At 42.1% G+C, this 71,054-nt stretch overlaps 4 protein-coding genes across 6 annotated transcripts in view; 1 reads left to right on the forward strand and 3 right to left on the reverse strand.

The window, feature by feature from the left end:
* Window positions 1-1,172, reverse strand: part of LOC146443891 (gamma-aminobutyric acid receptor-associated protein-like 1) — an 8,969-nt gene extending 7,797 nt beyond the window's left edge. For 2 of the 3 annotated variants that reach the window (XM_085049026.1, XM_085049025.1), the window contains exon 1: window positions 1,004-1,172. In XM_085049026.1, coding sequence (XP_084905152.1) covers window positions 1,004-1,093 — 90 coding nt within the window. In that variant the 5' untranslated portion in view covers window positions 1,094-1,172. The remainder of the gene's footprint in view (window positions 1-1,003) is intronic. The other variant, XM_085049027.1, reaches the window with a different exon arrangement.
* A 3,651-nt stretch (window positions 1,173-4,823) lies between these two features.
* On the reverse strand, window positions 4,824-11,427 carry TMEM52B (transmembrane protein 52B). The gene is made up of 5 exons (XM_085049028.1): window positions 10,814-11,427; window positions 10,169-10,212; window positions 9,694-9,732; window positions 8,624-8,790; window positions 4,824-8,239 (listed from the first exon to the last, which is right to left on the reverse strand). The coding sequence occupies exons 1-5, from the start codon at window positions 10,865-10,867 to the stop codon at window positions 7,989-7,991; spliced, it is 555 nt and encodes a 184-aa protein (XP_084905154.1). The 5' UTR covers window positions 10,868-11,427; the 3' UTR covers window positions 4,824-7,988.
* A 20,436-nt stretch (window positions 11,428-31,863) lies between these two features.
* Window positions 31,864-40,754, forward strand: LOC146443893 (sulfotransferase 6B1-like). The gene is made up of 6 exons (XM_085049030.1): window positions 31,864-32,116; window positions 32,912-33,096; window positions 34,147-34,273; window positions 36,550-36,644; window positions 37,675-37,861; window positions 39,875-40,754. The coding sequence occupies exons 1-6, from the start codon at window positions 31,972-31,974 to the stop codon at window positions 39,991-39,993; spliced, it is 858 nt and encodes a 285-aa protein (XP_084905156.1). The 5' UTR covers window positions 31,864-31,971; the 3' UTR covers window positions 39,994-40,754.
* A 5,086-nt stretch (window positions 40,755-45,840) lies between these two features.
* CMAS (cytidine monophosphate N-acetylneuraminic acid synthetase) lies at window positions 45,841-57,793 on the reverse strand. Its single transcript, XM_085049029.1, has 8 exons — window positions 57,582-57,793; window positions 54,710-54,852; window positions 54,332-54,487; window positions 51,571-51,704; window positions 50,618-50,712; window positions 49,683-49,854; window positions 47,522-47,672; window positions 45,841-46,738 (listed from the first exon to the last, which is right to left on the reverse strand). The coding sequence occupies exons 1-8, from the start codon at window positions 57,740-57,742 to the stop codon at window positions 46,464-46,466; spliced, it is 1,287 nt and encodes a 428-aa protein (XP_084905155.1). The 5' UTR covers window positions 57,743-57,793; the 3' UTR covers window positions 45,841-46,463.
* Window positions 57,794-71,054: the final 13,261 nt, after the last annotated feature.

Here is a 71,054-nt window from a genome sequence, read left to right on the forward strand (position 1 = left end):
TGACCTGCCGCAGGCCCAAACTATGTTAAACCAGGAATCCCAAAAACACAGAGAACAAAGGCACCCGTATCCTGACTTCCAAAAATTACTTCCAAGTCCATTTGAGGGTCACTTCCAAGATAAAAAATGCTCTAGGGTGCAACTGTTCCCCCCTTGTCTTTAGTTTCACAGGGGAGCCCAAGTTTTTTTGAATGCACTACCCTTGTGCAGTAAATCTAGGGCAGACCTCTCTGGCAGGGATGGAAAAAAAGGATACTTGCAAAATGTTTATTAAAAAGGAAAAAAAAAACACTCTACATTTTATTACATTTGTAATTTCTTTTTTCTTCCCCCCAATAATTATTCGGAATCATGAAGCCAGAAGTTTCCCACAGGCACTCCAAAGGGGCCTAAGAATGAGGAAGCAAAATTTAGCTAGATGACCTTGCATTCCAAGTGACATTTTCTCCACAGGATGATTAAACAGGAGGGGAAAAGGATTGAGAAGTATCTTTTTTTGCTCACGCAAAGGAAACGAGCAAGGCTACATGGAGAAGACAAGCCAAGCTGAGGTAAAATAAAAATAAAAGGGACGTATGAGATGCCCCGGATGCAGAGCATGTTTTCTATGAAGAGGACCCTCTTTACCCACTCACCGATCTCCTCCATTTTCACAGACAATGCTGAGCGCCTTCCCCACTCATCCCCACGCATGCCAGGAAAAGATCAGCAGCGTTCCCACTGCCGAATTACTGCGGATCCCGGGAAAAAAGGTGTATTGGTGTATTCCACCCCGCACCCACCCACACTGCAGCCCTTCCCCGCATCGCAAACAGCCCCAGCTTCGCACTCAGGAGAAAAGCAACCTGGGATGTGAATCACACCAGCGAGATCACGATCATCTGTACTAAACGCGTTTCTTTCGCCTTCAAAATAAAGCGAGCAGCAGTGACGGCCGGCAAGGCAAACAAAGGCGGCCGAGCCCGGGCCCGCAGCCATCGCCGCCCTGACAGCGCGCACTCACGGGGACTCTGTCGGGGTACTTCTTGCGGATCTTCTCCCCTTCTTTTTTCCTGTACTCGAACGGGTGATCCTCCTTGTACTGGAACTTCATGGCGCCGGGCTGTCGCTCCGCTCGCGGCTGCTGCTGCTGCTGCTGCGCTGCCTCCGCCCCAGCCGGCGCTGCGCTGCGCTGCGCTGCGCTGCGATGCGCACAGAGCTCCGCCCGGAGCTCCGCCCGGCCCCGCCGCCCAGCGCCGCACGCCGAGCTCCGGCCGCGGCACGTCACGGGGAGCCGCTCTGACGTCACGCGGAGATGCCCCCGCCGCCGAGCCCAGCCGCGAGGGCTGTGACGTCACGGGCACGCACCCCGCCGAGCAGAGCCGAGCCGCGCGGGCTGTGACGTCACGGAAAGGCGACCCCGAGCCGCGCCGTGACGTCACGGGCAGGCAGGGAGCGGGGACAAGGAAGGTTGCATCACCTTCCAGCTCGGCTCGTTCTGTTCGTGCATCGATTTATTGCTCAGCGAGAAGCAAACGTGTAAATAATAAAGATAAATGTTCAAATAATTAATTTTTTTTAGTTTAAAGGCAGCAAAACGCCGCCCTCCCTCCGCAGCGTGACTCAGGAGTTGTAAACCTGGCACGAGTGTATTGAGGCACCCCATCCACCCGTGCCCTCCGCGCCCAGCAGCGTGGGGATGCGGCCCGGGGATCCCCGAGTGAGGCTCGAGTGTCCCTGCTCGTCCAAATCAGCGTCAATCAACGGGACCTGTGCTCTCCATGGTGCCACAAAACAAACAAACAAACAAACAAACAAACAAACAAAAAACCCCAACCAAACCACACACACCAAACCAAACCACACCATCAAAAAAACAAACTGGTTCTCATGACCGTCCCGTGGCTGCCGGATCTGGAGTGTCGCCTTGTTTGCAGCCCCTCGGTTGAGCAAGTGGCAGACAGCGTGCCATGTCGTGTGTCACACCAGCTGCGTGCTGCAAACAGCAGGCAGTTAAAGGTAACTGGCTGCAAACAAGCCAAAACATCGAGCCCATTTTGGCCCACTTACTCATATATATTTTTTTCCTCTAGGTCTACTGACAATTGTTCACTGATCAGCAGAAAAGCAGGTATTAGTGAATGGATCAGCATGCTCAAATCAGCACGAAAATCAATTGGACAATGAATTGGATTGTATTAAATTATTTTTTCTTTGCATGGTTTATCCAGAGGAAGCAGAATTTTTCCAAGGCTGATCTTTTATTTGTGTAGTTGTTTTAGTTGTACCAGAGTATGAGTGGAACAGCCAGATGCATAAGGTGATTCTCCACAGCCATGCCATAGGCAGAGGTGAGAAGACCCAGGTTTCCTAATTCAACCCTGTGTGTTGACTGAGGATGAACAAGGGTAGGAAAGGGTGTGTTGGGATGTGATTTCTCACACGTGAATCACGACACCTACTTCAGGATGGCCGAAGTGTGCTCTCAAAGACTCAGTCAGGTCCTTTATTTTCTAAGCTTTTATTACACAGTATGGGGTAGTGTGACCTCCTGCTAAAGGTCATTTCCAGCAGGTGCATGCCCAAATCTCCTCAGGACAAAGCAGCCCGCAGTGGGAATGTCACCAACCAGTGTGTCCCAGCCTTCACTAGTTCATGTGCACAAGGTTTGTACAGGAAGCATCATCAATATGTTTCTGTCTGTTCCAGGACATGTAAACATTTCCCCATAGTTGCCAGGCAGTGTCAGAGGAGCTCAGAGGGGTGAGTCAGAAAGAAGGCATTATTTTTTGCAGTCCTGTAGCAAACAGCCTGGGTTGAAGGAATCCCAAGGTTTAGACCCGAGGAAAATTCTCCTCAGCAAATCCCCTCACCGAATTCTTCTTGCCCTGATGGTGGAGCCCCACATGTACAGCCCCAAGACTCTCTCCTGCTGCTTTCCCACTTCCTCTTCACCAAGCACTGAATCCCCAGCTCTCTCCTTCAGCTTCAATAATAACAATAACGTCACTGGCAAAACAGGCAGGAAGATGATACATGCAGAAACAGTGACAAACACCTAAACATCTGACTTAGGGTTGTTAAATGTCAGGCCATGGGCATGTGACAAACCGCACGTTCTGGATTTGTTTGCTAGAGGGAGGAACTGGAAATGGTGTTGGCTAATTTTCCTACCTTGGACTGCCAGCACAAAGTGGTCTTCCACAGACTGCCAAAACAATGTATTTTTTTTTAACCTAGAGTGTCAGAACAGCTCTGAGCACGTACTGTACTGCTGTGTCTGCAGGTCATGTGGGTACATTCTAAAAGGGATTTCCCAAGCGTTGCCAATGCTGTAGCCATAGGAGCAGGAGACAAAAATATTTGCACAGAATCTGGGGGCAGGGTTTGCAGCCTGTGCTGTACTACACAGTCTTCCTACTTAGAACTCTGGACTCCCTTGGATATTTCTTTCATTATTACCTCCCCTTGGGTACTTTATTTGTGCCTCTACAGACCGACTTCATTTATTTATTTTTTTTTAATCTTCAGTGTGAATTCTGCGCATCGAAGTCTCTTCTGTCAGAAAACTTGTGCTTTGTGATCTGAACGGTGATTAAACTACAGATGGTATACCTGGAGGTGTTTGTGGTTCTGGTCTGTTTGCTGCCATCCATGGCACAGTCCTTGCCTGGTGTCTCTCCTAAATCCCTCGTGACTGGTCACCAGTTTCTCTTGGCACTGGCTCTGTAGTACCTTCAGAGCCAGTATGGGCACATTGGTCTTGGATGAGGGCACAGGGTTAGTCACTCCCAGTAAACAATGGCTAATTGTGTAAATGTTTTCCTTTCCTCTGGGAAAGGACTTTGTATTGTCTATGCTGAACTGCTGTCTCGCTGCTCAATTCTCTACAGCTTCTTATTTTTTTCACAAAAAAAAGCTGCTCATTCTTCCCAAACTTGTATGGCCCAGCCTCAGCTCAAGTTTTTTAAATGCATACTAATGATTTCATGAGGAGAAATCATGAAGGAACATAGTTTGCTGTGTGACCAAAAGCAGTAACAAAGGACAAAACCCCAGACCTGAAAAGCAGAGTTTGAGATCCCCTTTGTTCCAGCCCAGTGATTGGGAGTGTCCTGTTGGGGAGGGGCATCATTGTTCCTGTGAAAACAAAGGAGCAACAACAACAGTGGGGCCAGTGGGGTGTTTCTGAAAACCGGTTTTTCTCAAGTACGCCGTGTTTAAGGGGAACCTAAGGGTGGCACTGTTACCAAACAAGTTAATATTTCTTTAAAAAGGAGCCTGTGCAGTAGTGTGGGGAGGGAAGTTGCTTTAAGGAGATTTAATCCATGAAATAGATAATGGGTGATGGGCAAGCTCTGGGTGATGCCCATGTGTTAGAGAAACAAATTAAGAGTTTAGGGACTGACATGCTTCAGTGCTCTTAGACCTGAGAGAGAAATTTATTGTTGAGACATGGACACAAAGAATGCAGAATTTATAAACCAGAGAGAAACTTATAGGAATCAGAGATGAAGACGAAACTAACAAAGACAATTAGTGACACTCTGTCTGGGAAACAGATAATAAAAACACTAAAAATGTGGACTAATTAGCATGAGAAGCAATAAATGAATAGCAATGGAAGATAAAATACTAACTAATGATGAGAACTACATAGCTTGTAAGCCAATGAACACTAATTCCTTTATTTGCTGAAATGTATAAATAGTTAAAAGTTTTGATAACTGGTGTACATGTTCTGTGGAGCTATCCCCATGTACCCCAGCACTGAATAAAGTAATGTTGACTTTCTACCCTAACAAACTGGTTAAAGAGTTTATTTCCCAGCTTCTGGTGACAGTTTCTGGTACCCCAGCGGTGACAAAGAGGCGGCAATTTGGCAGACCAGAGGATTTGTCAGCACTTCAGTGCACATTGAAGTATTTTTGGGGAGATTTTCCCATTCCCTGGTCTAGTGAGAAAAGGAAAAGGAATACAAGATTACTTAGAGTACCTTATTTGAAGGTATTTTTCCTGCCTGTAAGTTGCACTAACAGAAAGTTTGCAGTGTGAGACTCAGAGGTTTTTGTAAGTGTTTACTGGCTCAGGTTTTGGGAAAGGTTGTAAGAAGTTGTGAAAGGTTATAAGAGGTTACAGAAGGCTTGTAAAAGGTTTGAAAGGTGTTAAATAGTTATTTTCCTAGGATGCTAAATATGAGAGTGGGGCTGTCTTCATACTCGCAGGAGAAGGGATCCCTAACAGCTCCTCTTTGGGTTGTATCCAAGGGAACTGGAAAAGGTTGGGAGTTTGGGATGGGTGACTCCCTGACATGAAGACAACTTGTTGAATCTTGTAATCATTGATGGCTAATATATAAACTTAGAGATTGTGAAAAGTGGCCTGATAATGGGACTGCAAATTATAGTACCATTTTGCAATTAATGCTGTTTTGCAGAAGGAATGGAACAGAACACCCTATGTTGATTTCTATTTTTGATTTGAGGACGAATCATGATTAGTGGAAGGAATGTATGCATGTGCCCAGAGATCCAATGGTGTTAGCATCAGAAGGGATGAGAAACCATTGAAAAGGTGCTGCTCTGGCTGCAGTCTGGGCTGAATCCCCAGTGCCACACGTGTGGCTGAGGGCTCCTGTGGGACAATGAGCTGGGTGATTTTGTCCTGAGGCCGAGGGACTGCTGCAGCTCAGCACTGGGGCTGCGAGGGGAATGGCATGTGGAGAGGCTTTACCTCAGAACTGGACTTGTGCTTTAAGTGATTGTCCCTTCACAAGGACAAAGGAGTCAGGGCCACGAAGGAAAACTGTCCGTCTGTCCAATCCTGAGCCCCTTTCTAAGAGAGAGCTGAGCCTGACTGCAGGAAAGGCTTTCAGGAATTGAATCATGCTTTAATGACTGCTTCTGCATTGGGACTGCTGGGCTTGCTAGGCAGGATTGCTGCCCTGTGGAGCAGAGTGACCATCACGTGTTAAATGCATGGCAGCTCAGGGCTCACAGGAAGGAGGAGTGGGATGTTCCACCTAGAAACCACTGTGAAGACTTCCAGGGAGTTTCTGGGCTTGATGGTACTTGACACATGTTCATCAGGCTCAAATGTCGCTGCTGGCTTCAGGCTTTTACTGTGGAGTAAACAAGAGCCTTCCAGGAAATGTTGTGCAGCTTGGTGAAGTCAGGCCTGAACAGCACTTCAGAGAGCAGCTGATAAAATAGGTCACTCTAACAGGTGTTCCACAAACTTTTATAATTACTGTTATTTCAAGGCCAGGCTGGATGGGGCTCTGAGCAACCTGTTCTAGTGAAAGGTGTCCCTGCCCATGGTATGGGGGTTTGAACTCGATGATCTTTAGGATCCTTCCAACCCAAACCATTCTAAGATTTTAAGATTGAAGAATGCTGTATAGCACAAGGATCATAAACTTATAGATCACTTCTTTACTTATTCCATTCCAGTTTATCACTCACTAATGATACAGTTAGGTAGGAACTAGACAATTTAGGAAGAAGTTTGTGACCTTGAAATCAAGACCCTCATTAAATTCCTTTAGACACAAAATTCCTGTGACTGGGCAAGGTTTAGGACATCATTTAAGATATTTTTGTTGTTTAATTCAGCTTTATTATATTCCTGAAGCTATCTTATCAACCTTTTCTAAAATTTTCTGAGGTTTTAATCTCAAGAGCAGTTAGGTTCCTAAACATGTTTGGGACTTTGTCCATGTTAGACCTTGTCCAATATAGTCCTGGTCTTCTTATCTACAAAATAACTGTATTTTCTGTATTTCACAGGAAAGAAGACCAGTGTATTAAGTAAAGTGGGAATTTGGGTACTTCAGCAGAAAGGGCCACACAGGCATTTAAAAAAGATGTGACATGTGCATTCATATCAACATGAACATATACATGCAATTTATTAATGGCTGAATGAATCATCATGTGATATTTGATATCATTGATGTCATTGTGCTTTAAGGTTTTCAAGTGCTGAATCCAGGGTAGAGACAACACTGACATAGTTCAACACTCACCTTCTCCTGACCGACTAAGCCAAAATTTTACAGATGGCCCATACCTATGTCCATCCCATTTGATTAATATTTCTGGATGGCTCAACATATTTGTATTGATCAGGAGAGATTCACAAATTATTCTATCTGAGAAATGGCTCGCATGTTTTGAATGGTCTTACTTCAATTGATCTGGATTTGACAGCAACACTAGGCATTAATAAATTATACTATATGAATGCATTGAAAATATGATCAAGCTTTATTTCAGAGGTAATGAAATTACCTTGCTCCTCCCCTTGTTTGATCTGCTTGTACATATATAGTACTTTTAATTCAAATATAAGAGCTTGTGACTAATATTTGAGAATTGCTATATATCCCATTCAGAACCAGACTGTGTTCATTCTATGAATCCTGCAGGGCATTTAGGGCACACTCTGTACATACTATCTGTATGCATGCTGTCTTTTGTTTACATGCAGATTATTTCCTTTTATTTTATTGAAAAAAAATTACTATAAATGGTTGGCACTTTCCAGAAGTTTGGTGGTATTATTGGTTCGTAATAGATCTTTGCAATTGCAAATTTGTTTTTGATTTTGTGGTATTTTTTTCCTGTTTTGAAGACCTCTCTGCCATCCTGAGGGAACTTAGGTTAAAGGCAAGAGGAATGAGACTGCATCTGCAGACACCCTGCAGATCACTAGCCTACAAAATGGCTCAGCACCTTGATCCTGCTGCCTCCTTATTTGTGCAAAGTGTGATACTAGTGTTGGGTATGTGTAATAAATGGGCTTGGAGAATGCAAATTATCTCAGAGAGGTGTCAGAAAGAGCCATTAAGCTGTGCTTGATCTGCAAATATTTGGAATTTTAGTTACTTCTCCCCCCTTTCTCAATTGCCTAAGGAAGTTAATCTGAAATTCTTAAAACCCTGCCGAGCTGAATTAGTCTCTGCACGTAACTATCTGGTATTATTTGCTGTGAAGTAAAACCAGACATTAGTGTCCTGGGAGGGCTGACTGGGCATCCTTGCCCTCAGCAGATGCCTGTGGCTTTTCCTCCGGCACTGGATCCAGGTCTGGCACCTTCTGCCCTGCCTTAGCAACGGTGAACCTGCTCATGTGCAGAGCTTCTTCATACACTGGAGGGGTGTCTGCTGCGGAGAGGGGAGGTGTTCCCTGGGCAGTGTTGTGGGAGTGAGCCACCGCGAATATCCTCCTGGCAGCAGGCCCAAACACCGAGTGGAGAGCTGCAAGAGAGCACACCCAAGCCTTGTGCCTCATCCTGAAAGCACCATGTGACTAGAGGAGGGCAAGGATATCTGCAGGACACGGGCTTTTCTCTCCCCACAGCCAGAATGGTTTCCTTTCCCTGCCCCAAAAGGAGCGTGTGTGAAATCCCGCTAGCCACATCCCACAATTACTCTCGCCTGAAACGCCACTGAAACCTGTAGCTGCTCTTAGTCCACCTAAACGTGTCTCACAGCTGAGCACCTTAATCTGTAGCACGTACTGAGGCTGCTTTCCCTCCATCCTGCCATGAACTTCCCTCTGTCAGCCTCGGCGTGTCCCCATCGGGGCTTTGCGGTGTGTCCCCTCACGTCACAGGGTGTTATCTGGCAAGGCCAACTCACACGTGATGGTGCTCTGGAGGGTGCTGTCGTGGTCAAACGCAATGACAGTGACCTCGTAGGGCTGAGGGCCAGACTCGTCCCCTGTCTGATGGCAGTGGAAGCAGCACCTGAGGCAGACAGAGACCAAGCCACACAGGAGCAGGAGCCCCCCGATCACCAGCACCAGCCTGCGAAGGGAGGGGACACAGAATGAGGGGAGAAGGATTTTGTTTGCAGGACACCTCTTAATGTCTCTGACTGCTTCCAGCATGGCGAACCTCAAAGCTAAACAAAGTCACCTTGGGCCTTGTCCAGCAGAGTTTGGACAGTCTCCAAGGATGCAGATCCCCTCATCCCCTCCATGCACATGTTCAAGTGCTGCACCATCCTCAGGGCAAGAATTTTTTCTCCTGTCTAATCAGAATTTTCTTGTCTGCAAGTTGCTCAGCCACCTCAGGTGCTTCTACTGAGCACCTCTGAGAAGTCTCTGTCTTTATTTTCTCTCAAGATCCCCCTTGTGGACTGGAAATTATGCAATTATGCTGCCCCCATAGCTCCCTCCAGGCTGAAGAAACCTGGAAACCTGGTTCTTTTCATTGGCTGTGCAGGGGACTGGCTTCAATTTGTCAACATCTGTTTTGTGCTAGAGGATGAAAACTAGGTATTCCAGACATCACAAGTGAAGAGCAGAGAGGAAAAATTGGATCTAGCAATCTTCTGGCTATACTTTTATTAATGCAGCCCTCTAGTGTTCAACAACTACCATCCTTTTCAATCTCATGCTGGTGAGGATGAATAAGAAATCAGACAGAAATAATTTCAAAAATGAGCCTTTTAAAAGCCGTATTATGCCATGAATGCTTTATGAATATTGTTCACATGACTAAATATGTGGAATGAAAAAGGAGGCTGCTAGGTCAACTTAAAGATGATGAGACAGCTAAGAGGTTGCCTTACACTTGTAGAGCATTAGAGCCTTCCAAGGAAAAGTGGAGGGTGGTATCACACTTGAATAGGTCACACTTAATCCCACCCTTTGCTACTGGAATTGTCTAGAGATGCAGATATTTAGAGTAAACATGTTATCTTACCAGATATACCACAAACGGTCCCATTCTGTACCTGAACAGCTGAAGAGAAGAGGGCACAAGAAATAGTTATCCGCAAAATACTAAATAAATGGGAAGATCCCTCTAGTACCCTCCTCCATCTCTCCCATTGACAGTAATATTCACCAAGGCAGTATATTTCAAACCATTATTTCAAGGGAAGTTCAATTCTAAATTCATAATCTCAGTCATTTAAAATGACACCAGAAAGCTCTTAACTATTTCAGTAGTGCAAAGAGGCAGCAGGAGCAATACCACATGATCAGTACATTGATCAATAACAATAGAAATTGATACACTTCACATTCAAAGTAATGGTGATTTTTCATGAATTTTTAATGCAATTAAATAAGCTTTTCTGGAAAATGTCAAACATCAGGTCATAACACCCATGTCCAGTATTGCCTTTGTTGTTCATTGTTTTCTCACAAGAAGAGCAAGATGGACAAATACTTACAGTTCGGTGTTGAGGCAGCCTTCCTCACCTCTCACTTGTGGGAGCTAGAAGGAGAAAACCAGAAAAGACACAGCTAAAGTGAATTAAATCTTTGTCATATGCATCTTTTATATCTGCTGCCTGGACTGTTATGAGTCTGGATCCCCTGTGTTAAGGACTTACTGTTACCTATCTTCCATTGTTTCCACCATATATTCTGCTGTAGATTTGGAGTTACAGTGACTACAACTGTATTGTTCTGTATATTAACTTCCTGCAGTCATTAAAATCCTATTTAGTACTGTTCTTACCTTCATCCTCACCACAACTTTCCCTTTCTCCACCACAAGCCATGTAGATCCTTCTCCATGCTCAAATATTAAGAACATTTAAATACCCTGCTTCATATAATACCCACTCTGGCTTGAGAATTACTCTGTCCCTCCAGCATTCCTACCCTTCTCATTCCTTTTCCTTGAGTATCCTGACGTCTGAGTTAGCATCCCTGGAACAGCAGCAAAGTTTATCTTCTCTGTGTGGGCCTTTTATATGTCCAGCTCTTTCTAATATCAGGGAAATTACTATTGCTAATGGCCTTCCTTCTTTCGAAGGTAACTCCATAACCGAGCAGAGACCCCAGAAAGAGGAATGTCAAAGGTGACTTACCCACAAGAAACAGCCTACAACAAAGCAGATCATGGCTGAGTTATGCATCCCCATAAGGTGGTTCTGTGGCCTCCTGGCGTCTCAAGCTGCTTAGAGTCTTCTTGTCCTTTCTACTCTCAGTTCATCCTCACCAGTCCAGTAGCCAGGAGAAGGTGCAGGTTCTGTGCTGTGTGTTAAATCCAATCTTGTCCTCCTACTCTACCTCTTCCTGCCCTTCAGGTTTTTGCTTTCCCTCTTTCCCTTTTTGTCACTGGCAATTCCAGATTGTTTCTGCCTGTCTGTTTTTGTTATTCTACTGGCCTGGTTCTCTTCCTCTTTTGAAGGGGTTTCTAAAGCCTTCCAGTCAGATCAGGAGAAGAGCTGTGGCTACAGGTTCTTACTTTAGATGCTTAACTAGTTCAGTTAAGGGCATCATGAGATCTCTGCAGGCCTGACCCTTCCCTTCTACGAGCAGAAAGGGTCTCTGAGTTTGTTAATTCCCAATTATTTCTCTCCCCGCCCCTACCCTGAGGGGAGTGGGTTGAAGGTCATGTTACTGACCTGCTTAAATGGAGTTCAGATTCCTCTCCGTCCTCCAGTACCTTTTCTGTCCCTGCACTCACATTGTCCTGCTTCTGTGGACCCAATCTGTTGACTTTGAAGTGAAATAATTTGCCATATAATAACTATATCCAGCATTATATATATATATACATATATATGCAGTTATATGTAGATATATGTGGGTGTATAAACATGCAAATATATGTGTGCATATGCATCTATATCTATCTATCTATCTATCTATCTATCTATCTATATCTATACATCTACCCATATGCAGCAACTCTTGTACCTCCCATTTTAAGGCTCAACCATCATCCCTCTTACCTGCTCTGTCCTGTGCCAGCCCTGCAGCTGACAGTCTGTTCACTCACAGGTCCCACTCCCAAACTTCCTGCATGGCCAGCCAAGTCCCCCTAAATTCCTTGCAGCACAGGGAATACACATTGATTCTCCTGTGCTGGATACTATTTGTCCTGCCGCTGGTTATATTCACAGGTTCCATTCAATGACCCATTAATTTTCTCTGTCTTGTAGAATTGCTTAAAATTTCTGTTAGTGCTCATGGCCATTCAGAGTGTTTTTACAGGCGTGTAATTGTGTTCTGCTAATCTTTCTCTTTTGAATAACTGAGACAGAAAAAGAATGCTCTGCAGTAATGTGTAACTATTTGTGTTTGGGAACCACCTGGGACTGGTGCATAAATGTTAGTTAAAGGCAGGATAGCAGCTAGTGAGACTTGTTGCCCCTTGTTGCAATCACAGTCCTTTCACATTAAACTGGTGAATCATTAGCCCTGGTGGTGCCTCTTAGAGTTGCAGAGCAGAACCAATGGATTCATGAACATAATGTATTCTCCCAAGGCAGGTCAAAAGCAATTTGCCATTCTCTAATTATAAAAGTAGTGGTGCAGTATAAACATGCCTTAGCAGTAGTTTGTCTATCCATCTATCCCTCCTAGTCTGCTGGAAGAAGGTTTCTGACTCCTGATGGACAAATAAGAAAAAAAGAAAGGAAGATGACCTATTGAAAATGTATTTATGTGGGAATTGACCAATGTTCTTTTTGTCTTCTTCTCCTAAATTCTTTTGTGTATTATAGGTGTCTTAGAAGAAAAGACCCAGCAGAACTGTAAAATAGCTTTTCCTGTACAAATGGCTTTTGAAACCGGTGAGATTTGATGTGGAAAACAAGCACAAGTTACCAGTGTTTTGGGGACATTTTTATTATCAGTGTGATAACTCAATAGATCATCACTTGATTTTATTAAACTAGTTTAAAATCAGTCATATGATAATCTCAAATTCTGGAAGGATCCACCTGGACAAATATCAGATAAAGTGCCAAAAAATTTCCCTAAAGAAAAAGCAGCAGTGTGACATGAAACAGTGACCCCTCCAAAAGGACATCATAATTAATTCTTACTGAAACTTACTGATTACTCTTCTTCAATTTCTATGGCATTGCTGTTAACACTGTGATTCCAGCTGCTTTGTCTGCTGGTTGGTTTCCCACTATAACATTAGTTTGTCCAGATTGATGTGCTTTGCAATGCATCGCTGCCGCCTCCTTTGGTTTTTGAATTTCTTTCAAAAGTTGTAAAATTTCTTCTTTGGGTTTGGTAGATGATCCTTGAGCTGGTAGCAGTTCTCTTTCCTGCCATATAGCTCCATGGGCATAGATCATCCCAAATGCATATCTAGGATCAGTCCAAATAGTCACTCTTTTGCCTGCTGCCACGTTCAGTGCTTATTTTAGTGCTATGAGCTCTGCTTTTTGGCCTGACATATTAATTGGTAAAGATTGAGCTTCTAATATCTCAGTGGCAGTCACCACTGCATATCTTGCCATCTGTTTTCCACCTTTCATGAAACTGCTGCCAACTGTAAATAATTCTAAATCAGGATACTCTATTGGCTCATCCTGCAAATCATTTCTGCTGGAATATACGAGTTCTGTGGTTTGGAGATAATCTTGTGTCAGGGCTCCCTCATCCACTGCCTCTGGATTGAGAAACACAACTGGATTTATTGTCTTTAATTCCACATCTTCTGGCTGCTGGTGTCTTTAATTCCACATCATCCTGTTCCAAGAGCACAACTTGGTATTTGAGCATCCTGCTGGGGGATAGCCAATGCCCTTCCTTTTGCTCTAATATGGATATCACCATGGGAAGGACAAAACCAGTGATGTTCTTTCCAGTCCTGAGCTTCCTGACTTCTGGGATCAGTAGAACAGTTGCAGCAATCTCTTGCAAGCATCCCAGCCATCCTCTGCTCATGCTGTCCAGCTGTTTGGAGAAACACTCCAGAGGTCTCCTCCAGGTTCCCAACTTCTGCCTCAGGACCCCCAGGTCCCCTCAAGTTATTTGAGCATCCAATTTTCCCAATAAATTTCTCCCCAACAAGGGGATTGGGCATTCAGGTGTATATAGAAACTGATGAGTGATCCAATTCTTTCCTAATTTCAATTTCATGGGTTGTGAAAATGAATGAGTTTTGCTTTTCCCTGCAGCACCAGTTACATGTAGCACATTGTGTACATTTACTGCATTTAGCAATTTACATTTGCCACATCCTTGCTAAGCTTTCCTCTACATGTATTCAATACAGAATAAGTCACCCCTGTGTCTACCACAAATCCCTCTTCTTTCCCCTGACTCACGGGTTCAGCTGGGGTAGAATGCCCCCATTTCCCTTCAGATTTCATCTTCTAATATAACAGCCTACAAGGCAGAGTCCAGCTCCCCAGCCTGCAGGCATTCTTTCTTCCAAGGCCCCTTTTCTTTACTGAGTGCACTCTGGTCTTCCCCTAATCTTCGGGGAGACTCTGGGAACCTTCTGCCTTCCCTTCCCCTTGTTCCTCCTCGACTCCCTCCTTCCCCTCCCCTGTTGGACAGTCCCTTAGCACCCTCTAGAGTAGCAAGTAGGTTCTCGTGTCTCTTGTTTTCCCATCTAGCCTGTCACATTTCTTCTTCCCTTTCCGTGTTGTGATAAACTTTCCATGCTTCATCTAACAACTTTCCCAAGTGACACGACTCCCCTCCTTCCAGTATCTGGGGCTTCCTTCTAATATCTGGGGCTGACTGCCCTATATAGATAGTTGCTAGCTGTACAGCCTCCTCTGGATTCTCAGGATCCAGATTAGTATATTTTCTGGCAGCCACCTTCAATCATTCCATAAAAGCTGTGGGGGATTCAGTCCTGTCCTGCTTTACCTTGTACAGTTTTGACCATTTTGTGGCTTTTGGTATAGCATGCTTTACACTAAACAATATCCATCTCCAGCCCAGGTAAAGTAGGTTCCCACCTTGGGTCTGTGCAAGGAAAATTCTGTTCTACAGTTCCTTCTAAGCCTCCATGAGCATGTGCCTCCTCCACCTGCTTTCTGCCCATGATCAACACCATCATTTTTCTGTACTAACCAATGATGTATCTAACATCATTTGTATATCATTCCAGTCTGGGTCCTGAGTCCTAGTTTGGTTCCTGGTGTAATTCCAGCTGTTTGGGTCAGCCCTGGTTTAGCAGTCACAGAAGGACAGGATCATGTGGGTTGGAAAAGGCCTCTGAGACCATCCAGTCCAGCCTGTGACTGATCACACCTTGTCAACCAGACCCTGGCAGTAAGTGCCATGTCCAGTCTTTCCTTAAACACCTCCTGGGACGCTGACTCCACTGCCTCCCTGGACAGTTCATTCATCTCTGACTTCACCAAATTGTTTTTAGGTTTCTCCACATGTCAAGATAAGGCTTTCTGCCTTCTTTTCCTTTCTCCACAGCTTTAGCTTGAACTTTTTAACAACACTGCCCCCCAGTCAACCTTGCAGACAAATGATTTATGAAATTATCCTGTGGAGTGAGACCAGAAAGGCTTTGGCAAACCCTGTTTTCAAATGTTCCTTCTAAAAGCTGCAGAGAATGCAGGCTGTTGAAGAAACCAAGCTTTTTCCTTCAGTGACTGATTCTGAAGCAGTGCCGCAGGTTGTGCTAATTCCCTTGATTCAGCAACACAACACAAAGGAAAGCAAGTATTAGAGCTGCCTGGCATAGTCCCAAAACAGCAAGACAACAGCTAGTGCAAAATGATGAAAACAAGTGCATTTTTGTACAGCTAGAGACTAACAAATTGAGTTTTAAGCCCACCAGCCAATTTGAAATGACTGCACATGCCAGTGTCCAAGAATCCTGAAAAGTCAGAGCACAGGATCGTAAGAATTCGCTGCTAGCTCACCCATGAAGGCCATCACAAGGGGAAAAATATACTATACATGTCCAGGCTCATGTGACAGGCTTCAGTGCTGTCACTCCTGTGCTTTCTATTGCAATTCACACTGTCTTACACTTGAAGGAGGGCCACACACCTAAGTGAAATGAAAAAATAAAGATACGGAGAAACAACTCTGGGACACAGTCGATTAGCTTTGTCCACGAGTCTGGGAAATGATGCTGATGTTGCTTTTCCTGGAAACACAGAAAGAAACTCCGACCTGAAAATACCAGTTCAAAGGGTTCATCAGCTAATTATTTATGATTGATCCATATGTGTCAGATGGCACAGGTAAAAGCCCAGTGTATTTCCCTGTTGATGCAAGGACAATGCTTTCGTAACTATAGAGCACCCATAGGTCAGCACAGCCCCCCTTGATTTGTGATCACTTGCTCTGTGTCTCAGTAAACTTGATGCCTCTGCAGTCCACCCCTATTTAGGACACAGGGTTTTGCTCCATTCTGTTTGTACAAGGTGTATAACATGAAAAGTAAAGGGCCTCCTGAAGGAAAGGAATTGACTGAAAATGCGCTATCTTTACTGTTGGGGCTGTGATGTGGTTGTTTCATGCAGAGTGGTCAAGGTCCCCTTTGCTGATAGCAGAGAGCTGACCTTGCTTCTTGAGGGAAACTGCTCACAGAGATTTCTAAGCCCAAAGGAAAATTAGCAACTTTCTAGTCTGAGGTGACTACCCTGCCTGGAACTTTCATAACCAGACTCCAAAGTTTCCCATGATTTCATGTGGATGTACATTTGAACTTACTCCTCCTATCTCTGCAGGAAAAGACCAGGAGGCAGAGAGCTGGCATCTTCTGTGACCACATTTGGGGAGGGCTTGGAGTTTTTAAGCAAATAATAGCTGAGACTCATGGATGGCACAAAGTGCAGACTTTCTCTCTCTATTTCCACCTATAGATTAAAGTAATCTCTCTCTTAGGCTACACAAGTAGTCCAATCCCTTCTGGGAGCAAGGATGTGCAACAAATCCCAAAAATCTGCATATACAAATATATTGCCTGGTGGGGAATCAGAGATTATGGAGTACAGGACTCACCTGTCTTTAGGATGAGAGGTATGCCCTGTTTTACTAAACACGTGGAGCAGATGGAGTGGGAAATCCAAAAGTCCACAGAAGACACAGTCAGGCAGACATTTACAGGCTTGGGAAACACTGACAACAGAAGCCAGAACTTCTGTGCCTAAAATGGGACTCCTTCACCTAAATCTAGAGTCTTACCACTCTAGAGTCTTACCCCAAATCCTGTAGCAGTGTCATGGTAAATAGTGCAACAGAATCCAGATTTTCTGGGGTCCTGGCCAGCTAATTTGTCTGCATTTTTCACCTACATATTTTCCTATCAGTTTAAGTTTGGTGTTGTTCATACAGTGACAGGGATTCTTTGTTTCATTTGTTTCGTGCTTTCATTTTAAGATTAAAACCATTCATTTGTGACCATAAGTTAATGTAATGCAGAACTGATGTTCAATCTGCAGGTTTAATGCAGAATTTCCTCATATCCAAATGATTTCTTTGCTTTTGGAAAGGAAGACTGTTTATTTTAAGAATCTGTAATAATTAATACTACCAGACAGTGTTCCTAATTACTTCAAAAGGTGACAAGAACATGGTGCTGTCATTTGTGTCAAGAAGCAGTAGTGCAATTCCTGAAAAAATGGGTTTTTTCATTTCATTTAGGTGCTTGGCTTTATTTTTCCCCAGTGCCTCCACTCATTTGTTTTAGCAAAAGAGCTAATAACAAGCCTGTTAGAAGACTCTTATTCTCAGAAGAAATATGAGAAGATTGGGTGGTGAAACACTGGCACAGGGTGCCCAGAGAAGCTGTGGCTGCCCCTGGATCCCTGGCAGTGTCCAAGGCCAGGCTGGATGTGGCTCTGAGCAACCTGGGATAGTGGAAGGTGTCCCTGCCATGGCAGGGGTGGAATGAGATGATTTTTAAGGTCCTTTTCAACCCAAACCATTCTGTGACTCTCTGATATGGATACATCCAGTATTTGTTTTCACCTAGAAAAAGAGGTATTTTCAAGCATTTTTTTCCCTCAATAAGTGGGCTTTTTCCCCCTAGCTGGGATCCACTCAGCTCAGTTCTAAATGTACCACCTTTCATGAGATTACCCTGGATAGCCAAACACTGCCAAATGTCAAGACTGGGACTCAATCCTGGTTAGCAAGCTTTTCCCAGACCTTTCAAGCCAATATATTTGCAGGAAGCTAATTAGAAATTTCTGTGAACCATTGTGGGAGAGATCTCCTAAAGCTTTAGCCCTGGAGCACAAATAATATAATGTGGCTGTGTGAGTGATCACAATCCTGCAGTCTTGTCTTTAAATTAATTCACAATAGAAACAAAATTTAATTTCATACACATCCAGATAAATAAGAAAAAAGAAATCAGCAGCACTGCCATGGCTACTACTAAATCAGTTTAATTCTCTTTGGCCTTAGAGATAGCACTTATTTTCTTGATAGCCTGCAGATTAAAACAAGTGTGCAAAGGAGCAGCAGACCCAATCAAGCCAGCCAACACCATCTCAGCTATCCCTGCTCCCTTTGAGTCCTCACTGTGCCGTCTGCAGAGATTGTTCAGCAATAACCAAGGGCAGCAATTGCTGCAGACAAAGTCAGACTCTCCTCAACAACTTCACAGACAGGAGGAGGTAGATTATATTTATCAAACAGCTCTGCCAAAGGTCACAATCACAGGACAGAAGGGGCCTTAAAGATCATCTAAGACAAGGATGATGGGGTGAGCATTGTTTGTGCACTTTCTCTGTTAAATTGGCCACTTCAAAGAAACTGGGAAGCATTTGTTAGCTATACTTGTTCATTTGCAGTCAGCTGGAGCTACATGTGGTTGGTGAGTTAGTGACCTGCTGTGGTGAGATGCCTCTCTGGGGCAGGACCTTGCACCAGGGTCTGTTTGCAGAGCAGTCTGTTTGCAGGGTTTGTAGTCAGGAGCATCCTTGTGACATGAGGCATTATTCAGACTGCACCACACAAGAAGTTTCTGCCACAATATTGTCAAAGACGTGGCTGAGGACTTCTTTTTGCCCTTAGTGGGTGGTCACTTCTCTGTCGTCCTACAATAATGTCCCATTTATAAGTAACTGCCTGTACGAGGTAGGTTCTTCTTGGGAGTGAACAAACTACAAAGGGTAAAATGCTTCACTGTGTTGTTCAAATGTTTCCTTGCCCACTGAGAAGGCCTCACTGCAATTATCTGATGCAACATATTTTTTTTGGCAGAGATCACAGAATCATAGAACGACTTGAGTTAGAGGGGACCTTAAAGATCATCCCATTCCTACCCACCCTGCCACATGCAGGGACACCTTCCACTGTCCCAGGCTGCTCCAAGCCCTTCCAGCCTGGCCTTGGGCACTGCCAGGGATCCAGGGGCAGCCACAGCTTCTCTGGGCACCCTGTGCCAGGGCCTCAGCACTCTTTAAACAGAGTAATTTCTTCCCAGTATCTAATCTAAACCTAGTCCCTATCTGGACTGTTCCCCAAGTTTCTGTTCTGGTCAGCAGAGAGAAATCAGCATTTCTAGGGCACAATATATCTCAGTGTGCTGCTGATTTCTAAATAAAGTGAGCTGTGTCCTTAAATGCCTTTGTCTTTCCAGGGGCAAAGTCAGCTGAGAGTGACCACGCTGGATCTCCTCTGTACACACTTTGTAGGCTGCTCCCAGTTATCACAGAGGGAGCTTTGGTGTCCCCTTGGTGGACACTGAAGTTGGGTAAGATGGACCTCGGTGCGTCTGAGTGTTTCCTCCTGTGTTTTCAGAAGCATTTGCAAACTGTAAATGATTTGGCATCTTCTCACCTTGGCCTGGCTTTAGCTAAAGATGATATTTAGGTAACTGATTTATGTCCAACACATGCATCCTTTCCTGGACATTTAAAAGAAATTGCCAGAGAACAAAGGACAAAATTATCCTTTGGATTACTAAAGACTAATCTCTATAAAGCATTAGAAATATGACAAGCACTTATAAGCGATTTCAGGTCACTTCTTTTTTTCCTTTCTCTTCTCTCTACTTGATTATTCTGTTAGGTTTTTTTTCTGAGTCTTACCAGAGCAGTACTACATCTAGTTAAAATACACACAGCCTTCTAAAAGTAGGAGAAGGGAAAAGGGAAGAGAGCTAGGACTGCAAAGCTGTCACCTTGGTGTTATGCAAATAAACTTCCACCTCCCAAATTAAATCCCCAAATTAATCTTTGTCTGTGAAAAGACATAACAAATTGCCATGAACCACTGCTTTGAGGTGAGTAACACCTGATCCTTCTGTAACAGCTTTTGACTTTGGATCAGACTTCTGACAGAGTAGTTCTATGCTGACATCCCCATGTCACCTCTGCTGTGCCAACAGGGGGAAGCCCAGGGATACCCAGCTTCTCCTGAGTCAAGGACTGAACCTGAGAGCCCTGAGCATTAGTCCAGTATAAAATCCACAGCCTGAAAAATGCTTCAGACTCACATAGGAGAGAATCCGAATTAATTCTTTCAGTGCTGAGTGGTTTTCCTGCTAAAACCTTTGTCTCTGCAGGAGACAGATAGATGTGAAATAGAAATTTCCTCAGCTTCTCTGACACTCGCTGGACACCTCAAAGTGCAAACAATCTGCAGTGTGGGCAGCCAGGGAATATTTCTAAGGGGTAAAGCAGATATCAGCTTTAGTGTAGGGAGTAACCATGGCAAGCAAAGTGTTTGCAAAGGCCCAGCCTCCTTGGTTTGTCCCAATGGGCACAAGTGGGAGAAAACTGATTGTCATTCACACCTAATCCCCTCAGCTGAGCTCCTGCTTTCTGAGAAGAACTTCTCAGAGACAGGTACCTCGGGAAACAATAATGCCATGCAGAGTGTTGGGCAATTGACAGCCTATTTTATGCCTGTTTATGTCATTGGATGCCAGAATAATTCAAGTGGCCTGATGCTCATTTGGCTCATTTGCTAATGGCATCAATCAATGGCATCAACCCAATGCAAGTTAGTTCAGAAACTTTGCACAAGACTGGGCTGAAATTAGACGTTCAGGTAGAAATAATTCAACATAATTGATGACCAAAATATGTGTTATGTCACTAACCTGTCACAGTTACTCTGGTGCCTGGTTGGTCATCTCTTGGTGCCTGAACTGATGTCAATGTAAAGGAGATTTATTCTCTTTCTGGAGGGAGAGTCCCAGGCCTGCCCTGTATGGATGAAGGGAGACCACTATCAGATTATGTGGAAAAAGAATGAAACTCATTTGGACTGAGCACTGAAAGGACTGATCAGCCTTTTAATTATAGGTCAGTCTGGTCAGTTATAGGGGATGGTCTCCAAATAAAGGAGGAACAGATCTGTATTTCTGTTGGGCCTTATGAACACATGAGGGCCTTTTTTTCATTTCAATAGGCTTTGGAAGATGCCTCTGCTTTGGAAATCTGCCTAGTACAGTTCATCAGTCAGCTCTTCAAAAAGCTCTTATTGCATTTCAGAGAAGCAAGAAAACAAACTGACCCCCCTGAAAACACACAAAGAAAAATTAATAGCAAAACGACCCTCCAGACCTAGGAATCTGGATTGCTGACTCTGATCTCACTTTGGTGCTTTTACTCTACTATGGCAAAAGTAGTAACTCAGGTATTTGTATTTTTACCTTTCAATATTTAATGTTTACCTTTCAATATTTAATCTTTCTTTTTCAAATAAACCCCCTTACTCAATATGAAACATTTTTCTCTTAGTCCCCTGTAAATGCTGACTTGGGCAATTGTCCTAAGTTTGCAGTGATGTGTGATGATTCATTTTTAAGGATACCAATCTAAGCCCACCAGACTCTGCATCTAAAAGCACTTAGAGCTGTCAAATCAAGTGCAAGTGCAAGAAGTGATCTTCTCAATGGCAACTGCAGCATCCTCCAGAAACTAATCTGAGACCTGTGGCAAATCCATTGAAATAATGTTGCTTAGAGGCTCATTTTATTTCACGTTTTTTCTCCCTGTTTATTTAAATACCACAGGCCAAGAGAAGACAATTAGGTTGTAGAAGCAGACATGAGTGGAGAATTTGTCCCAAGGGGTGTAACACTTTTATGAGGGAACTGGATTGGATTAGACATTCAGAGGATCTCATCTATTTTGAGGATTTTTTTGTTTCCCCCAATCCAAAGTTGTAAATGTTTTCCTGACAGTGTTTTGACTGTTTGTGTGATGCATAACAGAGGCTGCAAATGATTGTATTTTCAGCAGACTGTGGTTTGAGTGCTCCTGGAACTCCTGAAGAGTTCACTAGTAAAAATATTTCGCTCTTTCTTTGTCTTGTCATGTGGCTGCTCTCAGTTTTGGCTCATTAAAATACCCAATACAGCAAATCATCTGTGAGGTTGCAGGGGAGTTTAAGACTTTCCTGTGAGATGGTCTGAGGTGTCTCCTGTGCATGCCAGAGTGTAGATGATAAAGTATGAATAATCAGCTCTCTCTAGACTGATGTTAATGGAGCTGCCTAGATAATTCAAGACAATTTTTTCTGTTAGAAAATACCACCCAAACAGTCCACAGGACTTACACAGGTCCTAAAAGCATCTTGTTTTTTCAAGCACAAAACCATCCTGCCTATGCCTCTCTGTATTACAAGGGACCATAATTTATATTATCAGCATGTCCCCAAGAGACAATTTAAAGATGAATTCTAAGTGTTTTAAATCCCTCATTCTCTTGACGTTTGCTTGCGTATTAATGGATAGTAGAATAAAACTAAAAATTGGGTCATTTAAATTAGGGTTTTTTTCTGGTTTGAAAAATGAAACAAAGCATTCGTTGAATGTTTCTCCTTCTCTAGAGTTTTAATAATGATCCCCAAATCTGAGACATTCACAATTTTCTTTTTTGCTGCATAGTTAACTCTACACATTCAGGGCAGTAGCAACACAGTGACACCCAAAAAGACTGAAGATGTCTGGACACATCCTGTGCAAAATGCCCACATTGCATATGTGCAGGAAGACTTTTTAAGATTGTTTCAGCAAGGCTGTTTCTCATATGATTTGAATAGTCCAAAGGGCTACATTGCCTTATCAAATCTAAATTGCACTTGGGTAACACTGAAGTAATAGGTACAAAGCAGATAAAGGAAGCCACAAGCTGCCTCTGTCGTATTGTTTGAGAGGCTCATAAATGCTGTCGGGTCCAGCTATCTTCAATTATGCAATCTTAGAGTATGTTTTAAATAATAAAATTGCTACTGGTGCACTTTTCTTGGCAAAGGGTTCGGGAAAAGAGGAGCTGGGTGTTACAAGGGCTGCAGCTGAGGTTGGTGTGGAGCAGGAGAGTGCCAGGGGAAAGCTGCTGGGGGTTTTGGAAGGGGAATCCTGCATGTGCAGCTGGGGAGGGGCTCAGATGTAAGAAAGGGAATGGAAGCATCACTCCATGGCTTAACTTAATTGCATTCAAGCCCTGATGTTTGCCACACCTTATTTTACACATTTATTAAAGAAGGAAAGTCTATTACACTCTGTCGCTGGTCAGCAGAGATGGGCCTTAATGATAGAACTGGCCTCTGTTCACCAGGGAAATAAATACCATAAATGTAATTTAGGGGCTATTTAGAAATGACTTCAAATCAATCAAAAGGTTATCTACTCACTTAAAGCCAAACAGTGGCAAAATGCCTAGCACAAAATGTACACCTCTAGACTTATGTCCCAAAAATTAATAAGCATTAATTTTGCATTAAGGTGCATGATAGTGTCAGGCTGCACCATTTTCCTGCTGCACTTCTCTTTCACATTCCATCAAAAAAGCAACCAAAGGAATTGAAAAATAGCTTGGAGATTTGAATTAATCTTCATCTGGTGAGAGTTATGTAGCCACTGCTTTTTGTGCTGCCTGATATTGAGGGCAGACCTGTGATGCCAAATCTTTCACTGTCATCAGGATAAATCACTTTGCAAGCTTGAGCAATAGATATTGACCTAATAACTCTGTGAGATGTTTGCACAAATCATAAATATTTATTTGACCACCTCTCTGATTTAAAGAATAAAAGAAAATCCAGATTACATTTACATATATTCATTTCATATATTCATTTCCACATTCTAAAGTCATGTCTTTCATATCTGTGTGTGACTTCTCCATACACATTTAAAGAAGTCTTGCACATAATTATTTCATTTTATATTCAGCCATCAACAATTGTTGCAAGTTGACATTATTGCAGCTGGTAACATTTAATATTTTTATTTCTAGACTAAAACCCACCAATTTCTCCATCAGTCACTCCAAGTAATGAAAAACCCAGGTCCTGCCATCCATGCATAAACATGCTGCTCCCAATAAAGTCTATATTATTTCCTGTTTTCTAAGGACAAAACACAGGACTGAGCCTAGAGTTACATTCATGCAAGAAAGGAAGAAATATTTTTTAATTAGGTATGAGAATTTGAGGGAAAATGCTGGATACATGTGAAACCGTGAGGACATCTGAGTCTGTATTTTCATACTTATACGTGCTGTCTGCATTTAATTTAATTTAATTTAATTTTTAATTTTATTTTATGGATAATTTTAGGAATTTGACTGCAATCCAATAAGCAGAAATAATTCTCTTTCATTAACTTTTCTTTTTAGCACTCAGCCATCTCTATTTTCTTCTCTTTGTTTAATAATAATAATAATAACAATAACAGAATGGTACAAGTATAAGAAATAATGATCTGAAAATGCAAGAAATGTAGGGAAATTTTGTGCAAAGCAGCTGGAACTCCAGATCTGTAATGCTGCCACTAAGTTGCTCAATTTTGCATTTAACCTGTTGGTCTTCAGATGCATTTTCTTTTCTTCAGAGAAAAATAAAATAACTCATGAAGTTGTTATTAAGCTGACAACAGGAGAAGATTTTGAAAAATTCTCCTGGTTAAAGTGCATCTGAAGAAATGATGCATTCAGGCAGGTAATTAAGGCACTTCTGTTGTGAATGGAAATTTCTGGAGCTGGCTAGCTGTGTGGAAACCAGTGAGTCAACAAGTAGAATAATAAAAAAAAAATAACTCACAGATAACCCCATATTACACCTTAATCATTATGGCAAGATAACTCTGGAAAAAGAAAGACAGCCAATGTGAAATATTAATCCTGAGGACCTGGATGACATCTAGGAGGACTTAATGTGGATCTATGAATTTAAAGATTGATTTGGATGTCGGCCCAGTAGCCTTTTAATGTTTTTAGCCTTGTTAATCTGGATTGGATCCTGATTTCTTAATCATGTAAGGCAAGGATAATTGTTTCAGCTGAGGTATATCGTGGTTTTTGTGATGTGGATGCATATAAGACATTATTCCTTAATTATATTCTAAAAGATACAAAGGTCTTGGGGGCCTTACCCAAGAATTTTAGGGCTGAAAATGATCATTCATTAGTGGTGATGGGGAAGAAACTCCACTCTGCATCAGTTAACTTTTGGGGTCTTCTGGTATACTCTGCAGAAAAAAAAAAGTAGTTGCTCATGAAAACAGAAGCTGACCTTGCTAGAACAGTAGTTGGATTTGAGGTGAGTGTTCTTTTACATTATTTAGGTGGAAAATTTGCACGGAATTTTCAGAATTCAGAAAGCTGTGATATTGCAATGGCAGTGACCCCACCAATATTTTAACTCCATTTGTTTTACTGAAGTTGGAGTTGTCGTGGCCCCAAGGCTGCCAGAGCTCCAGGAGATTTGGGACATCGCCCTCAGGGATGTACAGGGTGACACTGTGGGGCTGTCCCTTTTGAGGGAAAAAGTTGCAGTAACCTGAATGCATGAAATAGCTACTGAAATGGGTGTTTACACCAATGTGTATATTCTATAAATACAGATTAATAAATGGAAGCAGCATCTAATAACTGGACAAAAGGGGTTAATCGGTTTGATTCAACTTCTGTTCCTTCCCAGTTTCAACCATCTGCTAGAGGAAAAGGGCTGTTACACCTGCAGATTATGACCATGATCATGTCAGTTCATGAGCTGGCCTCAATTCAGCTTGGTTTCCAGATTCAGGGAAAGGATCTCTGGCATCATCAAGTCCAACCATCAACCCAGCACTGCCACCGTGTTCGTCACTAAACTGTGTCCCCAAGTGCCACATCCACATGTTTTTTGAGCATTCCAGGGATGATGACTCCACTGCCTCCCTGGGCAGCCTGTTCTTGTATTTGACAACCTGTTCCATGAAGAAAACTTCCCTGTTATCTAATCTAAATCACCCTTGGTCCAACTTGAGGCCACTTCCTCTTGTCCTGCCACTTCTTACCAGGTAAGATGAATGATGGATTTTGTGCTATTTACATTTTAGCACCTCCCAGAAGGGCTTAGAAAAAACAAGGTAGATTGGTTCCTGGTTGTTCCCATTTGGAAAAATCCCTTTACTAAGTTAGCAGTGAGACACAGGGTATAACTGACAATAATTAGCTCCCAGGAAAGGAATGGCTGAATTGACTTCCCTGTCCTTGTGAATGAAGACTTTGAACATGACTAGATGGAAAATACAGCTGGGTGCAACAGGCTGTTGACATCTGATCAGGTACAACTGGATGAAATTATACTGTGTGTTAAGACTTGTGGTTCCACTTCGGAGATTTTTTTTACCTTTTAGTCAAAACCAAAATGATATCTGCAGTGATGGGAGGAATTATGACCTGTGCTCCATCCCAGGAAAAGGTCTGAGCAACTGTAAAACCTCTCTTTGAAAGTTTCCTTTAGAACCACAAAAAGCTGGGGTTTTTCCCCTCTGTCCAATATTGAGACTAAAATGCTCTGGCAGAGAATCCTGATTTGTTCTTCCCTGGTTCTGAGCTACATCCTAACTCTGACAGAGAGGACAAGTGTGCAGTAGGAATTATCTTTCCTGTATAAGACATGTATGCTTAAAGAGTTCCTGCAACATAGGAACATAATAAAAAAAACCAACTTGTGAGAACAGAGAAGAAATATAAACTTTGCAGAATATTACACAGCCACTGAATGACACAAAGGCAGAGAAGTGGCACAAAAGTTGTGTTTCACTTATCCACACTTATCTGCCCTGTGTTTTGATTGCCTTTCCCATCACAAATCACAGAAAGCTGTTATAAATACCAGCCAAATAACTCCCCTTTGGACTTTGGAATTCATTTGTCTGTCCACGAGTGACTAACAGCTTTGGGGAAGATCAAGCCTGGGAAGGACTCAGCTTTCTTCCTGGTGCTTCCTAGCTCGTCTCTATCATCTCCTGATTTTCCTGGAGCATTTTACAGCTCATGTCTAATAACTTGGGGCTGAAAAAAACTTGAAATCAGGGAAAACCTTAAGATGTACCTGTGTCTAGCTAGATGCTGGATTTAAAGGCAATGTGTGGACCACCAGGATAGCATTTGCTATCAGACCTTTTTGCTGGGTTGCTCCACATGATGCAGATCTCTGAAAAACACATCAAAAGGCTTTTTTTTTTTTTTTTCTGGAATTTTCTGGCTCACTCCATGAAACACTTTAGCCTGTTATTGCATACATACTTCAAAATATCTCTATCCAGTTATGCTGACAAGTCAAAGCAAGCTGAAACCATGCCAAGCCACCAATGAAATTCCCAGTGCCACTTGAAGTGCTCGTGCACAGGCAGTAACATGGTGACTCATTAGTCTTTGTAATTGATTCCTGTGCCAATAAGCCTCCACGTTAGATATGCCAATAAAGATAAGCAGAAAATAAATCAGGCCTCCGTGGCCTGTCCTCTCTCCCTGGATTCTCAGGAACGCTCCTAGGCCACCCCTGATGGAGAAGGGAGAGGGTTTACCTGGCTGGGCTCAGCATCATCTTTTTTGGACCAGTGTAGGTTAAAATCCTCACAGGATGCCCGTTTTTGCCCCCATGTCCCACTGCCACCCCTCCGTGTCCTCATTCCATGCGTGTTGATGCCCCAGAGGTTTCCCCATGCGCAGGGCAGGAGCTGGAGAGGTGAGACAGCAGTGACCCGAGCGGTGGCATCGCTCTGATTAGCCCTATCAGCTGGGGATGTGGCACAAAACATCCTCAGGCGGTGTGCAGAGAAGGGAGGAGGAAGGTCAGGGAAATCTGCCGTGCCATAAACCCAACATGACTCGGCACATTCGGCTGAGCTCCTTTACAGCACTGCCTCAGCACAGATAGCAGCGCCTGTGAAGTCCCAGATTCCTGAAATCAAGGTTGGCAACTCATAGCTCTTGATTAGAGTTGAACTGTAGGTTAATGAGGGGAGGCTGCTCCGAAAGCACTCAGACACTGCAAGGAAGCTCTGCCGGGAAGAGAAGAGCTGTTGAAGTGTCCAGGGCTGCAGTACAGCTCATTGCAGTAAAGCAGCCTTGCTAACCACACTCCCTGATAGTTGGGACCAGCTCAGAGTGCACTGAGGGAGAGTTACAGGAGTCTTGGTGTGCTGTGGGCAGCCCTACACCCATCCTGCAACTGAGCTGCTTTAGAGCTGCACACAAGCCCAGGGTTAGGTCCCTAAATTCTCAGCATTCAGGCACTGAGGTGCCCTAACTTCCCGAACACACTGAGCACTCTTGCTGCACCCAACATTTTGCAGGCTGTCTCTATTAAATAGCTATCTGCCATAAACTCAGACATGACACTTCATTTGTAGCATTAAAATAAATTAGGATTTCACTGAAACCCTTGAAGCGAATTTCTTCTCCCAGGTGCATCAGCCTTATCCTTTCTCCATCATTTAAGGACGTGTGGGTTCATTAGACCTGGAAAAATGGTGAACTGGAGGTATTTCAGTTCTTGGCCACGTCAGTTTTACCACTCCATGCATTACAACAACACTGAAATATTTCACAGCTCTAGACATTTCAAAAAATGAGGAACCTGATGCTTGACAGTGCTAGCTAAAACCACTCAGAACCCCGTGGATGTACACCCAAATTTTGACTTGTGCAGCCAACACATACGGCTTTGTCTGCATATTTCCACAATATCACAATATCTTTTTAGGATGTGCTGCCTGAGAAGGGTTTGGAGGGGAACAGAATGGCATCAGATGAGAAATCTTCAGCTGAAGGAGATGTACAGGGACTTTGGAATTCATTTGTCTGTCCAGGAGTGACTAACAACTTTGGGGAAGATTGAGCTGTACAGGTGCTGCCTGGGAAGGACTCAGCTTTCTTCCTGGTGCTTCCCAGCTCCTCTCTATCATCTGATTTTCCCAGAGAGTTTTACAGCCCATGTCTAATAACCTGGGGCTGAGAGACCGTAAAGAACCTTGAAATCAGGGATAATTTTAAGATGTAGCTGTGTCCAGCTAGATGCTGAATTTAAAGGCCTTTTCTCAAGCAGAGAAGAGGATGGTGAGTCTGAATTGGAGCTTGCAGGGCAGAGGCAGGAACAGAACAGTCACGTTTTTTAAGTCATTAAAAAAGAAGATAATTACTCACCTGACAGGGATATAGATGGGAGAAGGTAAGTCAGACATGGAGACAGGAGGAGCTGGACTGAAGCAGTGTCCAACTGCCCAGCTGCATTTGGCTGAAATCATGGAAAAAACCCCAAATCCAAGTTTGGCACTGCTCTGTTGCTAGCAAATCCCCATGAAATCTGCAGGCAATGTGTGTGCTCCATCAGTATGGAGAGAAGAGACCAGGACAAGGAGAACTTGATGCTGGGAAAAGCTCCTTGGAGCCTGGTGCAGAGATCAGGCAACAGGCACTGGAATCCTGGTGTGTCTATATATACATATATATATATGTGTACACATATATACATTGATAAAGAAGAAAATCAAAGTTAGAAGGAGAGTTTGGCATAGCCTTCTTTAAACCCCTGCTCTCTGTATAATGTAGCTATAATAATATACATTTTTATTGCAATGTAGTTAGCATAGTTTTAATAATAGTTTTTTCCTTCAAGGTGCAGAATATTCTCTTTTTCCTGAAGTTATTGCAATTCAGGATACTGTTCCCTTGCAGGGATAGGGCTTATTTTGCAAGTTTGGCAGCATTTGGGGAGGACAAATTTCAGCTTTGTTTCCCCTGGATCACCATTACACACACTGAAAAATTAGGCTAGTACTAAAAGGAACTGTGATGAGCTAAAAAAAAAGGATTTTATTTTAGCTACTGTATAGCTTCTGTTTAACACCTTGGCAATTTCTGCTGTGATTTATTAATTCAGGTCCAAGTCATTAGATGAGGCAAATGTGCTGATTCAAAACACAACAGGAGTGCAGGAGGAAATGAAAGAGAATAAGCATGGTAAATACGCAACACATTTTACAATAAGATTACTTGTGCCAGTTCAAGGCACTAAAGATTTACTAGCTTCTGCTACATGCATATGACTGGAATCATGACTGCAAAACAGAGCTTGGAAATCTCTGTGTTCAGATTAATAAAGACCTTCAGAATAACACAGGAACAGGTGTTTTTTATGCCTTTGAACATAATCTCTATACCTGAAGTAACCAAGGTGAAATCTGCTGAGAGAGGCTAGATTTTTGGGTATTTACACCTCAAGGTATGAACAAGTGGCTTAGGTGTTCAGCCTGGCAGCAAGAGGAAAATGCTGAGCTCCTCTGAGAGATTCCCTAATTCCTTCCTTCCACCAGTATCCAAGTGTTTCTTGTGCCCCCACTGACCCACCTGACCCCCTCCTGGAAAGACTCCCCGTCACCTCTTGTCCTTAGTGACAGGGAACATCTTTCCAGAGCACATTTTCCATGGTTTTCAACCCCCCCTGGCCCTGAATGAGTGGAATACAGAGTTTACTGATGGCACAGGCCACATTTTGCAGGTGACAACTGTTTAAGGGCAACTTTACAGGTGAGAAGATCACTTCTCTTTGAGGCTGAGAAAGGAAAGGGGGAAAAAAATCAGTTTTTCATTGCTGGCTTTTCTGGAGTTTGGATCAGAAATAAGCCACCACAGAAGCTGGGAACTGTCCTTACTCCTTGTGAGCAATCCTGGTATTTCTTGGCAGGGTATGTCTATTTATTAACTTCTCACCAGGGGTTGTGGAAGTACATCTGGGAATCAGCTCCTCTGACCAAACCCAAGTTGTTGTTTATGATAAAAAAAGAACATTGGTGAAGCTGGAAAATTCCCAAAGCACTGCTTCATGTGAAAACAAGGTTTGCATGGAGGTTCTGAAATTGAAGATATTGAAGGGCCTTGGCTGAATATGTTGGAGTGCTTCAATAGGAATAGTGAAACCACTGGATTTTTGAAGAAAAGAATGTAAAAGGAGTAAATTAATTTGTCACCATTGAAAGGAAAATTGAAAATACTAACCATTCTAATATGTTTTGGTTCAAAACTGAGCTGTTTATTTTACTGTGATACAGTCTCATTGCTTAAGGTCACATTAAAAAGAAGTGGAGCTTTCTGTTTAAAAAATATTAATGGAAATTTCCACAGGTTGCAATTTTTAAAAAAAAAATCCATTTGAAAACAGGTAATTAATGGAGAACTGCCTCTTTCCTGCAACTGGCTTTTTTCTTCCTTTTTTTTTTTTTTTTTTTTTTTTTTAAAACCCTTCCTGTTCTGTGGAAAGATTTAGAAGTCTTCAAGTACTTCTGGTCATGAAACATGCAGGATTAAAGTCGATGTTAAAGACCTATATAATACATCTATTTAAGTATCTACTTTCAGTTGTGATTTTTGTTGCCTATCCTCTTCTTATGGAGACATATAACATCTTAAAAAGTGATTGTGCCTCTAAGTGCCTCTGTTTTTAAGATTCCTCAGGCTGAAATCAGAAAATCTTCAAAACACTGGTTCCTTAACATCACAAGTTTAAAGTATGTGGAATCAAATTGCACTTTTGAAATGTCAAGCTGTTGTATATTTGATAAAATGAAACAAACAAATTCATTCCCATAAAACACGACATTGCTTTTGTAATAATCAAAATGATTTTAAGATGCAGCTTTTTCCTTGGAAGGTAAGAATAGTTTCCAACAAAGTATAATTTGCAGAATAATCATATTAAGCATATTTTAAGGCACCATGTAACATTCATTCTCATTATTTTTCACAATTCCGTTCTTGACTACTATGTCATTTCTTTATCTGGAGAGCCAATAAATGACAAATGGGATGCATCTTTCATGACTCAACATTTCAGTTATTTATTAAGTTAGCTCTAATATTTCAGTCACCTTTATCAACCACCTGAGGAAAAATCAATCTCTGATAGGACATCGTGGTGTGCAGCAAAGTATAAAAGCATGAGGTTTCTGCTGCTCAGTCTCAATTTGTCACTTGAAGCCATCTGACTAAGGAGTGACTCTCAAATCCTCCTCCTATCCCTGTTATCTGATTTGCAGGAATCCAAGACTTAAGCAACCATGTCCAACTCGGGCGAGGCAGAGCTCCTACACATATTTAAGGGGATTCCCTTTACCACCAGGTCTTCTCCAGAACTTTTGAAATCCTTGGATACCTTTGATGCTAGAGAAGATGATGTCCTTTTGGTTTCCTATCCCAAGTCTGGTAAGTTCTGGTTTTAAATGTTAATTGCAAGGTCTCAATTGTGTGTTTAAAGTTCTCAGCTTAAACTACTTGGGAAATGTAAATTCATGAAAAGGTAAAAGAAACAGGAAAGGATGTCTGAGTATGTGAATACATTATTCTGTCAGTAAGTGTTCAGATTACAAGAAATATGGGTAATTTACCTACATTTTGCTTCTGTAATTGAAAATAATCTCAGGTGTTTACATATTGGAAAGCAAGTAAATATTCCTTACCTGTTATCAAAATCTGTGCCTGGAAGATTTTTTTGAGGACTTTCTATGTTCAGTTATAAGCAAGTCAAGAATTGTATGAAGTTATTTGTGTGGCTCTTGGCTGTAGATTTATTAATTTCTTATCCCCTCTCCACCTACCACTCTTGCACACAGGAGCACACACCAAGGGGGAAGCTCAATCAGTACTTTTCAAATATACAGACTCAAGTTGCCATACAGGTTATTCTAAACCTGTTATTCTAAAATCAATTATAAAAATAATACAGCCACCTGTCAGCTGACAGCAGTTTGTCTATTGAGATGTTTTGGGTGCCAATATTAACACTGCTCACAGTTAGACTGTAACTCATTTATATATTTGGAGCCAAAGGGATTATTTAGTTTTGTAAAGTTTCTTGAACCTGGAGGACTGGAAATATAACTTGTTCACTAGCAAGCTGTTTCCATACGAAAAATGTATGTTCCACATTTTTTCTTAGTAATAAATATTCCTTTTGTTGTCGTTAATTTGTTTTGTTTTCTTAAAATTACTCTTCTGTAGGCACCCACTGGCTTGCAGGAGTTATAACAAAGCTTTACAATACTCAAGTTACAATAACATCTCCCATTGAATTTGGAGACATTTCCAAACTGGAGGAGCTGAATAAACTCTCATCAAAGAGAATCATCCCAACACACTTAGACTACAACATGTTACCTCCAAATTTTAAGAAAAAAAAATGCAAGGTAAGGCAAAAATTATATCAAAGCAGTAAAATATGTAGAAAGCCTACCGGGAATCTATTTTGTCCTGTTGATCCTTATTAATTTTTGAATGATTTGCAGCTTTCAGAAGTGTTTTGCTGGGAATTTTGGGGACACAGCTGAGCAGCAGTTGAAGGCAGCAAGAGCAGAGGCTTGGATGAAGGACTGGGTTCTCCTCCTGCCTCACTGCTGCCATGGGGTGATTTCTACACCAGGCACCACCCAAAATAGATAATCCACATCTTTCAGTCAGAAATCTCATGTTAGGAATGGGGGTGTTCTCATGACCCCATTGCCTACTGTCTGAGAAAATTGTTATCTTGGGTTCTCACAGGCTGTTCAGGGATTAAAGGTACTCTGCCCCTCCTGCTGGAGCTTTGTGAGGAGACCATAAAGATATTGGGCAAACAGAGGAGAAATGAAACGTGGGAGGCAGATTCAGATCATAGTTTAGAGTTCACAGAATCTCAGAATCACCTGGGTTGGATGGGATATTAAAGATCATCTCATTCCAAGCCCCATGGGCAGGGACACCTTCCACTAGACCAGTTCCTCCCATGCTAATGTGAGAGAGCTTTAAAAAATAAGCTCTTGGTCCCAGATTTTATATTAAAAGTAAAAAACTTCAGGATTGCTCAGATCCAGACTTTTGGGACAAAGCTAGTTTGAATGAAAAGCTAAAATTTATGTTTTGCAGCTCTCCTTTGAATGTTAATTAGTAAATGCTTTCATATGTGAGATTTATGAGATAATATCCTGACTCAAAGTTGACACAGGCTTTTTCAGAATAAATAAACATCACCTGTGGGGGACAAACACACTTCTGTCCACACGGAATTGTTTCCTGGTCACTATTGACTCCTTACTAAGAAGAGACAAATATATTTCTTATTTATTGGCATAGTCACCGAAGGAGGAATCCTAAAGGAAAGGATTGCAAACTGCCTATGATAATGCCATATATGCACACAGAGCTCCTCTAAAATAAAGGAAGGGTGTTATCATTAATAACCACATTATCTTCATTTACAGATGATCTACATCAGCAGAAATCCAAAAGACACTGCTGTTTCCATGTTCCATTACTACAGAGATAACCCAAACCTTCCCACTATAGACACCTGGACTGCTTTCTTTGACTTGTTCCTAAAAGGCAATGGTAAGGATAAATATTTTCTCCTTGCAGCTCATGTTAGTTTGTCATGCACTGAAATAGTTAAGAAATTTGAACTGTGTGAAAACTCCTGATTGAGCTCCTTATTTACACTGCATGAGCTGGGGTTGGTGAGGATAAATTCTAATGCCAAGCTAAACAAGAGCAAATAACAGGATGTTTTCTTCAGCCCTGCAAGGAGTCATTCTGATAAGCTGCTGCACCATCCCAGCACAAGTGCTCTGTGCAGGTTTTTGCTCTTTGCTGTCCTGGGCGAGCAGGGCAGTGCTTGGCAGCAGGGCATGTGAGGAGAATGTCACCAGGCTGCAGGGACAGCTGGGACAGCAGCTCTAGTGTCTTCCCCAGTCTGGGGGACAGCCCTGGGCAGGCCAACAAAGGAGTCTGGACATGTTCACAGAGCCCCTCTGCACACACTCTGCCTGATGTGTTGTCTCACAAACGGGGTCCAAAGAGCAAGGACAAGAAGGAGATTTTTGAGACGTGGTGGGATGGCAGCAGGCAGCAGGACCTTGTTCACGTTATCCACTCCCATTTTTAGTGCTTTATTGCTCCTTTGAGGACATGTGTCACCACAGTGATAACAGCAATAATGACTGGTCAGCTCGAAAGCTCTGAAAGAATTGTGCCCCTGCAGTCATCACAGGCTCACATCAGAGCTCCAGAAGTCAATTTGTTTACTGCCTCCTCCAGGCTCTGTCTCAGGTCTGGTGTTCCTGGTTCACAGCAGCCCTAAGGCTGCTCCAGAGATCTGAAGGATCTTGGCTTGTTTAGTATCAACTCTGAACATACAATAGTGAAAAAAAGGAACGAGGATTCTGTCCAAGGCCAGGCTGGATGTGGCTTTGAGCAACCTGGTCTGGTGGAAGGTGCCCCTGCCCATGGCAGGGGGGTTGGAACTAAATGGTCTTTAAGGTCTTTTCTGATCTGAAACATTCTATGATTTAAGGATTAAACTTTAAAAGCATCTCTAATTTACCTTGTAAATTATTAGCCACATTCTATTTTCCCAGTGCTTATGTGTGGCATAAATAGATAACCACATTGCTTACAACAGAAATTTAGGTAAGAGGTGATGCAGAGGGAAAGGTTGTAATTTTTGTTCCTAGCAGAAACATTTCAAGGTTGTGCTGCTCAATCCAAATCTTGAAGTTCTCTTGCAGGGTTAATATCAGCTCAAAACAAGGGTTAGGACACACGAGGACAATTGTAATGAAGCCCCTGGAGTCTCCAAGGCTGTCCTGAAGCCACCAGGGCTGTGCTACCACTGCCCACAACCCCAGAGCAGCTGACCAGGGGAGCAGGGTTTAATTGCACACTGTGGAACACACATGCTGCTTAGAAACTGCTTTATGTGCTGGAGAGGGCTACAGACTGGAGCATTCAGCTTAATTATAGCTATTAATTGTAATTAATACTTAATTATAGCTCACAGTTTGCAACCAAAATGATGCCCTTTACAAGATTATAATTTTCTGGTGGTGGTGGTTATAAAGCAAAGTCACAGTTTTGGAGAATGCTGGCTGAGCTTGCTCTGTTTCAGGCCTCTTCTTATCACCCTGCAAGAGGTTTTCATGCTCCCTTTGAAATGGAAAAGTCAGAGTTTTGGTTTTTAAAAGAAAGCTGAAATTCAGTTGTCCTCCCATGTTTCAGCAAATGGGGCATTTAGCCAAAACAAGTAGTATAAGCCAGCTATAAACCATTTTATCTATGTCACTGGCTGAACGAGGCATTTGCATAAGTCCTTTGCATAACTCCTCTTTGGCATTTAAAAATGACACAGATTCCCTTCTGCTGGGGTAAAAGAGAGGTAACAACAGTGTGCTTCATTTGCCAGACTCCTCATTTCATGTCCTGCTGAGGTGATTGTATCTATAGCTGTGACCACAGATGTGCAGTCAGGTGTGGGATGTTCAGATCACATTGGGCTGGTACCTTTTCCTTCATCATTGCATGAAGAAATGTAGATCTGGAGATCTGCATTTAGATCTTTCCTTAGATCTGGAGCCTGTTTCCTCCACAGAATCATATCCCAGGATAGGATCTGCATCTCTGATGGGAAAATGAATTCCAACAAGAATGGAAATGTCTTTGGATATGACTTTTGTAAATTTGAGTCACTTAGCATGAAGAGCTGCCTCTGTTTTAGAGGAATACAGGACACATATTATGAAGGGATCATTCCCCTAAATGTGTGAGGTACCATCACAGTTACTGATGAATAAATCTTATCTGAATCTCTTTTACATGGGTTTTCTCCTCAGTTGTCTGTGGATCCTGGTTTGATCATTTCCTAAGCTGGGAAAAACATGAAGATGAAAAAAACATCCTATTTTTGTTCTATGAAGACATGAAGAAGGTAAATATGCTCTCTGCTCTTGGTTCAGAAGGCATTACTTGTAAGTTAGCATCATTAAAACATTGAAGAAGAAGTTATAATGAAAAACGAGAAAGAAGGAAATTGTGACTATATAACTTCAGGCACATTTTATATTTGCATGGAATTTTATATTAGTGAAATAATTCTGACTGCACAAGTGATATAAATCTTAAATCCTGTGAGAGTTGCACTTCTTAGATACAGGAATGGGACTCATATAACACAATTTTCCTCAGGCTACAGGGACAATTTTAAGTTCCTCTTTCTTCCTCCTATGGAAAGGCCAACCCAAAGACATCTATTGAGGGCCACATATTAATTGTCATGCCTGACATTTCAGGTGAAATTATCAAAAAGGGGTGCAAGAGAGCAGAACTACTCATGGTCAGTGGGACTTGTCAATAAAAAAGAAAATTGGAGGTTGAAGGGGTAGGGAAAAAATTTTGATGAAAGGAAATTATCATGCAGACACTTTGCTATTCTTAAAAAAGTAAAATATCAACATACCTTAGCTTTCAGAGAATGAATTTTTAAGTGAAAACACTTTCTAATTTCTCCTTGAAAATAGGTTTTTTGGGGGAAAAAATCCACTACTAGGAACATAAACAAAGCATTTTGGATGCTGAGTCATTTGTTAGATCTCTAGATATGGCACCTCCAATGAAATAAGCTACATACAAAGGAGCTGGGCTTTGAGTATGCCTCTGTTCCCAGTGAAATAATTCTGAGAGACAAGAGAACATTTTCCTGAACGCTTACCTAGGAGGTAAAATTGACCATGTGACTGCATTTGATGTGACATACTCTGCATTTATTCATTTTCTGTGAGTACAGCTAAGAGGGGAATCAGGTTTCCTGTACCTGTCATCTGCACAGCCCAGTGACATATTTAGCTTTGCTTGGAAGCAAACAAATGTGTGACAAACTCGTTATGCAATAAAAAGGAATCCTTTCCAAAGTCTGGTGATCAGCCCAGAAACATAAAAGCTGTGTTTTCCTTATACCTCAGGATCTCCCTAAGGTTGTAAAGGAAATTACTTTGTTCCTGAGTTTGAACGTCAGTGACAACGATATCCAAGACATCTGTGAGAAGTCCTCATTCTCAGAGATGAAGAACGACACAGAAAAGGAGAACAGTGATCCCAGTCACACCGTGTGTGCTCTGACATCCAACAGGAAGCTGATTTTCCGAAAAGGTAAATTCCTTTGTGCCTAGGGCAGCAGAAGGAGTGGGAATCCAGACAGAGGTGGCAGGGCAGGTCTTTCCTGGAGCGTGGTGATGCTTTGGGTCAGTGCTGGGAGGTGATGACAGGAGTGTTCAATCTGAAACCCTCTTAAAAATCACTTCCTAAGTTCTCTGGCTGCAAATTCTGACTTGTGCTAGAGAAGCACAGAGGAGTCTGAATTAGAGCCTGACCAATATGGGAGCTGGTGAGCTAAAAGGAAAGGTTCACCCAGCCTTACTCTTTATCATTTTTTTTTTAATCTGAAAGTTGACCACCTCTGTGTTTACAACATTTCTCTCTGATATCACCTGCCAAGGTCACTTAGCTTACTAGAATAAGAAAGAGCCAGACACACTCCTTTTGAATGAGACTGCTCTTATCAGCCTTTATCTTATCGAAATATTCCTGAGGAAGGAATATTCTGACAACAACAATAACAAAAACATGGCCATAGGTAGCCTCCAGACCTTGGAAAATCTTCCATGGTGCTTAGCTCAGATGTGATTTTAAAATACCTGCAGGAGCTGTTTTCTTGCTCCTGGCATTTCCACAGGTTTGGAAATAAGTAAATCAAACCCATCATTTTGACATGGTTTTTGATTAGTTATATTTAGTTATTTTTTCAACAACAATTGACAGTTAAAAGATAAGAGTTGTTGCAATTAATAAACAGAGAAAGGTTACCTTCTGTTAATTCATTATGTTTTTACCAGTTAGCAGAAACAAATGACCACACAGAGTCTGCCAATAGAAAAGAAACAAAAACATGAGATGCATTTTTCTAAGTCAGTGAACTTTGAAAAAGATACGTTGAAAATTTTGAAAAATTCCAATAGTCTTACTTCCAAGTAGTTCCTATACAAATCCCAGACATTTAGCTAGTTTTAGCCAGTTTATTCAAGATTTATATGTATCTATTTTGAGAGCATGCACATGAAGGGAAACTGTAAGCATTGTACCACAAAAATGTGTTGGTGTAAAGAACAATTTTCTTTTTGCTCGAACTGGGTAACAATTGAAACACTTTTCTGATCCCCATTTCCACGGTCACCCAGAAGTGTTTAACTGTCCACTTAAGTAGCTGGACATCTCATCTGTAAAAGTTCCTAGAGATTATGAACAGGTGTGAGGGTGGGATTCATCTGTGAGGCCATTCTGGACTCCTTTTCTAGGAATCTTCTTTTGTCAGTGGCTTTTGGGGCACCACTCATTTCGTAAGCTTAGATGTTGACTACAATGACCTGGAAAGGTCCCTTCCAACCCAAACTTTTTTATCAAGCTATGATTTTTTAGATGATTTACAAGACCATGTAGTGGAGAGACTAATGACAAGGGCCTGGAGTGACAGGACAAGGGGCAATGGCTTCACACTGACTGAGAGGAGGTTTGGATTGGATATTGGGAAGAAATTCCTCCCTGTAAGGATGCTGAGGCACAGGTAGCCCAGAGAAGCTGTGGCTGCCCCTGGATCCCTGGCAGTGTCCAAGGCCAGGCTGGATGGGGCTCTGAGCAACCTGGGATAGTGGAAGGTGTCCCTGCTATGGCAGGTGTTGAAACTGGAGGATTTTTAAGGTCCTTTCCAACCCAAACCATTCTGTGATTCTATAATTCTCTCAACTGACTGTGAGAAAACCCTGGCAGAGACCTTTAAGTACATTCAGCTAAGGCATGGCAGGATGTCCCTCTGCCCAGATGGCCAGGAGCTCTAATTCTACCCTGGAAACCTGCTGCTCTTCCTCCACCACCTGTGTTGTTGGCACTCAGCAGCTCTGGGGATGAGGGTTTATCAACCTTTATGGGTGATGATCCAGCTCCTTCCACCAGAGACTCAACAGAACAATTCTGATCTACCACAGTGACTGTGGTTCAGAATATATGAATATCTGTGCCAACTGCAACATTAACAAAACCAGGCTGTTTTTAAATAATTTTCTGCTCCACATATTGCTCACTTCACTGTTCTTTCTGTTCCTTCATTCCTAGGTGCTGTTGGTGATTGGAAGAACCACTTCACTCCAAAGCAGAATATTAGGTTTGAGGAGATATTTAACGAGAAAATGAAACTCAGCAGGATGGCAAAATGTTTCGTCTATGAATTTTGAGTTCACGTGAAGAACAACATCTAGTTATCAACAAACACACACAGGGCAGTTGGTGGGAAATTCTGAGTGGGTGCTCCCATTCAGTTTATAATGCTTCCAATAGAAAGGATTGTAAACATGAGGTTTTTGAGAACAGGAAAGTTCTGACACAATGCCAGAGCTGAACTCAGTTCTCAAAGGGCAGATGTTTATGGTTTTTCATAGAGTCAGCTGTCAGACAAAAGATTGTTTGACAACCAGATCTTCTTCATCGTTTATTTATTTTTTTGTTGCAAGGGGATATGAACAGTCTTCATAGATCTGAATTAGGAATTTTACCCAAGATACTAAGAAGAAAAACCAAAAACCAAATCTGTAAGAAACTAAATATATAAAAAGTCTAAAAACATCATGCAAAAATGACCAAAAATTTGACCCCAGACTTGCTCCTTCTGTGATACACCATGATTTGGAAGTGCCTATCTTACTGGACATTGTTATTGATAATTAAGTTGGAAAATGCAGCATTTGAAGATCTGAAGTCTGTTTACAAAAAGGCTGTTTTTTTGTTTGTTTGTTTTTGGGGTGGTTTTTTGTTTTGTTTTGTTTTCTTTTTTTTTTTAACAGCATGTAGTTCTTTGACATAACTTATTTCTGGGTTAGATACCAGAGAGTCTTTGTGTTTTAATTAGTCTTTGTGTTTTAATCCAAGTAAATTTCTGTACCCTATGTTGGGCAACCATAAATGTGTTTCTTTTCCATTTGATTTCCTTCCTGCAAAATGCCTGTTTCCAGTGTTTTGATGAGAACTGTATTACTTCCCACTCCTTGTGCCACAGAGCCAAACTACGACTCGGAGACAGCTTAATCCGAGCACCACTTATTTATTTAGTCTGCCCTAATAAGACAGATTTTCCAAGAATCAGCTGTCTGTGTCCACATCCCAGGGACTGTTTCACCCAACCAAACAAGGTTCCAAGGCAGAACAATCATACCAAAAGCTGACTGAAGAGAAACTCACACAGACAAAGGCGATGGCTTTGCTTTGACTCCTGTGAGCGTGAGGGAAGCTCCTCCTCTGGCTGTGCTGTTTCTGAGCTACAGCCCTGTTTCCTCATAATTAATCTCTCTCCAGGCACACACTTCACACTTGCCAGGGCAGCCCTTTCATTTCATACCTGGTTTGTGCAAGCTGGCCTCAACACCTACTGATTTTGCAGCTGCACAAGTGACACAGAAGTTGCATGCTGAGGAGAGCAAGAGAAAACCCTGTTTGCAGTTCTTTACCATTTACCAATTCAACACAACCTAAGGGTGATGATGCCCTGAGCCCTGCTCTGTGCAAATGACTCATTTGGAAACCAGAAATTTGGTGAGTTGCTTTGCTCTTATTACATGAAAATCACTCACTCCCTCCAAAATGCCACTGTTGCCCTCCTTTCAGGTGTCATTCTTCCACTTTAATAAGTGGCAAGAGATCAGCTAATGAAAATGCTTGAACATTTTACTTAGAGACTTATTTTTTCCTGGCCCTTTGAGTATGGAAAACAAGCCAGAGGGTCCTTGTGGGAATGAGGAATTTGCAAGTGAATTTAGCTGCACCAAGACTCCTGCAAGCAGCATTTGCACCACACATTGCATGCACACATATAAACCATCATTTACATCAACACCATGTCCACAACATGGAACTGTCTGTGAAGGAACAGGATGAGGACTTGCCTTGTGGATCAAGGTAAACTTGGTAAACTACTTAAATCTACCCATCAGCAGGGAGGTAACACTGCTGCTCAGACTGCAGTTAGTTCCCTACCTACTTCAGGGGGATGAGGAATTAATCAGTTTACAGCATTTGCCTGCTGGCTGAATTAAGGACTTACCTAGATTACAATTTAAAAGAAAAAAGGTACAGCAGGACTTCATCAGCATGTGAATGAAATAGAGCTAGGCCACGCATCTCTGTGCTAGCCAAGCTCTGACACCAGTGACAGCAACCTAATTAGAGCAGCCCAGACCTGAATTCCCTTGCTCCTCAGATTCACTTTGTTCTCCACACTGCCATGCACAACCTGGCTCCCTTCTAACTCCGCTTATTCTGTGATTCTCTGATGCTTCATCCCATTTTCAAGCTTTACCTAAGGAAGAGAAACCCCTGTGCCGGGCCTCACTGCTCAGAAGGATCAGTGAGTGGTGACTGAGCCCCTTCCAACTTGAGACTGAGCTGCTGTGGACAAAGTGTAACCAGGAAAAAAAGGGGGGGAGGATAAAAACTAAATCTTACACAGACTGCACTAGCCATGAAGAGGTGCTCAACTACACCCTCAGTTAAAAGTGACATCCCTGGGGAGACTATCTCCATGTTTAATACAAGAGTAACCATACTAGCCCAAGTATACATCAATTTAGCCCAGAAACTTGTCTGCAAAGTATGTGAACAATCAGGAAGAGCATGTGGTGTTTTCCAGCGTATTCTCCCAACCCCTGAGTACATTTTGGCCAAGAACTTTCCCAGCAATTTGCTGCAAGTCTCTCTGACTTCAGGTACTAATGACCACTGATTCATCTGATGTCACTGTACTCTTTACACAATTCTGTGTGCACTTCTGCCCTATTTTCTACGAGGTTTTCAGATTAGATGAAGTCCTATTGATAATAGTCCTGCCATGTGCTGCTTCTCGCTGTGTCAGAGCTACACATTGACGTGGAATGAACTGCTAACACACTGAGAAAAAAAAAATGCAGTTGGCTATTTCCTACACAAGAAATAGGAGGAAGAAACCAAGGTTCAGAACCAGAACTCTATCAGATGTCAGACTCGTGGCCAAAGCCTGTTTTAAGTGTGCTGAGGTTCATTAAAGGTCCGTAAGCCATGTCCAACTCTGGAAATCCATGAGCTGCAAATGTGCTGAGGCCACAGGAAAACTGCAAAGCACCACCAAATACAACATGAGAAATTTATATTCCTTAGGCACCTGATTTTGGTCACTGCTAGCTTCTTTAGTGGCCTTTCCATGGCTTCCTGTCCTTATTTTTACAGATATTTTAACACAACTCCCTTCAGTCATCCTTCTCCCAAAACGAAGAATTTTAACTTGGCTACTGCTGCCACTGAACCTAATTCCTTTCCTCCATCATCCATTTTATCCTCTCACAAACCTTTGGAATGCTACAACCTTTTCAGTGCAAAAGAAACAAAACATGCAGTATTCAAGATAAATACAAACCACTGAATTATACAGTGGAATAATTATGTTTATCCTACTAGCCATGTATTATTTTTCTAATAATTCCTAAAATTGAGCCTGCTTTTTCAACTGCTAGCACACACTTCAAACCACTGCTTTTCTGAATTAAAATTATTCAGTGAAAATGGATCTTTTAACACATACAACATTAGCATTGTTTTTCAATTAAGCTCATCTTATTTTATATATATCTCCTCAGTTTCACCAGCACTTCCCTTTACCAACCTGAATAATTTGGTATCTCTGCCTTTACACTGCTCACTGCTCATTCTCTTTAATGCCCTCTTTTACAAAAATCCTTCTATCAAGGATTATAAGAAAATATAATAGCAAAATACAGCAAAAAGGAAATAATGGCCTCTCTTTTAGGGGATGTGGTCTGTCCTGCTACAGAGGTGTGGGAGCTACAGAACTGGGACTGCTCCCTGGTGATTCTCTTTCCTCCAGTATCTCCAGAGGAGATAGTCTATTCAACCAGAATACTCTATTCAACCAGAGCCACATCCATAAACATACCTAGGATCAGAAGTGGGGATAGACAAACCTATGCCAGAACAAGAAAGAGAAACAAACCTACCATCCAAAGATTTTTGTAAACAAGTGCATTACTGGTAAGTTTTTCTGACCCACTTATCCATCAGGTTCACACATAGTAATTGTTTTTTTTCTGTGCAGCATTATTGCTCTTATAATAGAGACATTTAGGATGATGAGTCCTGCTGGGTGTAACTAGACTCATTGGGAGTTATTTCTGGAAAAAGGAAATAGCGTTTTAAGAACATACTAACAGAAAAAAAATTATAACCAAAAACCTTCCCACACAGGCTCTGGAAAAACTAGTTAACTAAAATCTAGTGTTAGTGAAAACTAAATTTCTGCTCAAGGTTTAAAAGTCTTAAAAACTTGAAATCACCGAGTATTAAAAAACATCTCTGACTTCAAAAGGCTGAGATATATGTGATTCATAGTGTTTTGAAATGAATTAAGGTCAGAACTTGCTGCATCACCTAACAGGAACTGAAGAGGATGATAAACTGGAAGATAAACTGAAGAGGAGAATGATCAGATAAAAATAAATGAATGGAGTCAGAAGTAGGTGAAGGTGTGCATGTGATTACCTTGGGCATTAAATCTGTCCACCTTCACAATTATAAGCCATTTGTGTGGCACATGAACTTCAGAGTATATGATTTGCAGTACAGAAACCCACCCCAAACCAGCCCATAACCATTCTCTACTCAAAAGACTAGAGAAAGCTGTTTATTTAAAATTTGAGGTAATCAGCTATTTTTTCATAACCACTTATTGCAAATATTTACATAATTTACTTTTTTTTTCCATTTCACATAATCATGATCTAAGATAATCTACATGATCTTAGCTCTTCTTTGGAATAGACTACATATTTTAAAGCAAAAAAAGAAGTGCTCACATGACCAAGAGATGATTCCAAAATTAGCCCAGAATAACAAAAATTACTAATGAAATCCACTCTGAGTAAGCAACACCCCTCTGATCAAAGGCAGTTGTGCCACATGTACTGGAAGAGGCCTTGGAAAAGTATTTTACACAGTTGAAGCTTTCCTGGGACTTGGGATTTCACCTTTAAGGTGACACAGTTACCCTCACTATCTCTGCCTCTCTGACTCCTAAATCCTTCATATGATTGAGGCTCTTCTATAAAATCAAGAGGACTAATTAAGCCATCCCTCATCCTACTCTATAATTAGGCTTTCCACTGCAGTGTGGGCAAGGCAAATCTGAACCTTTCAGATTGCAGATCATGCATATCCCATATCTTTTTTTTGGTAAATAGTCTCTAGAGCTCTCTTATCCTTTATGTTCCTTCCTAATTTAAGATTATACCATGTTCTTCTAAACAAGCATTCATCAAAGTCAAAACACTGATGTCCAAAATGTGGCTCTCCTCTTGTCAAAGGCCATGGGATTTATCCAGCACAGAACCCTAAAATGTGGCTGAGACACTTAAATGGTGACTTAGAGCTGATTAGTACAGTAAACAACTTATCTGTTAACTGTAGTTAGGCAGTAAACCATTTAAGTTCAAAATTTTGCTTTGTGAAAGGAAGTAAACGCAAAGTTAATCAGAAGCCAATATATCAGGTGATACTATACTTTGGGAGTGTCTATTTAGCAGAGAATCAAAATAAGATGAAAGCCATTATCATTCACCTTGCTTGTAATTGCCTGTGTACCATGGGTATATTTATTCTTTAGCATAACCCAAACCAGAACTTGACTCACTGATAAATGCTATTGAGTTTGTAATGTACAATGCAAATCCTATTTTTCATAAATACAAGCACATAAACCAGCTTTAACACGCTAAAAGTAGTCTGTATAGATATTTTATGTAATCCCACACACCACTATGGTTTGGATTTTGTTGATTTGTTGTTTTCTTTTTAACAGCAGCTATTTTTCCATACAATAAACTGAAAGACTTTTGTTTGGCTTTAACTCATTAGTGGTTCCAATGAAGTCTTCATAGAAAGAGAGTTTCTACAAAGATCTCAAAGTCAGGGGGAAATTTAACTCCAAATCTGGCAAAATATTGATTTAAGCACTTCAATAAAACACAAAATAAACAGATTCAAAGAGGCACAACTCCAAATATGATTTAATAATTTATGAGCTTAAAATTGAACACATGCTTAAGTGCTTTTTAAAAAATATTAACTCCTTTTACAGAACTGTATTGTATTTTAAAAATAGAGGAGGAAGTTTTATTGATAGTATTTTACACCTGACCTCTCCAGCATAAGTTAAAACTCTTCCTTGCTAAGGACAAATCCCGTAAAATGCAATCACACAACCCCAACACCATTTGATAAAAGAAATGCAAACCATGTAAGAAAAACTGGCAGAAGTTTTGTTTGGTTTTTTTAAACCTGAATTACAAATCTTCAAGTCATGCAAAATCACTTATCCCTGAAAACATTCAGATTATTAAATAAAGATGCATCACTTGTGTAGGACAGGTTGATCAAGCGGAGATTTGCAGAGCACTCTTTTGTAGCATTCCTCCCATTGCATTTAGATGGCTTTTAAAATCATCATGGATATGATCATATTTTCAGCACATAATCATGAATGTGGGACCTTGCATTAGAGGGAGACACCTTTTGAACCACTGTGCTGTAAATTTTGAAAGGTAGGCATTCCTTTGGGATATGGATTTACTGAGCAAGAGGAGAGGAAAGAAAGCAGGATTGACCAAGGGTGTTACTCTTTTTCCATTAGTTCCTTATTTCCCTTCCTGCTGTTCTCATTTCTCCCCATTTCCTTCCCTGCTGAGCTGATTTCTTCCAGTTGCTTCCTTGCAGAGTTCACTTTCTCCAGCAGCAGGAAAATGTGTTCTGCAAACTCACGCACAGCTCCACAGCCACCTCTGCTCTTACAGATGTAACCAGCAGCCTTCTGAGCAGCTGCACAGGCATCAGCAGGCACACCACTCATGCCTGCCTGCTTCAGGCATTCCACGTCAGACCCTTCATTTCCTAGGGAGGAAGATGACAGACAAGGCAAAATATCACGGAGGGGAAAGGAGGAGTATTTTTCACAGTGTTTTTCTGTGTATGTGTTACTCTGATTTTTGAATTTATTTTTTTTTTTTCCACAATGTTCATCTCAGCAGCTCAACAGCACTTTGCACATGTAAGGCAGTTGTTGGAAAATCTTGGTGATCCATGTAAACGCTGATCACACTTCACAGTCTTCAGGCAAGAGAGAACAGTATTTTTAAGAGCAGTAAAATTATGTGAGCAGCTGAATAAGCATTTGCAGGGATCCACATTTAATCTGTCACTGAAATACAGAATTTAGCACAGAACCATACAGCTTTCAGTTCTAATCCTGTCCATTGCTGGTTACCATTGCAGAACATAATCTATGCAATTCCCTCTGAAATGACCTAGAATCAGTTCAAAATTTTCAGCTCTAACTGCATGCTTATTAACATTTTGATATCAAAGTGTTTCCTAAAAACAAAAGCTTTCCTTTATCCCATTAGAAAAACAATGAAGACTTCCCTTACCAAATTACACACTGATTCATCAATGGCTTTAATATTTGGATTGTACCCTAACAAGCCTTAAAATACCTGGTTTTGGTGATTGTCTGCTGCAATGTGCACAGCAATTCCATTAAATTCAGTGTGTTTAGAAAGAGAAAAGTGGTTTGAAGCTCAGCAGCAATAGAAAGTTTCTATTTGTCTATGCTATTAAATATACAAAAATGGAAGATATACCAATATAAAATGTGCCAAAAGAAAAGGAACTGACCTAAGTAAGCCACCTCTTTCCAGCTCAAACCCATGTCTTCCTGCCAGTCCTTCAGGACTTGTAGTTTATTTGTTGCACAGACTTTTGCTACACATCCCAGCTGCAAGGCTGACAGTGTTTTTGAACAATCTCTGTCAGAGATGAGTCGAACCTATTGGAATAAAATCAGAGTAAATTCTACATACAACTAAATACGACAAATATGTTGAATTACTATTAAAAAAAAGTAGTTTTGCTCACAGAAGCTCTCTCAGGTATCAGAAAAGCATTGAAGGATTGGTTTTCAAAAAGCAGAAGTGATTAGCATCCAAAACCACACAGAGTCTTGAAGTTCCTTCAGGAAAGTGAAACACCTTTCTGCAACCCTCCCTGATGTTCAGAAAAAAATTTACATTTGTCTTTTTAAATGCAACAGGTACCAAAGAAAACACTAAACATCATAGTGTGGTGGTATGGTGACTACCTAGTGCAGCATCATCATCTAATAAAATCACAGTATGGAATGAGAGAATTCCCAAGAAAGATTTCTGTGATGTTTGTAGAACATAAACTATTTTCCTTGGCTCCACTACTTAACAATGTAACTTTATTTACAGCAGCATTCAGAGCATCAAACCAACACTAAACAGACTGAAGCAGCACAGCACATTTATCTCTGAAAGTTCATTCCAAATTTGAAATTCCAGGAACGATGTACAAGGTAGGCTAAAACCAGAAGATAATTGCAGTAGGCTCTTTTAGAAATCTCAGATGCAACTCCTTCAGGTTTTCTGTCCAAGATGAAGACAAGCTTATCTCCCTTAATTGCTTTTAAACACTTTAAAATGCTTGGCACTAATTTTAAGTACATTCATCTACTCCACTTCACAGCTCCAAGGCAACAGCTGGATCAAACTATGCCAGGAAAGTCTCATCTTGCCTGTTATAAAAAATCCTGTAATAGAGACTCTGAAAGTGTATCTGGAGAAGTCTGTTGGGGTACAGCTACCTTAGTTTCCATCTGCAACACAACTGAGTGAAGGCTCTTTGAAGGCAGCTGAAATCTGAACTTAGTTCTTTACCCAAAAAAATCTTCCAGTTGTGTCAAAGGCACCAGGACAGAAAAGAGCCAGGAGGGTAATTTTACAGTAATGTAAGCATAGATTCAGACCAGCAGAATTTAGTAGTAATAATAATAATGATAATAATAATAATAATTAGCTGTGTTACAATTTGTGTTGGTTTAGCTTTTCATTTACACTGGATTCTTACAACTTCGAAGCACATAAGTTATGGTTAAAACAATTATGTGGACAAAAGTGTTTGGGGTTTGATTTGCCCACTTTGCAACATTCAGGGGTGATCTATGACAAACACACTAATTTGCCTGGATACTTCTTCCTTTTCTGCTGTCAAGAGGCAACAACATATCCCTGCTTGACAAAGTTCACTTCTAATTAAGAAGTGTTTAGATTACACAAAGTATGACTGATGTTAGCAAAACACAAAAAAAAATTCTTCCTGCATTTTTCTATTATAAAAAGGCTGTGAGAATTGGGATTATTCAGCCTGGAAAAGAGAAGGCTTTAGGGTGACCTAAGTGCAGCCTTGCAGTGCCTGAAGGGAGCCCACAAGAGAGATGGAGAGAGACTCTTGACAAGGGCCTGAAGTGACAGGACAAGGGGCAATGGCTTCACACTGACAGAGTATTGGCTTGGATTGGCTATGAGGAAGAAATTCCTCCCTGTGAGGGTGCTGAGGCCCTGGCACAGGGTGCCCAGAGAAGCTGTGGCTGCCCCTGGATCCCTGGCAGTGTCCAAGGCCAGGCTGGATGTGGCTCTGAGCAGCCTGGGACAGTGGAAGGTGTCCCTGCCCATGGCCATGGCAGGGGGTGGAATGAGATGATCTTTAAGGTCCTTTCCAACCCAAACATTTCTATGATTCTTTGAAATGGAGAAAGATCCTATAAGTACTGTAATTGAGATTGAGAACTTTCTTGAGACTCTTATTTTCCTCTAAGTGTTCTGAGAATAACATTTGTCCCACCAATACATTGTGCTTCTTGATCACAAGTACTGTGAAGAAACTTCCACTTCTGTGCTGCAAGAATGTAATTTTTTAGAATTTTTTAATGTATAGGTTACACGAGACATAAAGGCTCACACTTCAGAACAGCACTTACCTGGATTCCTCTTTTCTTCAGCAGATCAATGCCAACAATATCTCTGTAATCATAGGAGACCATTTCCTTGTGATCTTCTGTCACATAAATGCGACCATTGGTCAGGCATCCATCAATACTGCAAACCAAGAGCTTCACCTCTTTTAGCGGCTCTTTGCCAAAATATCCAAAGCTAGACAAAGAAATTATCTTTTTAGGATGGTAGATTTTGCCCACTCCAAACCCCGAGTATTTCCCATACAATTGTAATCTTCAGACAGAAGAATTGGCTTTGAAATTCTTCTTTTCTGATGTTTTTTTCTCATCAGAACTATATTTTACCTCCAACTATATTTTACCTCTTCAAAGAAACAAACAGAATGACCCAAAAGACAGCTCACCTACATTGTCCATTTAAAAATTAGGATGAAATTAATTTTCTTAGCGTAACAGGTTACATTCAGTAGCATTTATTTGGGGCAAAAGCAAAATGGAGTAAAGGTTGAAAAAGGCACAGAAAATACATTTCATTCCCACCCATTATTTCCTTAGAGAAGCTGCAAAGAAAAGGCAGCTGGTGAGATGGAATAAGCCCATGTCTTCTACACAAACACCCTCATTCCTGTACACCACTTATTGTGGTGCAGGGCATGGACATCTGGGGCACCTCAACTGGAAAAGTCAAAGAGAATGCTAACACATTGCTGTGATATAGTGGGGATTACACTTTTCACCGAGCTGAACTTGAAAGAAAAGAAACAAACTACCAAAACCCCACCATATAACAGAGGTAATTCAGTCACTTTCAACAGAGACAGGAAAAAACGACGGGCAGAAATAAAGCTGCTCAATTATCTCTGATCTTCCTTGCTCACATTCCAAACATTATGAACTCACAGGACCCCACTTTGAAACAAGCAGCATCAAAGAAATAAGGGAATGAAAAGTGCTTTCACCTCAGCACTCTCTGCTCAGCAATAGGCCAGTCGATGTCGATATCGATATCCACGCTGTGCTCCGCACGCATTTCATAGTAAGCCATTTTACCACCCTGAAGGAAACAAAACCCACTCACATTTTCTGCTTGGGTCAACAGACACAAAACTCTACAATTTAGCACTGTGCAATGAAAGCCAAGTGCCTGGTTGCACAGTGGCCACCTTGGCTTATATAAAAGTGAACCATCAACAATGTTTTTGCCAGTGACACAAGACCATTTGAAGGAACCTTCAGGTTAATAACTATTCCCATTTTACAGCTAGAGAAAGTGTGCAAGATCTTGTGCATTATAGCAATTACATCACAATAATTTCACTGGATCTTTTAATCAGCCAAATAGCAACACTTTTAGCATTTACTTAGGAAGACTATGATTATTATTTGCTTAATGTTACTTTATTTCCAATGGAAAAATATCCACCACACCCCAGTGTTGTTTCTGCATCACCACACTGGGATGTAAACATCAGGAAAGGGAAAAAGATTGCTAAAATCACAGTACAAAATTAGCATAAGATTAAACTGGCTGAAAATACAAATGTACAGATTATGACAAGGCTCTGACACTGCATGAAGCTCAGTTTCACACCCTCAGTGGCACTGAAATGAATTATAAGATACACTGGTGAACCATGCAAACTCAATATTGTACTGGTTTAGGGTTATAGCTATTAATGCCCAATATTATTTGCATTAATTTATTGGCTATAGAGGATGCTGTTACTGGAACTGCTCTAGCTATAACTAGCCCTGCTAAGTTACAAGTAATTAGCAAGCTGTTCTGAAGTCAAAAGTGCTGTCATTTCACATTGACTGCATCAGAAATCGAAAGAGGATTGAATTCAGAACCCTCTACAGCAAGAGTAGAAGATGTTTTATTCTGAAGAGCATGAAAACCAGAAGCACTAACCTGCAAGTAGCCTTTCTCAATCAAATGTCTCTTGGCAAAATAAAATGAGCCGTTTTCATAGAGCTCCCCAGGCCAGTCTTGCCTCCGGTACCGCTTTGCTGGATTCAGGTTTTGGGGTTCTGTCATCTTGTTTTCTGTTCACAAGAAAAAAAAAAAAGAAAAAGTAAGCCTTGTAGAATTCCTGTTCAAAGTCACTTAACCTCCTACATAACTTTCTGTTGAAAAATTAGGGGCATAATTCAGTCGCCAACTTCTTTCATTATTGGCTCTTGTTGCTTAACTTTACAAAGAATCCCAGACTGGTCTGGGTTGGAAGGGACCTTAAAGATCATCTTATTCCACCCCCTGCCATGGGCAGGGACACTTTGCACTACCCCAGGTTGCTCAGAGTCCCATCCAGCCTGGCCTTGGACACTGCCAGGGATGCAGAATCCACAACTTCTCTGGGGAATCACTGAATTGCTTCTCTTTCTTGGAACTGTGGATAAACTGGGGGACTACTCTCGTATGTCTAACAGTAGAAAAGCAAATTTTTCATTACAACTTTAGAAAAAAACCCCAAAACTAACCAAACAACAACAACAAAAAAATCAAAAACCTAAGAGGTTATTGGCTCCAAAACTGGTTACTACTAGGAGTAGGGGGAACATTTTTCCAGATTATTCTTGACAATGTGAAAGACATACTGTTCCACTGCTCCATCTCCTACGCACATAGGAATGCCTGAATGCACTCTGATACCTGAAAGGACCAATCTGAAATCTGGGAGGTGAAAAAAGAGCACACGTGAATAATTTTTGCCTGCAAAAACATCTTGACACTTCCTCAAAATACATCCTATTTAAAGATATGCATTATGTTAACCCTTCATAAGTGGTTTAATCAGTGTCCACAAATAAACAAACAACTGTCTGCACAAACACCATCCCAAAAGATACCATATTATTAGCAATGACAGTAGTACATGCAGCAGAAACCGAACCAGGGACCAGAGACTTTTGTCCTGAAGCCACTTCAATGCAGATGCACAAAGCAGCTCAAATTCACCAGGTGTCATGATCCAGTAAACAAGAGAAAGTTGGAAGGCATTCTCAAACGTTCTTAGGCTTCAGCAGATATACACACACCTAGTGGTTCAAAAACAACTAAAGCTTTGTGCTCACTGAGGTAAACATTTTCAGTCAGAGACACCTTTCTCTTTCAGGATGTATCAGTATTAAAAGTTAATGCTGAAGGAGCAAGAGATCTACATAGAAAAAAAAAAAACACCATGAAATTCTTTTAACATAATCAGCACTCCAAAGCTGCATGGAAAAAGAAAAAGAAGAAAAAACATTGTATAATGCTACTGTGAATTGCTTTCACCTGAAACACCACACTCCTGAAAGACCATTTGCATTTATCCTTAAGCTGCTCGTGTTGGCACAACATGTTTCCTGTTCTCTTCCCATAAACTCCTTGCAGCTGAATGATTCTTTATCTCTCACCACATTAAAAGCCCTTGAATATCATTTTATGCTGGAGAATTACTTGCTCTTTTAGGTAGGCCTTAAGGCTTTTTTATTTGAACAGTCTGCCTATGGCACACAACCACTTCAGAAAGCCACATGACACATCCACATGAGATTTATTCTTTCACATTTGTCCTTTCCAGCATCTCAAGATGTGCATGTGGCTTCCTAAAGTGCAATCCACAGAATCCTAGAATTGCCACCCATGGTTTTGATACTGCTCTTATACTGCACAGACAAATTGTGTCACTTTTTTCTCCTCTTATGAGGAACAGTGACAATGTTCAAGTGTTTATTCTAAACAAAGGCTTAACTTTTTTTCCAACTAATCTCTATGACCAAGCTTCATTTATTACACATGCTCTTTTACAGAATGATGTTTTCTAAACTCACAAAAAACCCCTGCATCTGAAGCAATTTATACCTCAACAGAATGACTGTAATGTCTGAGTAACTTCCATTAAAAAAACCAAAAAAACAATGTGGCAGTATCTGAAATAATGATTTTTAAAAGATGAAGAAAACATTTCTGCTTTAACCACAGAAACAAACCCAACATAGATAATGTGTGGAATAGTTCTTTGTACCATGACTAAAGGTGCTTTATAGCTAAATCAAGGTACAATATTTGTAAAATTTCAGTCTTTAGTCATCTTGGCTGCTGTAGCTGAGAGGCATATTTTTCTCTGGGAAAAACCAGTCGTATTCTTCTGGATGAGCTAATTAACATGAGTTCAGCCCTCATGACTCAAAGGCAGTTTGCAACGTGACACAAGTCAGCAGCCAAATTACCAGGCTGAAACAAAGCCTAAACCTCCAGGCTAAGAAGTTGTCATCCCATCTTCACCAAGACTTTACCTCACAGTATTTGTCATTTTTTGGCTACTGCATAGCAAGAACAAACAATTTTCTAGTTAGGACCTCAGAGTCATGTCTGAAAAAACACCAATACCCACTGAGAAGAAGTTAACATGTAAGGTTTTTTAGAGCTGTATTTTCAGCCTAGGCGAGCAAATATAATTTTAATTTCTACAAAACAATTACAGAAAGTCTGAGCAATGCTCAGCAATATCAAGACAGAATTGGAAGGAATTTCCTTGGAAGGAATTTCTAAGTCATCTCACATCTCTCTGAGAGAGAACTCAGTCCATGCCTCAGACATCACTTCCTAAATTACCATGGGGATGAAAAACAAGCATTAAAAAAAAAAAAGTTAAGTATAGGTGTTTCTGGTTACAGTTAAATATTACCTCCTTTCTTTACCTCACTCCATCTGAATTGATGTCGCCTCACAACAGAGAAGACAGAATCAAACCCTTCCTTCTGGATCAGATCTGCCACTTTTATAAGGTCACTGGGATGCAAACAGGGAGATGTGGCTTGGATATTTCCTACAATATCAACCTCTAAAGAAAAACAAAAAGATATTTGTGAAACAATTAATGTTTTTAATAAAACAACTGCAAATTGTGGTAGGAGTAGGTACCACATGCCAAAAAAAATTAAAAAAAAGAGAATCTTTCTAGCTTTTATTTACTCAACACATTACTTATTTTTCTAAATAATAAGTGCATCATCCCTCTGGGGCTACAATATAAAAGCTCTGCATATTTCATTCCCTGATTTACCATGATGGTGATTGAGAAACTCTGTGATGGCCTCTAGGGAAGTTGAGGAGTCTTGAGAGACTTCAGGGCTTCTGCGATGGACCTGAGCACCAAACTGCTTTGCAACCTTCTCGATCTCATCGTGGTCTGTAGAAACCCATATGCTGTTGGCACACAGTGACAGAAATCAACACAAAGAATAAATCCCACCATTGTCGACTTGCCAATTTTAATTTAATCTGAATAAAACTCCATCTTATTTATGACTGTATTACACCTTGCAATGAAAGGTACTAGTTCGTGTATTTGTTTTAGTAAAACTACCCCAGGCAGTCCAAGAAGCAGCTTTTAACAATGGGGATAAAACATGAGCATTCACTAAAATCTGAACCTTGAGTTGCATTCCACACAAGAAGCTAGAGCAACATAAAATTTAGAAGTGTTATCAGAAAAATCCAGTGTCAGCACACAGAATTTGTTAGGCATGTTAACAGATCAATGAATTGCAAATTGGTTCAGTGTGGCATTCAGAACCATATAAGAGTTCAAATACAAGGCAAACAACGAGTAAAATTGCCACAAAGTTAGATTAGCCTATTCTACAAGTTGTGTTAAAATGTGCTCATTGGGCTCTATGCAATCCCAGAGAAGGAGCTGTTCAAGTTCCATGTTTTGGCACAGAAAACTTTTCAGTACTGGAAAATCAAGATTGTGATCATTCAGGGAAAATAAACATTGACAAAAGGAAGGGCTAATTCCGAATATCATGTGATGACAAACACCCAGCAACTGTGAAGCCACTGCTGTCATCGTGGTGACAAAAAAGCATGTGAGGTGTGAAAACAAAAGCTATGAAAAGTCACCCTTCCCCTCTCAGCAATGCTGGCATTCCCAATGCCCTGTCCACAGCAAATGGCACTGCAGTTACGTTTCTTCAACCACAGTGGGATCATCAGAAGAGAAATGTATGTCACAGCAATAGCAATGTCAAGTCACACCCATGAGAACAAACACACCACAGGTGTTGTCCAGAAACTGCTGGGGGATGGTTAACTTAAATATACACTCCCCATTCAACTAACAGGGTTTTGTTGTGTAACAGGGACCCTACAGCTCTTCTAAAGATGACCAGGCAAACCTAGTGCAAGTCCACCTACTGCACCTGCCATGCCTCAAAGTCAGGCTGCACAACCCTGGCTGGCTTCCTGTTGGGAAAATTCAGATGCCAGACAGAAGCCACTGCAGGCCATTAAGCAATATAGTTTCACAATCATTAAGAAATTATCAGTAATCTAGGTCCGAAGTGTTCCTTTTTCTTTATTAAAAATAAAACAGAGTGCTAATCCCTCTGCTTTTCAGATACAGCAAGAAAGGTTTTCCAGACTAGATAATGATACAGCACCTGTGAGATACAGAGATACAGCTCTGGATTTAGCTGGGCTACATTTCCACCTGACTGCATCAAGTCCTTGCTCTGAACATTATACAGTTTGCCCTGGCAACCTGCTCCTAAGTGTGCTCCATACCAAGCACATCCTAGCCATGGATTTAATTATCAGCATTTGCGCAGAAAATCTTCAGTCTTGCTCCAGCAGAAAAATCTGTAATGCCCATATTCTCAGCACCACCAATAAGCTTGTTTCTACCCAGCTCTAATTATCGCGACGGAAGTTTCAGGCACTTGGCCACAAACTGAGCTTCCCTTCTGTGTCACACTGCACACAAGGTTATTTCCTTCCACTTGATATTTGTGAGACTGCTTCTGATGTGCTATGTCCAGCTGTGGGCTCCCTGATACCAGAAAGCAAAACAGGAGCAAGGCCAGTGGGAGCCAGCACAAGGACTGGGCCTGGGAGCACACATCTGCCAGGAGATCTTGGCAAGGAGGTGACTTCACTGCTGGGCAGGTAGGGAGAAAATAAGGAAGCTTGTCCTGGGTGAGTGCAGTGAAAGGAACAGAAGAGCTGTGGGGTCTCCATCCCTGGAGATCCCAAGCTCAGTGCATGCAGTTCCGAATACCCAGACAACCATGAACCAAAATCATCCAGCAGCTCACAGGAGATTATTTCCAGCCTGGGGGCTCCATTTAATGCAGATATCTTAATAAAGTAAATGCATCAATGTTTACTTGCAAACGTCACCAGCCAGTGGACACCCAACCACACATCAAAGCAATTTTAATTTCAAATTACTGTACTGTAAGACTTTCATTCCTTCATTCCTCTGCTTCTCACCCTCAACAGGAAGGCACAACTGAGTTCCTGACAGGCTGCTTGCCCTGTCTGGCCCTTACCCTGGTGCCACAGTAACTGCACCCCCTCGTCTCAAGTGAGGACTCTCCAACACCCCTGCCTCATGGGCAGAGCCACAGGATGGGTCAGCTTGGAGGGGCTCAGGGCGGGTCACCTGCTGCCAGGGTCACCTGCAGCCAGGGTCACCTGCAGCCAGGGTCACCTGCAGCAGGCTGCACAGCATTCCACCCGGGCAGCTTTTGACTATCTCCACCGAGGGACACTCCACACCCTCTCAGGGCAGCCTGTTCCAGTAAAGAATTTCTTCCTCACGTCTAGGCGGAACATCCTGGGCATCAGTTCCTGCCCGTTTCTCCTGAGCCACTGCTGGGCCAGCGGAGCAGAGCCGGGTCCGCGCTCGGAGCCCTCCCTGCCGACACTGACAGACCCTGCTGACGAAGCGGCGCCTTCCCTCAACGCCTCCCTACGCCGGGGTCCCTCCGTATCCCCCTCCCGAACCAGAACTCCCCGGAATGCCCGTCCCGAACCAGAACCCCCCGGAATGCCCGTCCCGAACCAGAACCCCCCGGAATGCCCGTCCCGAACCAGAACCTCCCGCTATCCCCACCCCGGGGGAGGAGGGGGACGCGGCGCATGCGCACCTGTGGAAGACGCCGGCGTCGATGGCGGCGCGCAGCACCCAGCCGATGAGCGGCACCCCCGCCAGCAGCTTGATGTTCTTCAGCGGGATCCCCTTGCTGCCGCCCCGCGCCAGCACCAGCGCGGCCAGGTGGGGCTGCGGCCGCCCCTCGCCCGCATCCATGGCCGTGTCCCTGTCCCGCTCCGCTCCTCTCCCTCCACACCCTGCCACGCGCACGGACCGCCCCACGACGGCATGCCGGGAAATGTAGTCCTGCGCTGCCGCGCATGCGTGCAGGGGGAGCGGTGGGGGACACCGAGGGACGCGCGGTTTGGGGGGCTCGGGGGGCTTTGGGGAGGACCATCTGCCCTTCCCTCGGCTGGTGAGGAGAGAGAACACTTTTTTGGCAAAAGCCCCGTCTTCGTGCCATTCTGTGTAACGCTTTCACGGCAGGGTGGATGGATGCATGGATGGACGGACCTCAGCGGTGTGTATCTTCTCTTTAGTCTGGAGAAGAGAAGACTGAGAAGGGATCTCATCAATGCATATAAAAATTTCAAAGGCTGCCAGGAGGATGGTGCCACACTGTTTCCGGTGACAACACAAGGAGCACTGGCCACAAACTAACCACAAGAAGTTCCACCTCAACATGAGGAAGAGCTTCTGAACATTGAGGGTGGCAGAGCCCTGGAACAGCTGCCCAGGGAGGGCCTGGAGTGTCCCTCTTTGGGGACATCCCAAACCCACCTGGACTCGTTCCTGTGTCACCTGCTCCAGGTGACCCTGCCTTGGCAGGGGGTTGGACTGGTGCTCTCCAGAGGTCCCCCTGACGATTCTGTGGTTCTGGAGTTCTTTATGGACCTTAGCAAGGCGTGGCTGCCATCGCTGTGGGCACCTAGGAGGTGGCTGCAAGGTGGGCTCATCCCGCGACTGCAGCCATGCCCAAGCACGGCGACAGACGATCCCGGAGGTTTCTTCCATCCCCAGATTCCAGGGGTTTCTCCAGCGTCATGCCCTCCGAACCCGAGCAGCCCCGGCAGAGGGCAGAGCAGCCTCACGGAGCCTTGCGGTGTGAAGGGGAGCCGCAGCACTCTGCTTGCTTCTCCTTCCCGCCTCCTCAAAATGTGTTAAAGCATAAAACCACACCATGTTGTTATTCCAACTGTTTTACAGAAACTGAATGGGCTAAATAAAGTAATCCACTGCTGATAGAAGGCTGCACGGGAATTTGGGGGTCAATACAGTTTAGAAAATGAAAAGTAGAGGCTGTTGAACAGCATCACAAAGTCATTCCTGGGGACTCAGGGTCTTGGTCGTCTGTCAGTCTGTAGTGAAAATGTACCACATGTGGGTCACTGATGTCCTCTGGTTGTTAAAGATGTGTTGTGGAGCAAAAGGACCTTATCCATCACTGCCACACGAAACATTCCCACTTTTATTCATCAGTAGGCAGGCATTTAAGGAGAATAATCATATTGGCAGGTTGTTTTTACTTTTTGAAGTGTTCCAAGAGACCCAGCAGAGATAAAGAGCTTGTTCTTCTACTCTGCAGATCAAGGCAACACCTTTCAGGCCTTTTTTTTTTTTTTTTTTTTTTTTAAGATGAAGCTAGTTAACTGTAACATGCTGAAGACTGTATTTCCTGCAGGTTACTTTCTATGCACTTATTTTTAATTTGTTTTTTAACATATTTTTAATTTGTTTTTTTGATTTTAAGCCTTTGCCACATCCAAGCTCCCACCTGTTTAGCACTATGCTTCTGTCAGAGTTTGCTGTGCCCACAGCAGACCAAGTTCATTATGGTTGAAAAAAGCCTCCAAGATCATCGAGTCCAAACTTTGACTGAACACCACCATATCAACAAGACTGTGGCACTTAGGGGCTTCTTGACTCCACCACTTCCCTGGACAGCCCATTCCAGTGCTTGACCACAGTGAAGAAATGAAAACCACCTGTAATTTGGTTCACCACACTGAAAATTTTCTGATTTATCAATAATAACACTTCAGCTACATAATACAGTTCAGTACTCTTCTCACAGTCCAGGAATATCTCAAGCAGGGAGCTGGGTCTAGGTTCAACTTTGATTAACAGAGCAAAGAAATGAGATTAGGAAATCTGGCACACATCATAGATGCCATACTCGATAGGGTTCAGCTAGTAAGAATTTTTTTTGCAGGTCTGTGCATAATTAAAACATTTAATTTTTATCTTTCTTCGTATCAAAAGCAAAGCTTTCACTCATAGGGCTAAAGCAGTCCTCAAACAAGCATCTTAAATACTTCTGTCCTTTTTCATAGACATGTATCTAACCCAGTCCCAAAGACTATCAGTGATATTAACTGCATAACCTGTCCAGGCAATCTAGAGATTTGTATGATAGCAAAGATTTTCCTAATCTTTACTGAATCTTCTTTTCTGTAATATGAATCCATTCATCTCAGTCTTATCCAAAACAGATCTGGAGATTAGATTATTTCTTCAGCAGGCATGTGCCTATTTGAAAACAGGCCCCATCTCAGCTCAGACTTTTCCTTTTCAGGACCAGACCTGTGAGTTCAGTCTTTGTCCTGATTCAAATCTTCCAGACTTCCCATCATCACCATTATCCTCCTCTGGGCTGCTTAGAATGTAGTGCTCAAAATTAAACAGGATATTGCAAGAGAGTGAAGCAGAAGGATTACTGCTTCACATACCTCATTTATACACCTCTATAATTTACCTTTTCTTGCGCAATACTGACATAACTCGGCCAGTGGCTGGATTTGACCTAAGGTTTGTTCCTGCAAGAGCTAGGGCATAGCCAGATACTTCCAACCTCTGCCTTTGCCTCTGGCTGTGTGCACCCCAAGGCAGTTTCCTGCAGTCATTCCTACAGCAACTAGACCTGTGTCCCCCCCTTAAAATAGTTTAATGTAAACCACATTCCTGTAGTTTATTATGTGAAAGCTATTGACAATTTCACTGATTTTATGATGCATCTACTCCATCTCCTCCTAGTCACAGGCCTGGGTTTGTAGGTTGACATTATACTGATTTACTAATTCTCTGTAAATTTTTACTGACTGCTGTGAATTGCTTTATTTTATGTGCTTATCAAAACTTTTTGATTATTAATTCCAGCATTCTTTTTTCTCCAGGATGTGGTGTTCAACTAATGGTTCAAATGCATCTGAACTGAGTCTCCAGTTATCTAAACTCTTGCTGTGTGACACTACTTGCCAGAGCAGGCAGAGGGGATAATCCCCAGGTTCTTCCTTTCTCCCCGTTTTTAATACAAGGATCATTTTATGCTTCCTGGCCTCAGTAACTCTGCCTGGTTCAGAGGGTTCATCAGCCACCTGCTCCAGTATCCAAGGATGCAACTCAGCTCTGAGCCAGTCTGAGCACACATTACTCACCTAAATACATTCTAACTCCTTTCTTCCTCTTTGTGCTGACATCTTGCTCCTGGAGGGACTGTATGGGTAACAGCACTCAGGGAGATAAGAACGTTTGCTATTCTAATAATAGAGAAATGGAGAACAAAGAAAAGAATATAATGTTTTCCTTGTCTTTGGAACATGTACCCTGGTTTAGGGAATCACAAAATGGCCTGCAGGCAGAGGTTTCCCAGCAGGGAGGAAGGGGTTTCAGCTCTCCCAGCACCACCAGCTCGTGCAGCACTCATTCCCACATCCCACGGTGTGGACAAACTCTTGGAACTGCACAGGTTGTCTTCCCCTAACTAATATCCCCATCCTGTCATTCCTGACTGTCCCGGAACAAGTAGAGAACAAACTGGTTCATTTCAAGGAAATGCTGGTATAGAAGTAGCATTAGTGGGAATAAATCTATTTTAAAAATATGTTCCATGCCATTTGATTCCATTGGGAATAGTAAAATCTGTGAATTTCCTTTCTGGCCAACATTCAGTTGCTACAAATGATCAGATTATTGTTTCTCTGAAGAAAGAAGTCCATTTATTTGTGTCCATGTGTAAGAGCAACAAAACAACAAAACCAGAGGCGTTCATAGGTATGGGCTGAGCTGTTAATTCTCAGAGGTTGTGACCTACTATGAAGGAGCACATCATGGAACTTACCCTATTAATTAGGGAAATATTCTGCAATGTGTAGCTGTAATTAACATGTATCAGGCATGGCTGGCCAAGAAATCTCTCAGTAATGATGGCTGTGGTCTGCTTTCATACTAACACCCTCTGAACCACCTGGCATGAGATCAGCCCTGCCCTTCCAAATTGCCAGTCTCGAGATCTGCTCTTCCCTTTCTGACATCCCCACCTTGTTTTGTGAAAAGACAGGAAAAGCATATCACAGTGGCTCCCTGAAGCTCATGCTGGAGCCTTGTGGAGTGTGGGTCAAAGCAAAATGCATTAAAAACCAGTGGCACAACTGCTGCGTGCCCAGCTGGGTCTGGGATTTAATTTTGTGTGCATGGAGTCTAATTCAGGTTCCCTAAGTAACAGTGCAGGTGGGCCCAATTGCAGGGTCCTGTCTTTTCCTAGGACATACCTAATTTAATGACTGCTGTGCACACAGGTAAGAGAGGCTCAATGGAAGCATGCAGGGGGAAGTTCTGGGATACACTTTTTGGGTGAACTGGGAAATACTTTCTCCAGGCCTCTCTGCAGGAACAGAAAGTTCAGAATTCCAAATCTCCTTTCCTGAGCCATGGATAGCTCCAATGAAATCTGTGGAGTTATGCTGAAGTCAAACCAGTGTAAAGGAAACAGGGAATGGGTCTGGTAAAATTTATCAAATTACCTATTCCTGCTATTGGAAGGTTTGTGGAAGTCTTGGACTACTACAGCTTGTCCATACATGAGAGTTAGGTGAATAAATGCTACCATGTTTAAAAAAAAGGCCAAGGAAGTGTTCAAGGGTCTGAAATTTCTTAAAAGCAGGCTGGAAGGAATCCGATTGCTCAGTTTATGCTTGACCTGGTGTATTTCTTGGACTTTCTGCAGAAATGAAATGGAGCAAACTACTTTTCTGTAGCATATTGAAATGCACTGTGTTCAATTCAGTGTCTACTGGATGGACTGTGTTCCCTTTGGCAACCTCATGGACACAGAAGAAATCAGAGAGAATTGAAATATGAATATTTAAGAGTAATTTCAAACTGCTGAAGTATTTATTATTATTATTCCCACGACTATTACATTATTTGACAAATAGTGTAGATATTACCTGTCTGGATATAAAATAATTATTAATTTTTGTAGTAACAACGCTGATTTACATTTTTACTATGAAAGAATCCAAACAACTTTGTAAATCAAGTCCATGTTGCAGATATTTACACTTACACATCATTTTTGATACCGTGACTTAGATTTGTCCTGCATAAATCCAGGTGTCCAAATGAGGCAATGACCTGGAAGCCTTAGTACCTCATTTTTTTGTGCAGCCAAAGTTTATAGTTCAAATATTCTTCAGAAAGTAGAGAACACTTGAAAGCCCCTTAACTTTGGATTGCCCTCAGAGAGGGGACATCAGCTTTCCTCAGCTGGAAAATGAGCTTTAACAGTAGATATCCCAAAATGCTCAGATTTTTCAGATGGCAGGTTAGTTTGTCCTGATTATGTGGACAGGGTTAAGTTTTTAGCCAGATCTGCAAGCAGGAGAAGTTTTCCCCTGAGTTCAGACTTGCAAATATCTTTGTTACCTTGATTGGTTTTTTAAAAATTTTCTTTAGCAGTGTGATTTAATCTTGATCCTCCCTAAAACTTTCAAAAATTCCCTTCTACTTAATGGACTTAGTAGAGGAATGATGTTTTCTCCCTGCAGTTTGTAGCTTTTCACTTTTTTTATTCCAACTCATGTATCTTCTTACAGTGTCAGGGAATTTCATGGTCAAGCATTTTGTTGGTGGTTGTTTTTTTTTTGCCTTCTTTTTTTTTTTCTTTTTTCTTTTTTTATTTTTTTAAAAGCAAATTTTTATCACATTAATGAACAATTTTTTTCAATCCTATTCTTCTTACATCTTTTCTCCATCAACCAGCCTAAAGGATTCTAAATCATCCACCCTCTTCTTCCTTCTCAAAAAAGTGAGATAGTTGTTAACACCTGGTAAAGCAAAAGACCAAAAATCCTGCCTGGTTTTCCTTCTTATAATGAAACTGTGAAGAGCTATTGAGGGAAATGGAGCTCTTTAAGTAGCAACTGTGAGGGGAACTGGTATGAATTGTCACACAAGTAAAAGATTTCTGCAAGAAAAATATCTTTGTCATGTCAATATGTTTAGGACAAGTTACAAGCATGAGTTACATCATGGCATATTCAGGCCAGCTGTTAGAAATGGTAATGGTGAAGACATCAAGGGACACGGAAATATATAAAAAAAGGAAAATTCAACGTAATAAAATCTTAGATCTTAGAGAAAGAGAACTTTTTACTAATTGATAAAATTTCTGTATCAGTTGATGTTGTGCACTAACATTCCCTCAAATATTTCACTCACTCACGGTCCCGTATCAGAGCTGCAAGCACCCACAGTGTGTGTCCCCAGCAAGGATCACTGTGTGCAACACAGATAGCAAAGGACGCTGCCTGTCATGTGTTCATCATTTCTCTGGAGTTATTCTTGACTGACAACAACGAATTTGAGTTTTGACAGATCCTTGATGTCCTTTAGGAGTCAGTGTTTGTTATTGGGCAGTGTTTGTTTTAGTTTGTTATAAATTTTATTTTGGGTTCTTGCTTACCTCAGCCTTCACAAATCTTTGGAAAAATTGCTGATTTTTCCCATTTTTACTTGTTTATTTGAAGTGTATATCTGTTTTTCCAGCAGGCCAATGGGAATAAAAGGCTGCAGCCTTGTTGCCATCCTGTTGTGAGGGTGTTGGAGCATCTTCTGCTGTCAAGTCATCTTGTCCTGTGGGCTTCAGTGCAGGCCTTTTGGGCTTGAGCTAAACATCTCATGACTCAATTTTACTGCTGAGAACAATGCTCTGGGAACAGTGTCAAGGGAATGGTGCTCTTCATTACCAGTACAGGCTATTCTTTTACCCCTTGTTCTGGTTTTTCATCCGGTGCTTTCCCATGCATGTGTTTCCATTCATCCTGTGCTCATAACACTCTTAATATATTTCTTGTTACAAATCTCTGCCATTTTAGCAGCTAGCTCATTTTATCTGTGCACTGGATCATTAAGCTGGCTGAGTCCATAAACATCCTCAATCTGCTGCTGCAGTTTGCCCACAGTATATGTCAAAACTATTTATGAAATGCGTGTTTGTTTTACACATTAACAAATTCTTTCACTTGAAGCACAGGAATGTGTATATTGTGCCTCCTTTTTGCCTGACACTGAACATCCCTGGCTGCTGCTAATGGTTTTGATCTGCCAAGTACAAGGCTTTGTGTGTTGCCTCTCAGTAGGAGAGAAATCCCCAATTTGAAATTGTGGCCTAATCTGAAAACAGCTTTATTTGTGCCTAGTCTAAAGCAATTTATACCTCTGTCTGTCTAAAGCATCAGGTTTAATTATAGATTCATACAGCTTGTAGTCTGCCAGGCCTTCTGAAACTGCTGCTGTAGCACAGCCTGGTATAACTGTGAGTAACTCAGAATTAGCAACCCAAAGCAGTGTTCACACGTCATTTTGGCAGCTGGTGGGACCAGTGGCATCTAATGCCATTATTATATCAGCATTAACACCGTGTGATACAGCAGCAAGTAATAATCAACTGAGAGAATCGTCATCAGAGGTGCAATAAATTACCCTTCTTACTCTAACAGTGATGTCAAAATGTGTCCATGGAGAACTCAGCAAAACCACTATTTTTATTGTAGACAGATTTTCAGACTGTTATCTATGATGGTTGCAAAAGGAGCAGCTTATGCTGATGTCGCTGTTGAGCAGCTAGCAGAGTAATGAAGGCACCAGTTCTCAGTGGCAAGAAGGAATGACCTTTATTGTTTTGATTTCATCACATATATAGAGTTCTCAAAAGTCACCCAGATTGGTCAGTCAGAAGCCTTCCCCCAGGCCTGATTGGCCAGGCCTGCACTGTCCAAGTTCTGGGACACTGTTCCAACAACATCCAAACTTTATCTTTATTTATAAAACACAAGAAAATTTCTCATGGGAAAAACCTGTGCTAGCCACATGCTGATGCCATTATGCTATTACTGCTAGCAGTTTCTAATTACTGTATTTTTTTGCTTCTTTTATGGCTATGTTGAGTCGGAATTGCTCTTCTCAGGGGTCTAGAGCAGCGGTAGTTTCCCTTTAAGTGAAATTAATCCCTTGTGCACACATGTTGGTTCTCTTCCTCTCAAAGTAAACACCCTCCCTGTGTCTAGGCCTCGAGCTGGATGGGAAACAAGAAAGTGAAGAGTTGTTTTTTGGCTCAGTTCCTTTTTGCAGTCTCTTCTCTGGCTGATGACCCACGGAGCAGGCCTGGGATGGAATCACGCACAGGCCGAGCATCAGTTTGCAGGGTCAGATAAATAATCTCCTTCATCGTTTCTCTACGAGCATGTGAATTGCAGAATGCTGTACGAAAGATCAGGCAGGGATCAGGGGCTCTGATCCTACCTTTGGAATTCAGGCTGTTGGGAAATCCACTTCCCTTTCCCCATGGCTTGCACAATGGCTGGGAGAGTCAGAGAGTTCCCGAATCTCTCGTGGCCCTGTGGGTCTGTCTGTCTTCTCAGACATTTAGTGTCACATTTCCTTAGGGTCACTTGCCTCAATGCAGCTGCTGAGAGCACTGCAGAGCTCAGGTCTGCACGTACAATCTTCCTGGGTCACTACCATGGAAAGTTTTGGAAGATGATTCTCACAGTCCAACTCACACTGAGACCAAAATGCTGATTTTGGACTACCCAGACTCGCCCACAAGCCACATTTCACTTGTAATTGCTGCTGGGAAAGCAAGGAATTGATTAGGTGTTTGTGGAGGCACACAGTCATAGGACATCTGTGATAAATTTTGAGTTTTTTTTAAATTAACCCCACAAAAAAGTAGTACTGTGCTGACTGTGGAGTAAATAATTGGCTTAATATCTTAATGAAGACACAGAACACTCCAAATATCTGTATTTTGAAATGATTTTATGGTTGGTTTTGGTTTTAAACAGTTTCAGTCATGCAATTTTTGATTGATTTAACTCTGTTTTGTGGTGATCAGCTTCAATCATGCCATTTTGACTGAAGTGCCTCCTGAGGGGAAACAGGGAGCTGAGGTGACCATTCAGGCCAAGAGGTGACTAAAAAGGACATTAGGTGACTCATGTACCCTGGAGTTTTTCCTTGCTAAGTCTTGCAAAAGAGTGAGACATGGAAAGCTCTACTTTTTAGAGACAGACATTATGTTATCGATAGAGAGACCACGCCAATCGGTCTGAGTTCAATTACAAAATTTATTAATTACAGCAAGCAAAAGGATAGGATAAAGCAGCGCTGGGGTCGACAGGGGAAGCATAGTTCCGCCTACTGTCGCCCGCCTGGTCCGGCGTTTCGTGGCTTTTTAAGTTGTCTAACTTCCCGTTCTGAGCTGTACTCTGCGCATGTCTTGGCTGTTGTTAGGCAGATGTGGCAAGTTTCGTTGCAGAGGAGAGGTTGCCGTTTTGCAATCGTTGCAGAAGAGAGGGTGCTGTTTTGCAATCTTACAGTTTAGATCTTCCTGTGGAAAATAACTAGTACATAATTGTTAGCAGGGTCCTCTACTCCGGTTAAAATCTTTTTTAGGGGATTAGTGGTTCCAATGAACAATCAACTCTTTATCACAATCCCCCCTTCAGATCTTGGCACTATTGTTGATTTGTTCATTGAACCTTTTTAATTCTTGCTCACACCATTGCAAGCCATTTGTTTCAGGGTCATCATCTAATTCCCCATACTTTGTTTGTAGAGGCATTAAATGAGCAGCTTCTAAGCGATTTTTCACAATAGCGATTAAGCGGTTAAAGATGCATGGCCCAAAGGTCAGTGCTAAGATAAATAGTATTAAGGGTATTTTCCCAGTTACATTCAGATGGATTTAAATTTTAACGAGTTTTGGATGGGTTCGGTTAAGGAGGTTGAAGCTAGCATTGAGCATTTTCCACAGGGTATTACTTACGGACATGCTTGGTATTCCTGTGGGCGATAAGCTCGATGGGGTGAGGCTCATGTCGGTGGGAATTGGTGAGGCAGCTAGGGATTCTATACTATCTTGGGATAGTTCCTGATTCGGCCCTATCTGGACAGGAGTCTGCGGGGCAGGTTCCTTTTTAATGTAGAAGAGCCCCCCAGGATCTACTCTAGGTCCTGGAAACCAGAGTTTCACTCCCCAGGTTTTGCCTACCATCCACCCTGAATCCTCGGGTTTTGTCACATTTATGTATATATATTTACAGTTTCCATTTGGTGAGACCCCCTGCGAATCATAAGTAGGTGGAGTGCATCCATATGGACCCCACCCTACCTTGATAAATGGATCTGTTCCTCCTCCGGGTGCCCAGGCATAAGCAATCGTTTCACAACCCCAATAGGCACAGTAATATGAATTTGGAGAGTTACAGTAACTACGTCCTGGTGCAGTGCTGGGGCACATATAGTAGCCTCTGGGTCCCACCCAGCCCTTTGCTCGAAGTTCTGAATCATAACAGGTTGGATAATTAATCAGGTCACATGAGGTTACATTAAAACTTGGCGCTCCAGCTACGGTTTGAGTCTGAATTGTTTTCTGATTTTCCCAATTTACCAGTGTCCATTTAAAGGGTTGATGTGTGGTTACAACACCGGCTACCCCATTGGAGCATAACATATGTAATGCAAGCAATGTTAATGGGAGATAATAGTTTCCCCACCTATTATGGAGGTCGTTTATTTTATTCCCATTCTCTGGGTAATTCTTTTTCCATAATCCCTTGGTCCCAGGCCCGATTTTCTGGGTCTCGTACCTGTCTTCCTGCTTTTTCTGCTGCCTTGGCTTTTGGGTTTGCAGGTCCCCCTCTTTTCTTACTCCTCTGCCTCGCCCGTCGACCTGGTTGCGGCAAGCCACGGGGAAAGCCATCTTCTCGGCAGCAAGAGTAGTATCTGAGGCAGGATTCCTGACACGGCTTCCCTGCACACCTAGCAGCTCTGGCTAGGATGGTCGGCCACTTTTGCGCCTTGACGGCAGGCGCTCGGCAGCAAATAGCAGGTACTTTCCGGCGACAGAGACCCTCTACAATTTGGATTACAAAGGGCTGTTGTTCATTCGGATGATAGCAATAGTATGATGGATTGATCCCGTAAGCATAAATTTCCCACCACCTTTCACTATCGAATTTGATATCACCCCGAGCTGTTAAAAATTTTAGAAGCCCCTCGGTCTGGTTATGTTGTGACGTCCAACACTGTCTGCAAATTCCTGATGGGGATCGACCTTCATAACAGTGGGTCCACCATTTCTCCTGACATACTATACAGCGATAGCAAATAAATGGATAACAAAGGCGGCAAAAATCCTCAGCACATATTATGCGTACATCACAATTGTATACGTGTCCCAACCTATCTCTAGGTAAGCTTGTGGGGTGGTTTCTAAGCTTTAGGGAAATTGCAGGGGGTAAGGTTGCTCCCGTCCCAGGAAATTTACAGGTTATATAAGCGTTCTCCCACCCTGAACACCACTTCCTTACGAGTTGGCACCCCGGACAGATACAACCTGGCGAGGAGGTGCAATACTGCCACTCGTTCATTCACTGCCTAGTGATTTTAAAACGCAAGTCTCCAGGCGTTCCAGTCACTTTTCACTCTTTTGGTGGATTAACAGGTCCTTTCACACGACTTGCGTGAGTCCATCCCTGTTCTACTGTTCGAATCACAGTATGGGTGGTTAGCAGAACTTGGAAGGGTCCGTCCCACCGTGGCTGCAGGGGAATCTCTTTCCAGGTTTTTATGAGTACCCAATCGCCAGGCTCGATCTGATGTAAAGAGATATTTAGTGGGGGTCGTTGTGTTAGTACCCCTTTTTCCCATAAACCCTTTTTATATCTTGCCAATTGGCAAATATAATTTTTCGTCTGGGTATCTACAACACTTGGATGATCTTTAGGTAATCTCACATCATAGGGCATTCCATATAACATTTCAAAGGGGGAGATGCCCATATCTGCCCTGGGTTGGGTTCTGATATGTAAAAGGGATTAAGGGTAAACATTTGATCCATGAGAGTCCAGTTTCTATAGTTAGCTTAGCTAGATGTTTCTTTATTTCCGCATTCATTCTTTCTACTCTGCCAGAGCTCTGTGGGTGCCAGGGAGTATGTTGTTCCCATCGGAGTCCCAGAGCCTCTGATAAATGTCTAATGATTCGAGATGTAAAGTGCGGCCCTTGATCTGAATCTACTGCTTCTGGAACTCCATACCGGGGTACTACGTGTTCGAGCAATATCTTTACTACTGCTTGGGCAGTGGTTCGAGTGGTAGGGAAGGCTTCCATGTAGTGTGTGCTTCCATGTAGTGTGTGAGATGATCTACCAAGACTAGGACGTATCTATACCTTCCTAGCCCTTTTTGGCGTCCCCAAGTATGGACGACCGCTATACGTGAAGGTTTTCTCAATGCTTTCAATACTTCTTGGATTAATTGGTGATGTATTAAATCTTTCCCTTGTGAGTTCCTCAGCCCCCTTTCTTCCCAAACCTTCCCAAAGGTATGTACCTTCCCATAACTGTACTTTGAATCGGTATAAATGGTCCCTTCTTTATCAGTCAGTAGAGTTAGGGCCCTCAAGAGGGCGTATAGTTCACACGCTTGGGCCGACCAGGAGGGGTCCAGGGGTCCCGATTCGATGACGTGTAAATCACTACCTCCCTCTCCCCTAATTCTAGTGCTTCTTCACTTAGGTCTGGTCTTATCTTTGTTTGTTCTTCTATAGTCTGTAAGCAATCGTGCCCCAAGCCTTCTATTTGTGGATGCCCATATGGAAACTGCGCAGGATTTTGTAGCGCAGTGGTTTCCAAAATCAGATTCGGGGCTTCTAGTAGAATGCCCTCGTATTTCAATAAACGAGAATCGGATATCCATTTCTTTGCTTTTTGTTGTAAAACTGTTCTAATATTATGGGGGGTAAATACATGGAGATTTCCATTAAAGGTGATCTTTCGGGCTTCTTCTACTAATAGGGCGCACACCACTATAGCTTGTAAGCGCTCTACAGTCTCAGGATTGTACCACACTTCAGGATTGATCACCTGCTCATCCTCAACCCGTAAGGGGCAAAGCTTAATTTGAATTTCCCTATTTTTAACTTCTAAATTGATTCCCAATTCTATTATCATGTCCAAGGGCTCCTGATGTTTACGAGTCCCCAAAAAGAAGAGCCCCTGACTCCCCTATTTGGTCTTAAATATCTTCTCATCCCTCCGTCTCTGTCTACATTCCCTTTTAATATGTCCCTTCTTGCCACAGTAGTAGCAGACCAAATCCCCAAGTCCCTCTTCGACTTGCTATTGCCTGTCTCCATACGTTCCCCGGGAGAGTTCCGCCGAGGGAACCTCCTATCTTGCCTA

The sequence above is a fragment of the Lichenostomus cassidix genome, chromosome 1Aa (genome assembly GCF_008360975.1).
Source record: "Lichenostomus cassidix isolate B80296 chromosome 1Aa, HeHo_3.0, whole genome shotgun sequence".
Classification (NCBI taxonomy): Eukaryota; Metazoa; Chordata; class Aves; order Passeriformes; family Meliphagidae; genus Lichenostomus; species Lichenostomus cassidix.

Excerpts from the sequence above, each read along its gene's own strand:
- TMEM52B (XM_085049028.1), bottom strand. The coding sequence starts at position 10,867 with ATGGGGATGCATAACTCAGCCATGATCTGCTTTGTTGTAGGCTGTTTC. Across the intron at positions 10,213-10,813 it reads TTGTAGGCTGTTTCTTGTGG|CTCCCACAAGTGAGAGGTGA; the intron begins GTAAGTCACCTT and ends TTCTCCTTCTAG. Across the intron at positions 8,791-9,693 it reads GACCGTTTGTGGTATATCTG|GCTGGTGCTGGTGATCGGGG; the intron begins GTAAGATAACAT and ends CTCCCTTCGCAG.
- LOC146443893 (XM_085049030.1), top strand. The coding sequence starts at position 31,972 with ATGTCCAACTCGGGCGAGGCAGAGCTCCTACACATATTTAAGGGGATT. Across the intron at positions 33,097-34,146 it reads TTAAGAAAAAAAAATGCAAG|ATGATCTACATCAGCAGAAA; the intron begins GTAAGGCAAAAA and ends CTTCATTTACAG. Across the intron at positions 37,862-39,874 it reads GAAGCTGATTTTCCGAAAAG|GTGCTGTTGGTGATTGGAAG; the intron begins GTAAATTCCTTT and ends CTTCATTCCTAG.
- CMAS (XM_085049029.1), bottom strand. The coding sequence starts at position 57,742 with ATGGATGCGGGCGAGGGGCGGCCGCAGCCCCACCTGGCCGCGCTGGTG. Across the intron at positions 54,853-57,581 it reads GACGCCGGCGTCTTCCACAG|CATATGGGTTTCTACAGACC; the intron begins GTGCGCATGCGC and ends GTGTGCCAACAG. Across the intron at positions 47,673-49,682 it reads TGAAGAAAAGAGGAATCCAG|GTTCGACTCATCTCTGACAG; the intron begins GTAAGTGCTGTT and ends TTATTCCAATAG.